This window comes from Henckelia pumila, chromosome 3 (assembly GCF_033568475.1).
Source record: "Henckelia pumila isolate YLH828 chromosome 3, ASM3356847v2, whole genome shotgun sequence".
NCBI lineage: Eukaryota > Viridiplantae > Streptophyta > Magnoliopsida > Lamiales > Gesneriaceae > Henckelia > Henckelia pumila.
The window spans coordinates 143,675,187-143,745,806 of record NC_133122.1 but is presented as its reverse complement, the minus strand read 5'-3'; the positions used below and the strand labels follow the sequence as shown (position 1 = coordinate 143,745,806).

The 70,620-nt window shown below is 32.2% G+C and overlaps 9 protein-coding genes across 15 annotated transcripts; 3 read left to right on the top strand and 6 right to left on the bottom strand.

The window, feature by feature from the left end:
* Nucleotides 1-6,768: 6,768 nt before the first annotated feature.
* LOC140893230 (growth-regulating factor 4) lies at nt 6,769-8,158 on the bottom strand. The gene is made up of 4 exons (XM_073302297.1): nt 7,827-8,158; nt 7,364-7,745; nt 7,019-7,258; nt 6,769-6,932 (listed from the first exon to the last, which is right to left on the bottom strand). Coding segments are annotated over exons 1-4 (825 nt in total). The 5' UTR covers nt 8,029-8,158; the 3' UTR covers nt 6,769-6,931.
* An 8,848-nt stretch (nt 8,159-17,006) lies between these two features.
* Nucleotides 17,007-19,091, top strand: LOC140887429 (MOB kinase activator-like 1A). The gene is made up of 7 exons (XM_073294673.1): nt 17,007-17,115; nt 17,563-17,611; nt 17,887-17,995; nt 18,157-18,250; nt 18,323-18,456; nt 18,567-18,730; nt 18,838-19,091. The coding sequence occupies exons 1-7, from the start codon at nt 17,090-17,092 to the stop codon at nt 18,907-18,909; spliced, it is 648 nt and encodes a 215-aa protein (XP_073150774.1). The 5' UTR covers nt 17,007-17,089; the 3' UTR covers nt 18,910-19,091.
* A 196-nt stretch (nt 19,092-19,287) lies between these two features.
* Nucleotides 19,288-22,111, bottom strand: LOC140887428 (GCN5-related N-acetyltransferase 6, chloroplastic). 2 transcript variants are annotated; one of them, XM_073294672.1, is made up of 9 exons: nt 21,925-22,111; nt 21,603-21,789; nt 21,436-21,488; nt 20,766-20,802; nt 20,612-20,677; nt 20,418-20,522; nt 20,180-20,333; nt 19,634-19,710; nt 19,288-19,493 (listed from the first exon to the last, which is right to left on the bottom strand). In XM_073294672.1, the coding sequence occupies exons 1-9, from the start codon at nt 22,017-22,019 to the stop codon at nt 19,419-19,421; spliced, it is 849 nt and encodes a 282-aa protein (XP_073150773.1). In that variant the 5' UTR covers nt 22,020-22,111; the 3' UTR covers nt 19,288-19,418. The 2 variants fall into 2 exon arrangements, 1 of the variants encoding a protein (XP_073150773.1); XR_012151847.1 differs by having other exon boundaries at nt 19,426-19,493; nt 19,634-19,893.
* Nucleotides 22,112-22,459: 348 nt separating this feature from the next.
* On the bottom strand, nt 22,460-23,209 carry LOC140893558 (uncharacterized). The gene has a single exon (XM_073302644.1). It carries the CDS (start codon nt 23,199-23,201, stop codon nt 22,572-22,574), a length of 630 nt encoding a protein of 209 aa, XP_073158745.1. The 5' UTR covers nt 23,202-23,209; the 3' UTR covers nt 22,460-22,571.
* Nucleotides 23,210-23,975: 766 nt separating this feature from the next.
* Nucleotides 23,976-27,432, bottom strand: LOC140892793 (uncharacterized). 2 transcript variants are annotated; one of them, XM_073301794.1, is made up of 6 exons: nt 27,343-27,432; nt 27,097-27,232; nt 25,537-25,689; nt 25,271-25,446; nt 24,988-25,098; nt 23,976-24,280 (listed from the first exon to the last, which is right to left on the bottom strand). In XM_073301794.1, the coding sequence occupies exons 2-5, from the start codon at nt 27,226-27,228 to the stop codon at nt 24,996-24,998; spliced, it is 564 nt and encodes a 187-aa protein (XP_073157895.1). In that variant the 5' UTR covers nt 27,229-27,232; nt 27,343-27,432; the 3' UTR covers nt 23,976-24,280; nt 24,988-24,995. The 2 variants fall into 2 exon arrangements, with proteins under 2 accessions (XP_073157895.1, XP_073157896.1); XM_073301795.1 differs by having other exon boundaries at nt 27,097-27,249; nt 27,343-27,414.
* A 1,639-nt stretch (nt 27,433-29,071) lies between these two features.
* Nucleotides 29,072-35,636, top strand: LOC140887238 (uncharacterized). Its single transcript, XM_073294356.1, has 15 exons — nt 29,072-29,400; nt 29,631-29,870; nt 30,185-30,309; nt 30,406-30,622; nt 30,763-30,888; nt 30,967-31,223; nt 32,512-32,619; nt 32,833-32,974; nt 33,073-33,238; nt 33,567-33,724; nt 33,844-34,167; nt 34,288-34,362; nt 34,518-34,587; nt 34,683-34,840; nt 35,255-35,636. The coding sequence occupies exons 1-15, from the start codon at nt 29,128-29,130 to the stop codon at nt 35,402-35,404; spliced, it is 2,589 nt and encodes an 862-aa protein (XP_073150457.1). The 5' UTR covers nt 29,072-29,127; the 3' UTR covers nt 35,405-35,636.
* Nucleotides 35,637-36,847: 1,211 nt separating this feature from the next.
* On the bottom strand, nt 36,848-46,979 carry LOC140887627 (protein FIP1). The gene is made up of 14 exons (XM_073295012.1): nt 46,794-46,979; nt 45,995-46,086; nt 45,806-45,910; nt 44,455-44,504; nt 42,596-42,662; nt 41,868-41,940; nt 40,733-40,788; nt 40,165-40,261; nt 39,170-39,254; nt 38,940-39,002; nt 38,205-38,264; nt 37,712-37,804; nt 37,342-37,404; nt 36,848-37,240 (listed from the first exon to the last, which is right to left on the bottom strand). The coding sequence occupies exons 1-14, from the start codon at nt 46,847-46,849 to the stop codon at nt 37,133-37,135; spliced, it is 1,068 nt and encodes a 355-aa protein (XP_073151113.1). The 5' UTR covers nt 46,850-46,979; the 3' UTR covers nt 36,848-37,132.
* Nucleotides 46,980-53,544: 6,565 nt separating this feature from the next.
* On the top strand, nt 53,545-56,985 carry LOC140893245 (serine/threonine-protein kinase RIPK). Its single transcript, XM_073302314.1, has 5 exons — nt 53,545-54,204; nt 54,576-54,711; nt 55,672-55,808; nt 55,910-56,033; nt 56,199-56,985. Exons 1-5 carry the CDS (start codon nt 53,818-53,820, stop codon nt 56,744-56,746), a joined length of 1,332 nt encoding a protein of 443 aa, XP_073158415.1. The 5' UTR covers nt 53,545-53,817; the 3' UTR covers nt 56,747-56,985.
* A 6,492-nt stretch (nt 56,986-63,477) lies between these two features.
* On the bottom strand, nt 63,478-66,875 carry LOC140891939 (uncharacterized). Of its 5 annotated transcripts, none has more exons than XM_073300643.1 (6): nt 66,737-66,875; nt 65,512-65,795; nt 64,467-64,519; nt 64,284-64,328; nt 64,137-64,184; nt 63,478-64,004 (listed from the first exon to the last, which is right to left on the bottom strand). In XM_073300643.1, the coding sequence occupies exons 2-6, from the start codon at nt 65,653-65,655 to the stop codon at nt 63,533-63,535; spliced, it is 762 nt and encodes a 253-aa protein (XP_073156744.1). In that variant the 5' UTR covers nt 65,656-65,795; nt 66,737-66,875; the 3' UTR covers nt 63,478-63,532. The 5 variants fall into 5 exon arrangements, with proteins under 5 accessions (XP_073156744.1, XP_073156745.1, XP_073156742.1 ...); XM_073300644.1 differs by lacking the exon at nt 66,737-66,875 and adding an exon at nt 66,556-66,670; XM_073300641.1 differs by lacking the exon at nt 66,737-66,875 and adding an exon at nt 66,189-66,543.
* Between the last annotated feature and the right edge of the window lie 3,745 nt (nt 66,876-70,620).

The window sequence follows — 70,620 nt, the reverse complement described above, 5'->3', positions numbered from 1 at the left end:
AAATTTGATCGGATGATAGTAATAATTCGTAATTTCTGCTAACTTTTTGCATCGATGTATATGTGTAAATTTTGATAAATACTATATATATGATATTTAAAATTTTAAATTTGATTGGATTTTATCGCTATATTTTTATTTTAGTTAAATTTTCGTGTGTGTATATGTAACGCCCCAGAATTATCTTAATTGAGTTTATTATTGATATTCGGAGATTTGAATATTCGAGGGCTATTTTAATATTTGATCATGGATTGAATTGCTATTTTTGAAAATTTCAAAGTCTAAAGTGCAAATTTAAACTTTATTATATATTTAAGCTGCTTTGACTTTTCTCCTTCAATTCATCCCTCTCCTTCACGCCTTTCCATCCATTGAAGCATTGGAACGTCATCTTCAAGATTTTCAGAATTTTGATTCCGCTCGATCCGTCCGGTAGAATTTAAATTCGAAGTTAGTTTTGCGATCCCGGCAATAAGAGCTTCGTTCTATCGTAAGTTTTTATCCGATCAGTTATATTTCATTTTTTGAATGTTATTAGAATCGAATGAGTTTCGGATATGATGTTCTTGACCTAGCTTTTATCGTTTCTTCTCAGTCGGATTTGAAAAGGAGGGTCGTTCGGAATTGTTATGATTTTTGTAGTGATTTTCGAGAAAATGGGTTTGAGATTTGTTGGTTTTGAGTGGATATTGTTGTTTTGGTATTGGTTTGAGTTAGTCCGATAATTATATTTGTAACGCCCAGAAATTCGTCACGTAAACCCGCATGCATAACTAGGGGATTTAATGGTTCTAAAATAATTTAAAAAGTGTTAAATGACTTTTATGTGTTATTATGTGAATTGTGTGATTTTTTTGCATCTTTAAATGTTATTACGACATTTAACCCGATATTATAGAATTTATGAATTTCTTTGATAAAGGTTGTTTTGCGATCGCGTAGACGGGACCGTTGACAAACGAGATAAAAGTTTTCATCGAAATTTATGTCTACTATTTTTAAGGGTCTTAAATAATTATTTTAAGACTTATTTTAAAGAAAATTTATAAGTTCTATACATATGAATATTTAAAAGCCCATTTTTCACCAAATTAGGTCATTTTATTGACTTTTAGTGCACTTTTAAAAATAGGGCCTTATTAATTACGAAAATTAAGATTTATTATGTTGAAAAAACTTATGTTTTAAATGATATAATTAGTAGGCTTTAATGTTTTAAAACTTGGTTTAATTATTTATTAAGTCTAGCCCATTATATACCCAAATATATAACAAGATTTCAGCCCATTATTTCCCCTTCATCACGTTAAACACCATCAGCCACCTCATCACTCTCAAACACACACACTACACGTTAACTTTGAAGAAAAAGCAAGGCTTTGTTGTCCCGTTCGTTCCGGAGAGCGTCATACGCATCGGTATCGTATTTTCAAGCGTTTTAAACGCAAAGGCACGTCTGAAATCCATTCTTGACCACCATTTAAGTCATATTACACTGATTTTAACATGATATGTCTGATTTTGCATGATGTGTGTGATTTGAATGAAGAACAACCAAGAATACATGAGCAGTCCACGTTTTATGCTATATTCATCACCTTTTCTCATGTTTTTCTACCATGGCTTGTTCTAGCATACTGCACCAAGTCTTGGGGTCTGAGTTAGGGTCCCTAGGGTTGAGAAAGGTCAGGGTTTGGTGCTGGAATGGGCTGGAACCGAAGCAATATCTTCTGGTTACACAACAGGTCGCAGTTTGAGTGGTCTGCGTAAAATGACTCGTTCTCGGTCCATAGGGCGAGTTTAGGCCTGGTTCTAGTTATTTTATAACCGCAAGACACAGAGGAAGGTGTTCCAGGTGGTGCTCCGGCCGTTGGTGGCCGGATATGGGCGATCAAACGGCCGAAAGTCAACGATCGCGTTCTGCGCACACAAAAGCAGAGGGGCTCTGTTGTTTTGGTTCGTTCTCCTTCTACAAAACTCGGTTTAAGGTCAAATTTATTAGGTTAGAACCGAATGGATTTTGGCTACGTATGGGCAGTGGTTTCGCGGGCAAATATGGCTTGAGCAGGCGACACAAACAGATTTTCAGAAACTGCTCAGGGTTGCCACGAGTTGGGCTCAGGGAGAGTAAGGCTAGGGTTGTGTCTTGTGTTTGAGTTGGTCGGGCTAGGGTTTTCGGGTCCGGGTCGGGTCTAAAATATTATGTGTCAAGTTATTTTGGTCCCGGTTTGGGTTATATTAGTTGGGCTCGGATATTTTATTTTAAATTAAATAATAGTTTAAGTTAATAATTAATGGGCTTGGTCTAATTAATTAATTAGACTAATTTAATTTTAAGTATGAGCTTAATTAATTAATGAAGAGAGCCCACTAATTTGTCATGGGCCGTGTGATCCATGAGAAATAATGGGCAAAGTCTTATTGGGCTATATGCTTATTGGGCAAGTCTATGAATGTATGAGTTAAGTCTTAAGGGTCAGCAGCTCGAACAAGTCATTGGAAAAATAAAGGTCCGTAAATATATATTTAATTCATGCATGCATTTTTATTAGATATATATGTATTATTTTTAAGAAAATAAATTAAATATATATTTACGGGTAAATTTTCATGAAATAAAGAAATAATGAGAATTTTTAAGTTCATGCATCATGTAAGAATTTTTATGTGAAGTTAAAAGGCATGTTAAGAAAAATAAATTTTTATGGAAGTTGAAGTGAAGGTGAAAAGTGATGTGGTTGGAGGCCGGGATACCTGGGCCCGGTGACCTTTCTGATAATGTATATGTTATAATGAGCTTATGGATCTGTGGGGACCTCGGGTGCTAATCTCATCTTAAGGGCAATTAATAACTATATCCAACATCGGGTGTTGGTGAAGAGGTCACATAGTTGCATGTTAATTGATTACTTGAATTTAGTTGAATGAGTTATGATTTGCACTACATTCATATTGAGTCAAATGATTCGTTTCATTTTGAATTAGATGTTTTGGGAATTATAATCGATTGACATTAGTAGACGAATTACTACAATGACCGATCAACTATCTATAGTTGCTTCAGATTCTAGAGGATTGAAACATATATTATCTACCTCGAGGGGAGAGTCGGTGTGATTGGTGTGATATTTCATCCTCGGGATCCCAACAGAAGAAGAGAATAACCGAATTACCTTTTGATTATCCGACTTGATAATCCCGGATTTAAAGACATGCATTTCATTTTAGATTCCTCTTTGAATTGCATTGTTGATAATTGTATATCATGAGTTGATATATTATTTGTTATAACATGTTGGTTGCTTATTCTAGGGATATTATTCTCACCGGATTATTCGGTTATTGTCTTGTTTTGTATGTGTGCTTGAAAACAGGTGGGGCAGGACCGAGTCAGAGATCACATGGATAGATGGGAGGAGATGATAGAAGTGAGGACTTGGTTTTAAGAAGTCGGAATTGTCTATTCGAACTTTCTTTGTATTTGGCTAAGTACTTGGAAGTGTTTAGACTCAAAACAATGCATGTACTACCTTTTGGAATATTTGAATAACTCTAGACTGGTTATGTTTTGAAACAGGTTTAGAACTTCTTTTATTGCCAGTTTTGATTATTGTATTGTATCAGCATTACTCCGGATTTTTTTAGCGAAAAGCGAGACCGTTTTTGAAGAGCTGGTGATGCAACTTCGCAGGCCGCGCAGTCTGGAGCGAAGGGCATGCGCGGGCGCGCCATTTTTTTGGCGCAGGCGCGCAGCCTGGTGCGAGGCCCTTGCGCGGGCATGCCGTTTGATGACGCGAGCGCGCGTCTTTAAAAAAAAAATTCCTTAATTTATGCCTTAACTTACTGTTGTTGCTTGAGCGATATATTCTTGTTTAGATGATTAGAACCAAGGCCTCACCGTATATATATATTTGTATTAAAAATTTCATAAATGCTATATATGATATTGCACCATTGTTCAAATTTGAAATTTGATAGGATATTATCAATACTTTTTAATTTTATTTAATTTTTTTGTTTTGTGTATATATGAAAATTTTCATAAATGTTATATTACAATGTACCAAATTTTTGCTTCAAACATTTGAAATTTGATAGAATGTTATCACTGCTTCTTAATTTCGGTTAAATTTTTGTGCTATACATATGTAAAAAATTTCATAAACTATATATGATAAAAAATCAATTTTGATCTGAAATTTGATAGGATATACTGTTTTTCAATTTCAGTTAATTTTTTTGTATCCATGATTATGTTAATATTTGCATAAATGCTATAAATGATACTTTAAGTTGTGCTTAACCTAACCAATAGAGTGGTTCGACCCACCTCAAAATATAGGCTGCATTTAAATATCTACACTGATGTATCATTTTATTTAATTTATGTTATGATTTTGAGTGTTGTGTTACTTTTATATATTTAGTTATCACTACTTTTTATCATATTAAATAACTATAAATGTTTTTTGTTTTTTTTATAATATTAACATTTAAAAGAGTATCGTTATGAATATTTGATATATTGAATATTTGTAATTCGATATTAAATGTATATTAATTATACACTTGATATAATTTTTTTTATCATATTCTAAAAAATAATTTAAAATTTTAATTTATTAAAATACTAATACTCTGTGCATTGCACGGGTGAAATATTAATAATAATAAAATGGGAGTTGGTTCACAATTAATTATAAGCAAATCCATTGCCATAAAAAAAATTATAATCAAATTCAAATATCGAACATTTGACCATTAACCACAATGGCAGTGGGTTCAAAAAATGAACCCAAAACATTTCCCTCCCAATGCCCATAGAAAGTGCCCTAATGGTAAATTTGGACTCTTGGTATATTAATTTTTAATTTTAGGTTATTTCAATATAATTAATTTCTTACATGGTGTAGGCAAGGTTCTAAAAAGCGTGAAGTGTGGAGGTCAAGCTTCAATATTTTCAAGTTTAAGCGAGCTTAGAACGAGCTTAAGTGTGAAAAGCGCAATTTTTACTATAATTTTAAGACAAACATTAAATAAAATCTTATATTAAGCGTATTAAAGTTTAAGCGAGATTAAGCGTATCAAGTTTAATCGAGTTTAAGCGTATTAAAGCTTAAGCGAGATTAAGCGTCACTTAAACGAGCTTTTTAGAATACTAAGCATAGGACATATCAGTATTTTTTTACGGCATTATATCTATGCTCCAGCAAAATAAAACTATAAGAAAAAACATCGAATTTACTTGTCCAAATAAATGTTCTTTTAGTCAGTGTGGATAAATTAAATACTTTTAAAATGTTCAGTTTTTTTTTAAAAAAAAGTATATGTTTGGACAATTTTTTGTAAAACGTTTATAAATGTTTTTTTTTATAACAAATGTTTTTCAAGTATAAATTTTTAAAAATAACCGAGATGCATTTTTTTTATATTTTTAAAATAAAAAAATCAGGTGAAGCCAGTATTAAATCGCAAACATGAAAAAAAAGAAGAGAAATTAGAATATTAGAATTAAAGAGTAATAGAATAGTTGTCCAAGCAACTTTTAATTATTTTTTATTATAAAAATATTTTTATGAAATAGTTGTTTAAATGCATATTTATTTTTAAAATAATTTTTAAAATCTTTATTAATTTTTTGTTTGTAAAAAATATTTTTATAAAATGGTTAATAATACATGTCTAAAAGGAGTCTTATGCCCCGTTTGATATCAAAAGCCAGATCAGAAAATATTTTTTTTAAAAAAACTGTGTTTTTTTGGTTAATAAGGTGTTTGGATGACCATTTAAGTGTTTAAAAAAATATTTTTTAAAGTCAAAATTAGAAATTTTTTAAAGAAAAAAATTGTAGTTTAAAAAAAACACTTTATTTAAAAAATATCTATGAAATCCAAACAGGCTCTACTCACCAAATTTTACATTCAAAAAATCCATCGAGATTTTTGTTTCCAAAGAATCTAATATATTTAATTTTCAAACCAAAATTGGTCAAGCCCCAGGTCCAAAACTATGCAATCACGAATTCACGATCACATGATGGGCACATGTAATACTTACTTTGTATAGCTAAAAATACCAATAGATAAATAATTCGTTTATATCCATCTTCGTTTACAGAAATTATTACTCCAGATGAAATATAGTTGGTGAAAAATCTTTTATATACCAAATCAAGCAATCAATTACTTTCAACCCATCTGTGACAATGGGTACTACAACCACAACTTTTCAGAACTCGACACTCTTGTGATACAACTAATCGATCCACCATCGCCAAGGAAAATGATTTTAGAAAAAGTTATATTTCTTACACTTTTCTTTACAAAATTTTCGAACGTCTTCAATCACTCAGGTTACATATCGACCAAATCAATCGAATCGAACATGAGATTGATCAGGCTACACATCAGATGCATCATCTCATCGACACAAATTAGTCGCACCAAACTGAATATTGAAAGTCTTGTCATAAAAACTGAATATTGCAAGACTTATCATAATAGTTTATTAACCATTTATCCATATTTAAAGAAAAACATATATATAATGGGGGATTGAAAGTACTAAAAGAGTGGACAGTGAAGGAAGTATCTAGTGTGTATCTTGTGATGCAAAAAAGTACAGCACATGTGGCAAAATTGGCAGATGCCTTTCAAACAAAATAAATACTAATACCAGTAATAGGAAACAAATACAATCTGAGAAAGCAAAATCCCCAAGGGGATTTCCCCAGTTCACCTTACAAAACATGATTCCCCCCTCCCCACTTCAAACACTGAAAAAACAACAGTTCCCAGGCCACACTACACATGTCTACTGATTGCTTAAACAGAAAATAAAGCACTGTCCCATCATCCATCCTCCAATTACTCTGCTGCCCTTTGAATTTTCTCCTGTTTTTCGTTTCAAAAGACTCCCCTTTTTTTTTTCTGCAAAAAAAATTGAAACAAAAATTTCAGTGCTCATGAAGGAATTTTGTTAGGTTCGTGCACTTAATTTACTCAAGTCCTCTCACCATTTGTGTGTCATGAAGAAGTCATGAAGAGAGTTTGGTGCCCTTTTCTCCACGGGATTATTATTCAACCAAGAATATTGATCCGTGGGATCTTCTTTGAGTGGATGTTCTTCAAGAAAATGATGCATCGTTTTCTTGGGCTGATCGATGTTGGAAGACACATCGCAAGAATATTCTCTGTGTTTCATTTGGGACACCGATGAACCCATTGTAAGGATTATTCCCTGTCCGTAACTGTTCCTGCACTTCAACTAATACACTCAATATATAACCTCAAAAACGGAGAAAGAAGTAATCAAGCAAAAGGCTTTCATTCAAACTCCAAATATAGTATAACAAATGAACCTGCAATCTAATTTGGGTGGTGGATTGGAGGAAGCGTTGGATTCCATGAAAAAGTTATTAGCTGTGTTGTCTTGAGATGATGGGAGGCGAGTCCCCGAAGGTCTAGTGGAGCCCAAGTGGGGATAAAGGAAGTGGGATTCAAGATCAGATGAAGCAGAAAAAGAGAGTGTGTTTTTGGAGATTGATGTTGCGACGTTTATTGGATTGATTTCCACAGGCTTTCTTGAACGGTTTCTGCCTCTGTGCATGTGTCTTTCGCAGTACTTGGAATCAGGATAAGCCTCCTTCGAGCACCTCCACTTCTTCCCATCCGTTCTTCTACACCTCCCTGGTTCTGGATCCATTTTTCTTCCGAATCCCATTTCGAAACCATTCCATCCAACTGCAAAAAAAAAAAAAAAAACCTATTTCAATCAGCAAATCTTGCAAGAAATCAATCAAGAAACATGTGTATAGTACGTACAATGTTGTGGCTGGTGGATGAGGAACTTTGAGGCATGAACAGAAGGATCCAAACTTCTTCTGATGGTGAAGAGGAGATCTGGTGGAATGGGCAAGCCTGAAACCATGTACTTGAAAACAAGAGCTTGGTGTTCCAGTTCTTGCCATTGAACTGCGGTAAAAGGCCATGTACTACTACTACCACTACTTCTTGCAATATTCATCCTCAAAACAACTTCTTCAAGTCAAAATAAGGAGTGAATTAGTTTTGAAGCTCAAAGAAAGTAAAAGAGATGCAAGAGAAGTGGTAATGCAAAGTGAAAAGGGTTTTGAATTGATTATAAAAATGTTGCTAGAGAGTTTGAGCCCGTGAAATAAATGTGTATCAGAGCATAGCATAGCATAGATATATTTATTTTTCAGGGACGGGCCATATTTCATTTCATTTGGGTTCAGAAATTTTTTCAGTGCACAGGTAAAAACTAATGGTTCTGATCACAATATTATACTGTCATATCTCTCTGACAATTTCTTTTAAAAAAAAAAACCTTTTTCTTTATTACATAATATTATTATTATAACACACACTTTTGAGTGGGCTCTGTGCAAATATCATGACTAGTGCTGCTGCTGCAGCAGATCTGTGGGCATCTGCTGCGCTGATGCAACTATGCTGCAGCTCCTGTCTCTGACACTAAATACGGAAATTCATAAAATAAATAAATAAGTAAATAAAAACAATACTTGTTTTTTCTTAATTTCTGCTATTTTTACATGTCAAAAAAATAACAAAGTTTTCTGCTATTTTTAATGTTTGATTGATATATCAGCGTCATAATTCTTGCCACCCAAAACACCCCCCATTATAATAGAGTGGATGGGGTCAGGGGGAGTTTGAATTCACAGTTGTTTGATGATGAGAAAAAATGTACGGTAATTTAAACTTTTTACTGACAAATGGCTCGCCCCTATGACTCCTCCCTCTTTTTTACTTTTACAGCATGACCTGCCACGACCCACTTATAGTTTCACCTTTTCTTAATTTCGGTGCTCAGTGCTTCACTATCAACGTGAAAAAACATACTTCCACCACCGACCCATATATACACAGTGGCTCTATAAATTTAAGACAATTTTATAGATTTTTATTTTTGAAATGTATTACTTGTAGAATGAAAATTAATATTTTGATACGAAAAAAAAAATATTTTTTCGTCATTGGATTGAGTAAGATTATAAAATTAATTCGTTAGACAACTTCAAACGAGTTTTTGAGATAAATTTATATGTAAAATATAAATGCATCTATCGGAATATGACAAAAAAAAAACGATTTAAATTGGATTTATATTCTAACGTAACTCATATTTTATTCGAAATATGCGTAATTTAACCTCTTTTTTTTTTAATTAGAGTTCGATTTCAAAACATGTTGGAATTTTTTCGTGAGATCATTTTTTGATTTTCGAATAGATTTGATTATAAATCCATGTGTTATCCAAATTACATTTTCATGAAAGAGTAGCTAAGGAGCGACATTTAAAAAAAAATCCGTGTATTTTATAATTAATAAATTTAAATGATAAACTATTATTTTGGGATTTCGGATCTAAAAACGATAACCAAGGTTTTTTTACTAATTAATTTGAAGTTTTAGGTTATAAGTTACAAGGGGATCGGAAAAAAATGCAGTGAATTTTTTTATTAGGATTTTATGTTTTGTAAATAAATATTTGAAAGTAGATAGCTAGCGTTTTGGAGAGTTGCAGGACGAATATAATCGACTAGATTACGAAATTTCTTGGTGATGTTGGATTCGCCTGTACACATCATTTTCTTAGATTTTATTTCTCATTTTTAAAAATCTAAAATAAATAAATTTATAGTACAATATCAACTAAAAGATGTGGTCTAAGCTGAACCACTCAAACGATCGTTGTCACGCCCCCTATAAATTTTTTAAGCAAATATTTCTAGATTCCTACTATTTAATGTATTTAAAAAATCCTTCTAATCAGGATTTTAATCAATAAAATTAATCTATAGGTTATCACAACATTTCATTCTACAGTTTTTAATATTAAAAATTATTCAGATTGGAAATTTTTGTTTCGCAAAGTGCCCGAAATTAATATAAATTTAATTCTTATAGATTGGTCTTAATAAAATAAATTCATTAAAAAAATTAAGTTTCTGAATAAATTATAATATTATTTTGTTCAAATACTAATATAATAATAATGATATTTAGTTCAAAGTTCATTAATGTATTTCAATACGATTATATAAAATTAATACAAGACATTTACTAATTTTTTGCTGTCACTCTCAAAATATTTTTTTTTTTGCTGTACACGTGTGTAATTATTGAAAAAAAAAAAATACAATTTAAGCAATAATCTTGCACTGAGATTTTTGTTCATCGAGATTTAGTTTGTTGAGGACAAAAGTAACGCACTTTAATATTATATGGAAAATAATGTTATTGATATATATCAACTGTTGTTTGTATCTGTATGTGGATGAATAAAGATGTTTTGGTCTGTCGAGGCAAAAGTATAATTCTCTTTTCGCAATATGAATGGCCTTATATTCAAGTGCTTTAACGTTATTGACAATCGTCTCTAAAATATAACTTGTATTAAGTAATAGTAGCACAATAAATTACTTGATATCTGCGAACTCTTATATGCACAACTTTTAAGTGAATAGAAGAGAAAATATGCAAAAATATTATTGCTCTTGTGTGTTGTATGTTTAATGCAGTCAAGGGAATGTGTATTTATATTGGTTAATGAGATCCTATTTTATGGGTATTACCCAAATTATGTATCCGATGGTCAATATTTTTACACATGAGCATAATTAATGGGATATTATTGATGTGACAAATAATAGGACATTGAATTTATAATTTGGGTAAAACTCTTAAGGTAAATTGAACTCTACCATATTTATACCATATTTATAGATGGTCACAGGTTTGTGTTCAAGAAACATGACATGTCATCGAAGGAAGCAACCTTCTGCACAAAACTGCTTCTATCGCATTTTTTTATGTGCCTTGGAATGAATATACATCATATAATAATTGTCATTCCATCAGAAAAGAAAAGGGCCTCGAACAGGTGCAAATATCCGGAGTCAAAACGCTGCCATATTTTTTAGTAGCATCGCTCGCGCTCCAACGCGCAAACCCGCGCGCTGGAGCGCAGCTAGGCACGCTTGAGCGCGCATATAGTTCTGTCCTGGCCCCTTCACTTGGGCCAGACGCGCTCAATTGTGCCAATTTTGCAAGCTCGAGCACGATTTTTTTTATTTTCACATTTTCCAACTCTATTTCAACCCTTTTGATTCAATATTTTTAACAAATAATATATGAGTTTCAGTGATAAATAAAATTTAGTTGTCATTTTTGGGATATAAACTTATTTTTGGTGTTTTTGGTAATCAAACTTTTTTATTATTTATTTTTTAACTACATATTATGATTGCCGATACATGTGTGAAGGATATTATGTCAACTCACTTTTTTCAATTTTCTTTCTTGCAAACAAATACTAATTCCTTCGTGCATAAATACACACACAGAGATATACAACATCCCGACCTATATGCTCACAAGTATAAAGAAATGATGTTGTGTCTTGGCTAATAGTTATAATTTTTGATCTAGTGTTAATCGTTTGATCCTATCATATATATATATATATATTAGTTTTCGAAAGCATGTGTTGTGTGCTTATGCAATTCGTTTTTTAAAAATAAAAACAAAAAAAATAAATTAAAAAACAATTTTGAAATTTGATTTTTTAAAAATAAATAAATTAATTTTTTATAAATGTGGTATCGTAAATAAGCAGTTATCAATAGAAAAAATAAAATTATATTTTGGTAATTAAATATATAGTAAATGGCAAAATAAGGGAGGGTTTAGCCATAAAAATGTACCAATTACCCTCAACTTTAATAAAATAACTAGCGTATTTGCACACTTGTTGTGTGTGACGAAAAAATTGATTTTTTATTAAAATTAATTTTGAAAAAATCTAATAAATTTATTGGAACAAAAAATAAATGTTTCTTGAGTTAAGTATTAGTAATAAGTCTATTAGGAAAGATCATGAATTAAATATGTATATTAGTTATTTCCTACCATTTTCCATCATTTTTTCAAATAATTTGAAATTCAAATTAAGACCATACCAAGAGACCAAGTTGGTTTTCCTAAGGCCCTCTCAAGTCTCACTTAATAAATAGGTATAGCTAATAAGATATAAAATAGAAAAAGATTAATAGATAGAATATATATAATATACAAAAACATATATATATATATATATATATATATATATGTGCGTGTGTGTGTCATACAAATGGTCTCTTGGTGCTCATAATTTAAAAATAAACCCACAAAACTATTATGTTGAAAAAAAATCACATTAAAATCAAATACTTTTAAAAATAAATATCGTATTATATGCACACAATTGTCTTTATATGATATAAATATTATATTTTTGTTTTTTTAATATTTAAAATTACAGTTTAGTCTCTAATATAATCATTAAATAATTATAAATATAATCAATTCAAATGATAATATGACCCTTTATTACTTTTTACGATAATACTAACCATTTTAATGAAAAAAAAAAAATGCTAGACGAACACGGAACACGTACGTGCGATGGTGCATGAATTTATATAAAAATTGTTCAAGGGTCTTATTTTTCGAAGATCGAAATGTAACAACCATTTTCTATTGGGCCCAAAACTTCAAGCCGAGGGTTTTATTGGTCTATGTTGAGAACCACTTTCAATACGTAAACAATTGATGTCACTAATGATCCTGCAACACAAATATACGTATACATTCCCTATATATATGCCTAGCATTTTTAGCCTATGGTGAAATTTTATAATACATATACATATACACACATGATATCACAATCACATATTTCGATACTTTTGAGTAAATATTCAAACTAACGTATTACCACTGAATATGATTTGACAACTCTATCAATTCGAATATCCCACTGAATGCTAATTTATACTGCAAATCTGATAAGTGGACATACCGTTTTTCGACATCGGGTAGGTTAGTGTTTCATCAACATTTCAATTGGCTTCTTTCTATGTATTTATAGTGTTATCTTAAAAAGCATGATATTAGTTCTTTTAATCGATTAAAAACCACTTCTACAACTCAATTAGATTTTAGGTGCGGTTTAAAGTACTATATTTCATAAAAGCGCTTCTCTTAGTGTTTCTCTCTTTTCCTCTTTGGCTTTTGTAACAAAATTTTTTGAAAGAAAAAAAAAAAAAAACTACCCAATTGTCTTACGAGTCCATTTTTTAAGATTATTAGATCATCTTCAATCCATTACGTTATATTGGTGTACAGTAACTTTAAGATAGTGTAAATCCTACACCAAAAACAAAACTCATTTCCAACTTATTAACTCTAAACTCTACACTAAAAAGAATATTCTCAAATATTTTCTATTATTTTATACACAACAACTAATTTATTCTCCAAAATATTTTTAGACCAAATAATTAAAATATAAATAATATCTAAAATAATTTGTATATAGATATTCATTACAAATATTAATGAATTAAAATGTTTAATTAAATATGTTTTAAAAATTATTTTAAAATATTAATTTTATTATTTTATCAATTGATAATATAATTAAAAACATAAATTTAATTATTTATTGAATAAATATCTTAAAATATATTATAATACATAATTAGAAAACAAAAAAAAGGGAAGGGGATAGCGTAGCTTTGCACCAACCCAACGCTGAAAATAGCGCTGGGTTGGAGCAAAGAATCCAACGCCATTTTGGTGTAATCCGACTCATTCAATGAAAAAATATTATTGTTTATGTAAAAAATATTATATTTTAATATATTTATGGACATGATTTGCTGATATGATATAGTCTATAATAATGGAGATTTTGTGATTTCTTAATCGAAAAACATTTTTAATAAAATAATAATAATAATAATAATAATAATAATAATAATAATAATAATAATAATAATTTATCCACACAACTAGAAGTCTAGAATACAACCCAATCCAATCCAAAGCTCTACAAAATAGAGGATGATGAGAAGTTGATGAATCTAGTTGCCTACCTGCCTGTGGCCCAAACTAATCTGCAAATTGCATAATTTTATGTGGCATCTGATTCTTTGGTCATGAATTGGCATGATTGGACAACTTTCCAACAACAGCTAATCCAAGGCCCCACCAAATATAGCATGAAAAATCTACTCTCATTTTCTTACATTAATCATCATCAATCTGTATGTAGACATTTCATCCGTTCAAAGAACCTCGAATTCATGCTTTCTATATCTAAAAATTCAAGGACTATGTTAGTCAAAGTGTCAATGTCTCAAGTTCAAGATTTAATTATGGTAAAATTCTTTTCTTATTAGAAAAATTTTATTAATTAAGATAGTGTTTGCAACCTTTAAAAATAAGTGATTATGAAGATTTTCTTAACAAAATAATTGATTATAGAGATTCTCTTAACAAATTTATTAAGAGAATCTCCATAATCACTTATTTTTAGAGGTTACAAACACTATTTAAGTGGTGACTTACTGATTGTATTTTGAGCATATGATTTAAGTTACAATAATATACGCACATATGCACACACATATGAATTTATTTTGGGTGACTATCAAATCTATTTTTTCTTTTTTTGTTAATTTAGTTTTGTAGATGTAAAAGTAATATTTGAAATAAATTTGAAATAAACTCAAGATGAATGTCATTTTATATATATGATAAATCTCATGTAAGACGGTCTCACATATTTATATCAGTACAGTAAAAAAATAATATTTTAAAATAAAAAATAAGAGTAAATTTCTTGTGAAATGGTCTTACGGATTTAAATCCGTGAGTTGAGTCGACTCATACCATATTAGAAATAAAATGTAATATTTTTTACATTAAAAATAATATTTTTCACGAGTTGGATCGGATAAGAGACATGTCTGATAAAATTGAACCGTGTGACAAACTCATACGAGTTTTTTTTTAAAATTATATTTTTTCATATGCTAGATTCATTACACGGTCACACGTAAGTTCTTGTGTTAATATATGCCTCAAATCACCCATCAAATTTAATCAAATCACTACAGCTCCGTCTCTTCATCCATACAAATGCAACAAATTTAATAATTTATCAATCAATTTACGTTTTGTAAATTAAAATATATTAAAAATCTATGGAACGACATATAATAGAAACAACAATAACAATGGTAAGCTCCTAAAGGGGTGTTCAAGTTGGTGGAGTATGTGAACTCTTGATCAAAAGTCAAAAGTTCGATTTCTTTTACCAACATTTGTTTGGACTAATCTGTCACACAGAACTTGCTCGAATAAGGATTACCACATCACAAAAAAAACAAAAAACAAAACAATAACAACGGTAACAATAATGATTCAAATCTTAGTTGTGTCACATGTCATGGGAAAAAAAAGGTTGTTCATTCACAGCATAGGCACACATGCTACAACAGTACTATAACAGTCCATTTATACCTCTAAAACCTACTAGAACACAGCTTTATACATGTTAGGAAACACATACGAGTAAATAACACGTGCTTCACACGCGGAGGAAATGATTTATTTACTAAATTTCTTTTTTAATATTTTTTTATATTTTTGAACAAAAATTTCTAATAATGATTTCAAAACATTAAAATAATATATTTATTTATATATTTGTTTTATAATTATGAGAAAATTTTATTATGATAGTAATAACAAATAATAAGAAAAATAAGTATACAAAGTATGGTAAAAAAATTAATATATTACTTTATTTATATATTTGGTTTATAATTATGAAATGTTATTTATTAAGATATTAATATTTATTGATTATTAATGTACGATTTTAATAACAAATATTAATAAGAAAAATAAGAACAAAAATTACGTTAAAAAATTGTCCAATTAAAGAATTTTATATTAAACATTCATTTCTTTTCAAATTTAACATAAAAGTCAAAATATCAAAAAAAACAAAATTGTTATTTATTTCAAAGGTAAATTAAATAATCACTTGAACAGTGTTATTAGTTGTTTTTGTCTATGCCAATTTGGATTATTCAACCTACAAACCGTCCATACACCAATTCAACGTGGGTCATGATGCACCCAGTGTTTGAATAAATGAGTACACCTAATTAACAGTTAACACAATTAATTCATCAATTACACTTAAATTCACTTATTAATCTTATTTCCCAAACACAAAATTCATGCGGTACTGATTGCGGTCTTAGGAGTCAATTTTGTGAAACAATTTTCTTATTTAAGTCACTCGTAAGTAAAAAAATATATATTAATTTTTATATCAAATATATTATTTTTTATTATAAATATGAGTATGGTTGACCCGTTTCACGAATAAATATCCGTGAAACTATCTCACAAAAGACTTATTCTAGTGCAGTACTGCAGTTAATCAGTATAACTACTTTTTTTTTTTCTTTTCTGTAGACACATTTTATTTTAGTTCCATTGTATATAGAAGCAACAAACTGAATTTTATTTCTTTCTTTATTCCTTTTATGCACGTGGCAAATATGTAATCTGTTTTTACACTTATGTTCTGACCATATATATATAAATAGTGTAGAATAAAGACCAAAATTATTAATTTATGATTGAAAAACTCATTTTATTTACACTAAATAATAGAAATATAAAATAGATATGGATGTATATATTGCTCCCAACCCAATGCCACCTGGTTCATGTTGTTCTCACGTCTGAATGAATGACAACTCAATCATACATCATTTCGAAAGATATTGAGCGAATGTTTTATCAATTATCATAAACGGGATGATTTTTATTAATAATTTTCTCGAACGAGCTTATCGCAAAGAGTTTATCAAATATAATTTACTTGATTAACATAAGTTTCAGCTTAATGTTTTCACTCGGAAATTTAGATAGCATACATCGAAAGATATCGACTATCGACGACTATCGATTACGACTTCTAATGTAATAGAAGATATGTGTGTGGAGATGGAGTGAAAAAGTAGACTTTGGCCACCTCTTTCATTGCCAGACTGTCAAAGCCCCACCCTCTCAATCTCTATATATACGCACACAAACATTCCAGATAAGCGAACATGCAAAAAACCCTTAATTCAACAACTGGAATTGGATTCCTCAATTATCACCGAATCGATTAGTTCTCCAGAATCATGAGTCTTTTTGGGATTGGAAGCAGGTAAACTTCTCCATTTCACTGTATAATACTATGTTCCCGCAAGCAATCCCCTCTTTATATTGATAGTATAATGGTTTTTTTTTTTACCTGATGTTTAATTTTTTTTCAGAATCCTGGTTCCGTGGCTGGGTTTCGTTGCTTTTTTGTCCACGATTATTTTGTTTTCCAATGCATGCATGTGTTTTTTTTTTTTTTTTGGGTTGAATTAATATTTTAGTTTTCTTTTGATCTTATGTGGGATTTAGTTTTTCGGGATTACTAGTTCTTGCATATTCATGATTTTTGGGTTTGAAAAACTTGCTCCCGCAGGAATTGGGTATATAATTCGTAATCTGCTGTTCGATGAACAGTCAATTGTCCCGATTTCATGTATTAATCATGACTTGGGTAAAGTAAATAGTTGCAAAGCTAATTTTGTGTGACAAATGATTGCATTAATGGTTGCAGAAATCAGAAAACTTTTCGTCCCAAGAAGAGTGCACCTTCTGGAAGTAAGGTCTGTACGCGCGACCAGTCATGTTTTATTTATGGTGGATTTAATATATTGGATTGCGATGTAATTTAATATCTTTCGGGTTAAAATGTTAACGTTTTTTTATTATTTAGAAAATTACACGTACATTTCGAATTTTTTTTTGTTCGATACGAAATTCCCCATTGATGCCCCTGGTTAAACGCTAATCATTGGCCTATTATTAATTTGTGGAAGGGAATTTAGTTGAGGGGTTTGATTATGTGTAAATCTTATAACCCAGTTTGGGATTGATTCAGGGCTTGCAACTTAAGAAGCACATTGATGCCACATTGGGTAGCGGCAATTTGAGGGAGGCTGTGAGACTTCCACTCGGCGAGGATCTTAACGAGTGGTTGGCAGTAAATAGTAAGATTTTGTTTGTTTTGATTTAGGTTCCATCGGAGTAGCATCGAATATTACCGATTTGCCAATGGCTTGTATATATATGGGTTACGAGTTTGATTGATCGATAGGGTACTTTAAGTTTTCGAAATTGATTTGATGAATGTCTTTGTTGTATTTTACAGCTGTGGACTTCTTTAATCAAGTAAATATCCTGTATGGCACTCTCACAGAGTTCTGCACATCATTAACTTGTCCAACAATGTCAGCGGGACAAAAGTATGTACAAGCACAACTTAGGCTTTAGGATTCCATTTGAAATTTTTGTTGAAATTTTATCTTTTGAACCAGATACGAGTACAGATGGGCCGATGGGATCACTGTGAAGAAACCTATGGAGGTTTCTGCTCCAAAATATGTCGAGTATTTAATGGATTGGATCGAAGTTCAGCTTGACGACGAGTCCATTTTCCCTCAGAAATTAGGTAAGTGGTAATGGACTAATGGTGGCATGGTCTACAGCTAACGTGCACTATATATCCTTGTCAATTCTTCCTCGGCGAAAAACTAAAATTTTCTTCTAATTTTACTGCAGGCACACCTTTTCCACACAACTTCATAGATGTCGTAAAAACTATACTAAAGAGGTTGTTCCGCGTGTATGCACACATCTATCACTCCCACTTCCAGACGATAGTGAATCTCAAAGAAGAAGCACATCTCAATACTTGCTTCAAGCACTTTGTTCTGTTTACGTGGGTAAGCATAGGGAATGATTCGGATCTCACTATATATTCTATTTCTCATTGTTTGTTTATGGTGAAAGTGGGATCGAAAATCAATCGTTTCTCTTGCATTTCATGCAGGAATTCAAACTAATCGACAGGGGAGAGCTCGCGCCACTGCAAGAGATTGTCGAGTCTATCTTGCAGTGTTAGGACGAGCATTCTTGATCTCTTAATCATTCATTCATTCAAATTGACAGCTCTTACCTTTTCCACCTCCATTGCTGAGGTCGTAGCAATAGAGCTATTGGATAATTAATCTACTGTTTATAACAGCTAAATGTACACATGTATGGATCTCTATATTCAAGCAGTACTAGGTAAATATTTATTGATCTTCCTAGTATTTTTAAAAATGTTCTTGTTTTGCTTTAGTGCCATATGATGAAATATTTTATAGATAATTTCAAATCTTATTTTGGTATTCTAGTGTGATTGTATGCCATACTGCTAGAATATCGATTGTATATGTTAATACGGTGTTCCAAGAATTTTATACTGCTATGGACATAAAAACAATATTTTAGCATTGATACATGGTCAAATAATTTACGTATGTTATACATACATGTCAGCAATTTTTAAAATTTCAAATACTAATAATTAAGGCCCCAGAATTCAATATTGATTAGACAATAGACATTACAATTGAATGTCATTAATTAGTAGTTCGAATTTTCAAAGCAAAGCAAGTAGGTTTGATGAGAAGAAAGCTGAAAGGTTGCTGCATCAACTACCTGATTACGACAAATGAAAAGGAAGAATCAGAAATTAACCCAAAATCTTAATAAGATTCAGGCACTTGATATTTTATTTATGTCAACTGTTATTGTTAAGCAACTAAAAGCTTGAACAGAGCGTTCCAAATCGAAAATACCTTAAATCCCATCTTTTGATAAAGAACCTGAGCTGGTTTATTATTTCCATGAACATGCACAAACAGCTGCTTTACACCTACAAGACAATATAAAAGTAGTCCGAAAGTAACAATATTCGTTCGTTACGCAAGAATCTGTGGGGTGGTAGCTAAACTTGACAGGATGCACAGTACTTAGCCTCTACTGTTTAGTTTATTTCATGATGTTGATGATGTTTTCTGGAGAAATGATGCGGCAAAAGAGGTGACACCGAAAAGGACTACTGTTGAGTTAGTGCCACTAATATGGCAAACATTTACATTGTAGTTAGATTACTTGTCAACGCATGAGTGTTTATATAGGGGCTGATGCAGCAGAATGGGTGGAATGAGAAGTGCCTTATATTTGATGAGTGTCAATAATTTGAAAAATGCTCAAGTTATAGGTTCAATTCTGAGCTTATGCATTGAATATAGTAAATGTGAAGAGCAACGCAGACTATCCCTCTTTTCATTTTTACTTCAAGTGATATTTTACCATAAGGCGATTTGGTTCCTTGTGCTTACCATGCTTTTTTGCGAGGGAAATGGCAAATTGCAGCATGTTTCTTGCAATACCCTTGCGACGTGCTGACTTAGCAACGCATAAGTTTGCAATGTAACCAAATTTACTAGATAGTTTTCTGTTGACAAAGCCAAAAAGGGGAGCTTTAATCCGTTCCTGTTCATAAAATGCGACCAATTTTCAGGGGACTAAAAGATTGACTGTTCATGATGTGCGATCAGTGTTTGAGTTCAGCGGTACCCCTGGAAAAGACTGCCCATGTGACAAATATCCATAGCTCAAATCCAAGGTTCCAACGACACTCTTCAGTACATTATGCTTCATGGTTCGGTCCTCCTCGTTCGCCTGACAAAGTGAGTAATTTAATCAAAATTCAAGTGGTGTGCCAATTGCAAACCCACAAACTATGAGGACAGGAGTAGATATGAGCAAACCATCACGATGCAATTGCATTTTTCTTCAAGTTGAGCTTTGCATCTGGTTTTCAACGAATTGAACTCCTGGACGATGCAGAAGGTAAGATTTTTTACAGCAAGAAGAGCCAACTTCAAGAATTGTAACACAGAAGCTGAGTGATTATTCTTCTACCTGTTCTGCAAATTTCCTTCTGTAACTTTCAGCATATCTGCATGGCAATTCCAAAGTTGACATTCAGCTGCAGTGATCCAGTTAGAATATTCCATCACATTGATTTGAAGGTATCAGGATTGAGGTAAATATTGGATATGATTTTATCATGATTTGGAATCAATGAACAAGGTTTGCGACTGTCTTAAAAACAACAGGAAACATAGATAATAAGAGTTTTCACATGTCGGGATCTTTGCAACTTATCTACGCCTAAATGAGAATTTAAGGAAAGAAGCATGAGTTTCAATGAGATGATTTATTACATAGCTCAACCACTAGAAACAATGACTTCCCACCATTGATATAATCTCTTGTATCAGTTACATATGTGGTGTGTGTCGACACTAGGGGTTGCAAGTGATTAACTTGAAGATTGTTTCCGACAATAATCAGCTAAGCTCGAGCTCAATCGATGCTCGAGAGAATCGAGATGGTCGAGCTCGAGCTTCAGTTACTCAAAATTACTCTGAGTTGAGCTCATACTTGAAAATATCTGCTTGATCAAGCTCGAGCTACTTGAATCCCAGCTCACATTTAGAAATCTCTACTCGGTCAAGTTCGAGTTCAAGTGCATTCCTAGTCTAAATTAAGTTACAAAAGGAGGTTGAATTAAAATTTTAGTGCTAACCGGTCATTTTCTTGGTCCTCCCAATGAGCTTCAGCCCTTAACCATGCTGCTGCCTAAAAAAAAAAATATTTCACAGCAGGCATTGCAACATTAGTCTAGTCAACAGCCGGGAAAAAAAAACATACTAGACCACCATATTTAGCTTATGTATATAAAGTAATATTTACCCAATATTCTTCATCAATTTGAGCTTCGCGTGCCACAAACCGCCCATACTCGAATCCGTCTCCTCCTCGATTAGCCGCTTGATCTGATCGCTGCAATCTGTCGAATTTGATGCTTAAAGGATTGCATTTACGAAGGTCTTCTGATATTTCTTTTTCCTTGGTTGCCGGGGTCGACTTAGAACTCACCCTGCATGTTTAAACAAATCTGCTTACTCATTCAACAAGAATTTCGATCTATTGCTCGAAAGACGAAATTTCATTGAATCTTCAGATAAAGCAGCTTGTGAGAGAACTAACACGCAAATGGATCGAACAAACTCACATTGTCCAAGATGATGAAATTGTTTGATGAACTCGTCTCCCATGGCTCGATTTTCTTGAGAAATCTGGGCTTTGCAGAGCAATGGCTGCAGACATGCTGGATTCAAATCCAGATTATATAGCCTTTTTACTTGCTCAAATTCTTATTATTCATATAGCTCGGGTTCATACCATATCTTTTTAGAAATGTTGGAGTAATTGGTATTTACACCAGCTGTCAAATTTTGTGGCCTTGATCTCATAGCTCTCAATTCCATTTACAGTTGGACTAGGCCAAAGCCACAGAAACTAAATGGTGTGGTCCTCTCAAAAAGATATTTTCTTTTACCAAGTAAAAGATATTTTCTTTTACCAAGTACGAGCTCTTTGTGAATCGTGGGTTATACTATACTTACTCACACCCACTTCCGATTCACCAGAAAATTCGTTGATCGCTCTAAGGTGCATTATTAGCATCCAATGATCCCCGATTCACAACGAGTAAAACACAAGGATTCGCTTCATTTATTTACATAAAATATCCCGAATCACAACAATAGAGCCACCTCTAGAGTGACCATAACAAACATATGATATTTATAAGACAATGATATAAAAAAAATAGTAATTGAAACAACTCCGGCACACTTGACAAGCCAAAGTGAATCTTTAGTTCCCTTCAAGATCAGTTTTCATCTGTTGTCCATACTTGTTCTTCACCTTCTCATCCATCTCCTTACCTTTCAACTCAGCAATTCTTGCTGCTTCTGCCATGGATTCTTCTTGAACTCTAGCAATTCTCTGTCTCCGCTTCGTCTCCATGGCGTCTCTCTCGGCCTCTAAACCTTCATACTCCCTAACCCAACATCTATTCATTACACAGGTTAGTATCATGACTCCAAATTGCATCACAAACATAACCATCAGAACCCCACATTCCAGCCTCACCAAAAGCTTAGCCTCTCGTGGATCTCTTGGAGATTTAAACATGTCAAGGCTCGATTTTTCCTTGGTGTACAGGGCCAAGATCCCAAGTATTTGGCCTAGGGACGAGGCGAGGAGGAGAGAAACATGGGTTACGTAGCAAAAATGAGTGAGTTGCGAGAAGAAACCGATGAAGGCCGATAAAAGCGAGATGCAAGAAACGAAGATAAACGCGCAGCCAAGTGAAGTTGGTGGCAACTTGAGCGAGATTATTGGGGCTAAAGAAGCTGCAGAGAGAATGAAAAGAATGAAATTGAAGAAAGAGAGGAGAAGATTTAGGAAAGAGCACGAGTTTCTCAATTTTGATGAAGCCATTTCTTTGATAAATTTGATTAATTCTGTGGATGATGTTGGAAGGAGAGGAGTTCTTGAATTTATATAGCCAAGAAATTTTGGCCGTTCGAAGTAACGGCTATATTCATGAACCAGCGGCAGCGAGCTTTGCTTTTGGGACACTTGGGATTTAAATGGCTACAGTCGGGAGCTACGTAATCGATTATCAAAAAATTCAAACCATCGGATGAATCCAGATTCCAGGATCTCTCTCTTTTTATGTTTTTGGAAAATTATACTTTTGGTCTCACATAAATTGTGATCTTATTCATTCCAATTTTAATTATTTTGATCGAAAGTAACTTGACAGCATAAAATGATAATATAACACTGAAAATGACTTATGTAATTTCAAGCATTGTTTTTGTTGTCGCTATTTTTCAATGACGACTGAGGGTAACCTTGATGATAGATGGAAACTCCTAGTCATTTAAAACAAAATTACCTTTTTCACCGATTTCAGATACTTTTTGACGGAATATTTCATGCTATCTACAAGGACACTACCAAATGATAAATTTAAGGGTGATCATTGCGGGATCCACTAAAATTAGTTTAAATACTTGTAAGTTAATTAATTTCATAGCAAAAAAATTCAATTGGCTCTTTTACTTTTAGAAAAAGTTTACATACTTATAAGTAGTTTAGTTCATAGAACATGTGTGCAGTACAATTTTTTTTTAAAAAGATAACAATTTGAAAAGCTGGTGTCTACGTTTTTAAACCAAATAGACGTACCAAAAGTTGGGAAAATAATTCACAAAAACTCGAGAGTGTTTTAAAAAATGCAAATGATGACACGCTGAAGTTTATTGCTCGTGTTGATTGAATTCAAGACGCGAGCAATAATAAATATGCAATATCGTTACATTTAAGCCTCCTCAGCTGAAATTACACAAATGCCTGCCGATTCTATATCAGTTTCGCGGATGATGTTGATCCAATGGAAGCCGTCCATCCGACCTCATCTGCTTTCGTTCTCTGCTTGAGCTTGTACTTTCTGCATACTTCACCGTTGGTCCCATACTCCCATTACAGAAACGGAACCGAACAGTTGTAACCTGAAGAAAGAAGATAAGACTCGTCCTCATTTGGCTCATGCAAGAGCATACATGCATATACCAAGGAATTAGAAGATTGAGAGAGAATCGTGGTCGTGGTGCTATGCTGTCCATATGAGTATTAACTCAGGAAAACTGGTTTCCAACATTGTACTTGATTAAACTAGAAGGTAATAAGTTCAAAAGTCCATATAAAAGTGGTTCTACCAATGTACATGCGGATTGACAAGACTTCACATATGGCTATCAAGTGAAGCAGGTTGGAATATGGAACATAATGCATTTGGACTTTTTTAAGTAATATTAGAAAGAGGTCGATGATTGATATAAATTTTTATGCATACAAACCAAGGTGCTCAGGATACAAGAGTCCTGTCATCTTTCTTGTATAAAATTGTACATATTCAAATCCCTGGTATACTTGTTCAAGTAATTGCCTCAGTGCGACACGATTCCAAAAAAGTCACTGGCCAAGCAATACTGGATCAGATAGCCATATCTAAACAAGCAGCTCTACAACCTCACGTGGCCCATGCTAAACAAATTCCGACCTTACAACATACAAGACACTTCCCGCGGTGATTCACTTTTTCTTTCTTCAAACAAAATATTAAACGAGAGATGACTAGTTCATGGTTGCCTAAAAGTTGCTTAGAGTTTCTTTGTTGTCTTCAAACATTTTTGACAAAAAGTAGGTGGAAACATACCAAGTCTGTCATGTTTCCCCACCATGAGTAAAGATGGCCTCAATTCTGTCAAGAGATGCTTCTAAGCGACCAGAGTTCATGTTGAACAACGGTTCATCAGTCCCCACACCCCTGTAAATGACAAAGTTCAGTACAGAGATATTCCAGGCATGACATGTAAAAAAAAAAACTTCATCAGATAATACAATATAATGAAGCTTGCATTTATAGAACAACATTTAACATTATTTCCAGCCAGCAAAGGCCCTCTTAATTGTATCCAAATTAGAATGAGCCAACTTACCCAGTAAATTCAGGGAGAACATAGTCGGCCCTCCAACCAAAACGTAAATCCACTCCTGGACACAAACCAAGGGAAGTTTTATTTCTAATCCTTGATATACCATCTCCCCCAAAGCTCGTAGAGAGTTTCCATTTCCAGCCAATTGCATGATGCAAAAAACTATGGCCTACACCTACCTGCACAAGTTCAAAACGTTATCCAGTCATATTTGTGCATAATAATAAAGGAAAGGTACAGGAAAATGGAAAAATACCAGATCATCAAACCTGGAGATTCAAATATTTTGTTACAGGAATCTTCTTAGAAACAAGCTGCACATCCTGTTGCAAAGGTTCCAATATTACCTTCCACATCCGTTCAGGGGCCACCGGTTTCAAAACCAGCTTTGCATGGTAGTCATTCAGAGGAGCATTACACAACTACAACAACCAAAGAACCAAGCACTTCCGTTCAACGCATCAGACTAATACAAACCCATAAACAGAGAGAGTACACATTTTGATCCCTCAAGCGAGACATAAGATTACGAGGAGAAAAAACAAAAATAGGACAGCAGTAAAGTTCACTATGCAGTCCAGTTGAAAAGAACAAAACACCCAACAACATGTTCTCTGTACTGTAGACCTGATAGTCTACTAAATTTGACAAAATAAAATTATGCTGCACAAATTTTCCTAGAAAATTATCAATGGACATCATAAGATTTAAAAGTTGTTTCTATAATCGAGCTTCAGTTCACATTGTCAATGAGCTCACTGAGATGCATGTGCCTGATGCACTGACAAATGTGGAATGAGAAACAAGAGTCGTATTCCTAAGGAATCAGAACAAAAATTGAATAAAAAATAGATGATAAGAGCTGTTGGATTTTTTCGTTCGACTTGCAGAGAATTAACAAGGTACGGAGCAAGAGATAGTGTTTAAATGATATCACAATCCATTTTCAGCATGCAACATATTCTTTAAAATGTAATCTTATCATTACTTACGAATTAAAAAAAAATGGTACCACCTTCCCGAAAACCTACAAATAAAGGGGCAATCTAGTATTCTATAGTCACAATTTTACCCTGCAAACAATAAATAAAATGCCATCATAACAGAGAACTGCTCCCTGAGAATAATTGGTGGCAAAGCCCTAGGTTCATTTCATGTACCAACTACAGGTGTTAGCTTGTTTCAACGTGGCCTTATAAAAGAGAGAGTCCAACTATACAAATGGCAGAATGCCTGTGCTAGTATCATGAGTTTCTTTTCCGCTTTCTCCTTTTCTCTCACGTATTCAAGCATCCTCAAATTGCTCGAAAGTCCTTGCAATCATCACATGATTACACTCCGCAGACTCCCTTGTTCTCTGACATACACATTCAACTTAACTGATTCAAAAAATTAAAAGTACAAACATTTCCAGAATGCAACTGCCCTTTTTTCATTAATCAAAATTTCCAATCAGGGACCAAGAATTCGGACGAGGAGGTCATGGGATGGGCAACGACTGAATATATTTTTTTGCAGCTTGAGTTACATTTTCTGAAAATTACATTAATAATTTTTTCCAATTGAGGAAAGAAATCACCACCTCACAGAATCAGATGCACCTCTGTTCCCAACATCGCAAAACACTAGCAGGATAAACTCTTCCATCTAATAATCCACTTGTATATACTATATTCATAAAAGGATATCAACCACCCAACAGATAAATCCACACATATTCAATATCTCACAATCATATATATCAGCCAGCTCTATCCATAATAACAGCAAACGAAGAACTAAACAAATTTACATCGCCACAATAATATGAAGAACTCCAAGAAAAATACCTCCAAGTTAACTCCAACACGAATTCCCTGCATTTCTCTTCGGAACTTCAAGAAAATCTCCGATGGCAACAAATTTATGTTGTATAGGTCTTCCCATGATTTGGGTTCTTCTCCGTTGGTACTCCCCTCCATTTACCTACGCATAAAAATTATCTACATGATAAAATCGATAGCAAGCCCATTAAAAATCGAAACTCAAAGAAGAAATCAACACGACCAGTTAGATTTGTCAAGTGGATTGAATACCTTGTTGTACTTGTACGATAAAATTTGTTGCTGTTTTTGGGTTCGTGTAAGAGTGGGGATTGGGAAGATACTTCTTCGGCTTTGCTCTTTGGATTCCAACAAACAAATAAAAAAGAAAAACATACTGATTCGTTTGAATAATAATAATTACTTTAAAAATAGTTTTCCTTCGAAATTCGTTTTACAATTTTTTGTTTAAAAAATGCTCTTCAATTATAAGCTTTATAAAAAATATAATGAAATATATATTAAGATATGTTTTTTTTTATATTTTCATAATTAAAAACAATAATAAAAATTAAATATATTATGTTTTTAACCAAACATACGTTTATTCTTAAAACAAATTTTAAAATATTTTATAAGTATTTGTTAAAACATAACGGTTTTTTATAGTTTTAAAAATATTTTTTAAGTATTTGCTAAAACGTAACGGTTTGTTAACATTCTAATGCCAGAATGTAAAATTGTTTCTGAATTATCAATTATATATTTTTCATTCTTCTTTTTTAGTTCTACAATTGTTCTAAGGTTTGCATATCTATTTACTATTAATTTTAGCTACTAGCTATCTTGACACGCATTTCATATACAAAACTGTTATATTTTTTTTTTAGCCAAAATGCTAAACGCGAATTGAACATAAATCAAGGGCGGACTCAAGTGTATTGCTACCGGGGTTTTAGTCAGGGTGGTCCGGAAAAATTTTAAAATTTTATATATATTAATTTTGAAAAATTTTGAATTAATTTGATAATATCCTAGGTGGTTCGATTCAAAATATTAAACAATTATAGAGTTTAAAATTTTAGCCCGGATAGTTTAAACATTTTGGGTCCGCCATTGACCGAAACAATATAATAAGAACAAGTAATGATTGTAGTACAATACAATAGTATAACAAGTGCTTAGATACTGAACAATAACAAACAACTGATTAAGTAGCAAGGAAACAGTAAAATAAATGATAAATAATAAGAAAACTGTAAAGCAAACCGAGACCTATAACTAAGTACAGTTTCCTTAAAACAGATTCGTCGCCTCCACAAAGTGCTTGAGGATCAACACGTACAGACGTTTGTTTTCCAAGATACAACGAAAAAACCAGTAGCAAATTAAGCACAAATTCACTACTCCAGCGAACTTGAATCGTACATTCACTTTATCATCAAAACTTAACGGAGGCCAAATGAAAAACTAACAATATGAAATGCAAGAGAATTTTTGAGTGAGATCTTGAATATTGTGTGTGGATTTAGGAAATGAGCACACTATTTATAAGTTTCAAAAGACACACCAAGAGTCATAAGATTAATTAACTCAATTAATATTGTGATTAACTCAATTTCCAACATTTTTAATGATTAAAAAATAGCATTATATTATATTTTTAAAATATATGCTAAATCGAAAATAATAATTAATGAATTTTTTTTAAAAAAATAAAATCACTTGATGATATGATTAAGTTAAAATGCATATATTAAACGACCCATTTCTGGAAAATGGTGTATAAAGTAACCGAATTCAATTGAATAGGAGAAAAAAATTAAAAAATATAATCGATCTCAAGAACAATTAAAGTTTGAAAATGTTAAAGTATTAGCTCAAATTCGATTTGATTCTTCTCGAAATATTCAACTATTAATCGAAAATGGAATTTGAAAATTTTGAAATATAATAATAATTTTAATATATGATAAAACTCGTGAACCGGGTTCTTGTGGAGACCTTGTGAAACCCATTGACAGTCACAGGCTCCCTCCCAAAACCCTGAGCTGCAAAATGTCCTCCGCCGGAATTGCAACTTACGAGGACTTCGTTGAGGTTCACGGCGTCCTTCTGGCGGCATCAGGTCTCCCACTGCCACTTCACAGGAAGCTCTTCCAGAAGCTGACGGCTGAGGCTTTCGATGGCGGTTGTTATTTCCAGGTGGAGCCGGTGGAGGACGGAAGGCAAAGGAGGCTTTTACTTACGGCGGAATCCTTGGGCGAAGAATCGGATGTCTTTCTAGTCGACCATGCTTGGACTTTTCGTCTTTCTGATGCTTACAAGCAGGTTTGAAGTTGCACTGTGAATGCTTCTTTTGTGTGTCTTTTTTCCTTTTTGCAATATTGGGGAAACGGAAAGTGTACATCGTATGATCTTTTCTACTGCTGATTGAATCAGATTTTTGTATAATTCGGTCGGGAAATTAAAGAAATGTACAGTCTTTACCATCAAACTTGAAAGATTTGTTGATCTTCTAGTACGCATCAATGTGCTGATATTTTTCACTGGTATTGCAGTTGCAGGAGATTCCGGGCTTGGCAAAGAGGATGGCTGCTCTAATGTGTGTGGATACTGATTTAAACTCGGAGGAAGCATCTGATACAAATGATGTTAAGCTAAGTGCCACGGAAATTGTCGAGAGAGAATTTTGCAAGGTTAAGGAAGAAGGGATTCATTCTGTGATGTGGTTGGAGCTCGAGGATCTCGAAATGGACGATTCCACGCTAATTTCCCTCGATTTACCCAGTAAATTTCCTGTAAGTCATTACTTTGTACGTATAGTAGCTGTGTTGGTGAATGTGATATTTATGCAAATCATTTTCTTGAAGTGTAATAACCTAGTTTGCAGCCTGAGCGTCCATTGTAACTTGCCATTAAAACTTGAGAATGTGTAATTCTCTCCATTATCTGATTTTGGTTGCTTCAGTTAATTTACATGTGTGATGGTACAACTAGTGGGGTAACCTATTTTGACTTGTATTTACACCATTCTCGCAGTGCCAGCAACATGCTGCATTGTTTATTTTTATGCTTTTGATTTTCATGTTTCCCTGAATGTTCATTACGCCAGCATTTGATTGCATTAAGCCTCTGTAACAACGAGCTGAAGGACTTGGAAATTTCAGTAAAGGTGATCTCTCAATTTAAACATCTTAGAGCTCTATGGCTGAACCATAATCCAATTCTGAAAATTAGGTGAGTTTTAAGTTCATGAAAAGTTGACACCTAGACAGCTCGAAGACTAGGAAGTGTTAGATTTTACCCGTGATTAACAGTATCTTTCTTTTCCAGTGATAATTATTTGGAAGCCACTATTCTACAAAGCTGTCCTGGACTGGAAATCTACAATTCCCATTTCACCCTTAACTATGGTGAGTGGGCCTTAGGATTCTGTGGAGGATCATATGATAAAGACAATCCTGGATTTTCTTGTCAGAGTGATCGTGTATTGCAGAATGTCACATATCTTGACCTTTCAAATAGGTGTATTCACCATCTAAACACTAAGGTCAGCTACAATTTTAGTTATCTCTAGCATAATCCATGACCTTTTCCAACTGCATATTTATCTACGAATTTGATTGATTTACTATATCCTCATCCAGTTCCTTAGTCATTTGCTGCTGCTGCTGCCTTTTTTCTCTTCAGGCCTTTTCCCCTGTTGAAATGCCTAATCTTTCGCATTTGAACCTTCGTGGAAATCCGTTTGGCGGAAGTTCGATTCATGAACTGTTAGAATATCTCAAAGGATTCATCAACTTAACTTCACTCGAGGTTACTTTGCCGATCTGAAAACTACATATAGTTTCACTCTTACGAAATGCAATTTTGTTGACACGTGCAATTTAACAGGTGGATATTCCTGGACCTCTTGGAGATAACGCTGTTGATATCATTGAAGCTCTTTCTAATCTTTCGTTACTTAATGGGCTTAGTGTTCCCAAAATCTTGGAATCAAAAAAGTACATTGTGGATTCAATGTTAGAAACCCATCTTCCACAGTGGGGTGCTGGAGAATCTCTCACTGACCGCATTATTAATGCAATGTGGTTCTACGTAATGACATATAGGCTTGCCGATGAAGAAAAGATAGACGAAACTTCTGTGTGGTATAATGATTTTGCTTGACTTTAGTATGAGTGTGTTCCGAGCGCGAATTTTCACATTAAATAAACTATTTTCGCAATAAATCCACTTAAACAGAGAACCAAAAGAAATCCCTCTGAGCACTTATATTACTTGAAATATAAAGCAAGACGAAGGCAATAACACTATCTTCAACAGTGAGGATTATGAACCCAAAGGAGAATCCTTTACGAGAGAGTATGATTTCCAGTGGCCCTACGTAAGCAAGAACTCTCCAACAAAATAATTTGCTGAATGATAACCGCGCGAAGAACTCCACCCCCTCCCCCACAACCCAACTCATGTGACCTCACCCACTCCCGTAACGTAGGCTCTCTTTTATTTTTGCTACGAATGGGGCTAAAATAAACTATATCAATTAGTTTGAGTCCGTAATGGAGTGAGCCATGAATATTCCATCATGGATTAGGTATCCATTTAATGGCTGTGTTGATAAGAAATGTCAATTGGATGAGAAAGTTAGGCCAAAAACTATGAAAGAAGCATAGTTTAATATCTCTAGCCATGAGAACCAGAATTCAATTAACTTATCTGGTGCTGGAAACTTCCTGGTCATTCCAACTTTTGGAGTTTTGACCATAATATAGTCCAAAGTGTTAACATAATATAATACATACAAGTTCAACCCGAGGAAAGACAATTATCTTTTCTTTTCTATTTTTTCCTGTTTGTTATTTATAGGTATAGCAAAATCAATGTGATAAATACAGGATATGCAAATATCTCTTATAGAATATGGGCAAGAGAAATATTGATCAACTCATAATTAAATACTTATTGAAGCTGGATTTTTGTGGAAAATGTAAAGTTATGTGAGTATTCTTCTTATAGTATAAAAATAATGTTTTTTAGATGCCCAATAGTCATTCCACAGAATTTTCTCTTAAATGATGCTTTTATTTGCACAAAAGGCCTTGTTATGCGAAATACATATTAAATTGATGTGTTCATCTGCTGAACATTCTGGTAGTTGATCTTCTACATTTTGATGTGAAAGTGTTTTTTTCTAAGAGAGCCACTAGGAAGGACTGGAGGTCTTTTATGTTGGATGTATTCAAAAATTCTGAAGGCAATAACATTATAGAGCGGTGTTGGAAGACCTAAATAGTGCTAAGTAAAAAATATGTTTTCTTTCCCTTTTTTTTTTTTTTTTGGCTTTTTGCATTAAATAAATGATTTCAGTGATAACCATATGATTTGCTAATCTTGATTACCTGTCTTATTGGGACTCTTGTTTGGCATTGTTCACAGGTACGTGATGGATGAACTAGGTTCAGCTCTGCGACACAATGATGAACCCAATTTTAGAGTTTCTCCTTTCCTATACATGCCGGATGGTAGACTGGAGTCAGCTGTTAGGTTCCTTCCTTTGACCATCCAAATTGCCCCCATCTTTTGTTGAAAGTGTCTTCAAAATTAATTTTTAGAGTTTGCACATTTCAGGTTTTTTCTTTATTATCATTTGAAATGGATGTAGTAACGAAGAAAAACATTTTATGCTGAAGACCTTACGGTTATTAGCCTCATTTAACTGTATTTAGAAAAGATGATATACTTGAGTAATATTTTCAGTTACTCCATCCTCTGGCCTACCAAAAACATTGAAGAAGGAGATGAATGCACTCGGGATTTTCTATTTGGGATTGGGGAGGAGAAACAACGTTCGTCCAGACTTACTGCGTGGTTCCATACCCCTCAAAATTATTTTATCAGAGTATATCTCGATTCCACCACTTCTTTTTCCTCCCCTGTTCTAGCCATTCCGTGACTTAATACTTGACCTCATTCAATATTTTCTTGTTGGTTCTTTAGGAGTATGAAAAATACAGCAAGAAATTGCAATCCACAAATTTCATGCCGCTGCCACTAGAGGCATCTGCAACCAATATTCTGCGTCACAGTGATGGAAGTGCTTTGCATGTTTACACTGATATACCTCAAGTGGAGGAACTTTTGACCCGTCCTGAATTTGTTATCAGTAAGTTATGTGATGATACCCACAGCTATCAGAAGTTTATCACGTTCTATTAGTTCTGTATTATGCCTCCTTGCCGTATAGTTTTAAAAGCTACATAGTCTGTGAAAGTTTTACTAAAATGGCTTTGGAACCTCCCTGCCCATACCAAGAAGTTGAGGGTTTCTTGAATTTCGTACTCTTTGTAACATTTCACTCATTAACTGTGTTACGGTAGGTTCAGTTTAATCACTTGACACATCCTGCCTGATAGGCTGTAAAGAAGGCTTGGAAAATCGTTAGCTCTCTTATTTTTCATGACATATTCAGTTCCTATCTGCTCCTTATGCAGCGACTGAACCAAAGAAAGCTGATATAATATGGACAAGTGTGCAAGTAGATGAAGACATGAAGGCGGCAGTTGGTCTGAATGATCAGCAATTCATAAATCAATTTCCATTTGAGGCCTGCATTGTTATGAAACATCACTTGGCAGAAACAATTCAGAAGGTCCTTTAGTTTCTGACTAATGATTTATTCAATGTTTAAGATTTCAAATGCAAAACATTTTTTTTTATCATCAATGCCTTGTGTAGTTGTGTTTCTGATTCATTGCCCTCGTGCTACAGGCTCACGGTGCTCCCCAGTGGCTCCAGCCTACTTATAATCTTGAAACTCATCTTATTCATCTTATAGGAGATTATTACAGACGACAAAAGGATGGCATGGACAATTTGTGGATATTAAAACCTTGGAACATGGCAAGAACTATTGATACAACGGTTACACAAAACTTATCGGCCATCATTCGTCTAATGGAAACTGGTCCAAAGATATGTCAAAAGTATATCGAACACCCAGCCCTGTTTAAAGGGAAGAAGTTTGATATTCGCTACATCGTTTTGGTACGCAGCATTAACCCATTGGAGATATTCCTCGCTGATGTTTTTTGGGTAAGAACAATTTTCTCTTTTATGTGAGGTGGCTGCGAACCCTGCTGCAAATTACTCTTACAAGTTGTTTTGTTGTTTATAAATCCTCTGTTGAAGTAATATCTTTGTCATTCTCTGCAGGTTAGATTGGCGAACAACACTTACTCTTTGGACAAGCACAGTTTCTTTGAATATGAGACACATTTCACAGTTATGGTGAGTACCATTGACCGATAATAACCTTTTAGTTTTCGCAATAGTACCTTTGACACCTGATCGCTGTGGTGGATTATGATGTGACTCTTAATCATAGAAGCACCAGGTTTTTGTGAAGCATATGAGTCATGATTATGAGATTATTTCTTGTTTAGAATTATAGGGGAAGATTGAATCACATGCATACACCAGAATTTGTCAAGGAATTTGAACAAGAACATCAAGGTACTGGCTCTTCCTATTTCCACCTATTTTGTTTGCCTGGAAACTCTCGAAGTTGACACTGGCACGGTTGCTCCATCGATTCTTAATTGTTGCAGTTCTATGGATGGATATCCATCAGAGAGTCAAATCAATGATCAGATCAGTATTTGAGTCTGCTGCCCTTGTGCATCCGGAAATGCATAGTCCAACATCTAGGGCCATGTATGGTGTTGATGTCATGCTCGATTGCCATTATCAACCAAAACTATTAGAGGTTTGAGGAACTTTTACCGCTACTTCTTTCAGCAAGATTGCATCATATACATCGTGCAAAATGTTTTTTTTTTAAAAAAGTAGGTAGGAAGAATGTAGATTATGGACCTGTTTATCATACCCGACTTTGTGTATCTCATCTGAAAGTGAATAAATGTTGGAGTGTAGGCGTCTGCGATTTACATTTTAGACAGAAGTATGGTGCTATTGGCAGTACTCTCGACCTTTAAAACCAAGTGCACTAGCAATATGTCGAATTCCTTTTCCTTTTATTCCTGTCTCGTGCCAGTTTTTGAGTCATATGGTTTTGGAAATTTAGATTTCAACTGTATTTGAAAATTATGTGCGGCGTTTAACAAATAGATGCTGCTTCACATGCTTTATGCTTTATATTCGTATATTTTCGTTTTTGCAGGTAACTTATTGTCCTGATTGTACGCGTGCGTGCAAGTACGATACTGAATCCATTTTTGGGGAAAAAAGAGTCATTAAAGCAAGTGAGTTTTACAATTTTGTGTTTGGCTGTCTCTTCTTAAACGAGACGACTCATGTATCCCCCTTGTAACTTGTGAAGATTGCAGTTTGGTAGGTTTTGTTTGCCTGCATGTTGCTTTGGTTTCTTTCTCTAATTTTTTATGCATCATCATCTGGGACATTAGTAAAACCCTTTGTTTGTGTACCAATTGCCCAACCCTACTTGATCTGTACGTCTATCTATTAGTGAATTTTGATTACTTCAGGAAATTTTGAATTCTTGTTACCGATGTATGCTCGACATCATTGTGATTTTTGTGACAAATGCTATCTTGATAGATTTAATATATTCCGTAATACAGTCCTGAATAAAACACAAATTTACCTTTATAAATCCTAGAAAAATAATAATATACTTTCAGCTATTTTTCTTTGGATTTTATATCCTATATCTAGAGGGTTTATTAATACTAAAATGTACTTCGAGAGAACACTTATGCCTTATTAACTCAATTATACTAGAAATAAATATATTTAAGGTTCTCAAGTCATATAAATAAATAAATAAATTGACAATTTTTATGGTCACAAGAAGCAGATTTAAATACATTACTGATTTTAATGCTTTGCCTTGGATTTATGTTAAATTTTCATATGATTTTGTTAAAAAAAGGTTTATGTTTCATATCACCAGTGCAAATGGAGTTCGTAAGACGCCCAGAATGCAATTACTAACCAGCCAACTACGAATAGAATTATCAGGCCGTATTTTAGAAGTAACAACCTTTTTTTTCCCCCTTTGTCCGGTTGTCGGATTTCATTTTATTTTTATGCTGAATTATTATTATTTTTAAAAAAAAACACTTAGAAAATCGAACTGCATTTAATAGCTAGCCAAATTGTTAGCCCCGTTTATTCGATAATGCAATCATCTATGCTCTTGAATAAGTACCATAATTCGTCATTTCGAAAAAGAACATGTGAAATTCGTTGGTAATTTTGTTGGTGACCATGTAACCACACAACCAACATACAACTTAAACCTTGTAATGGCCACAAACTCGAGAACTTGAAAACTAGGAAAGCCTGCCCGAAAGTTAGTTCTCGATCAAGTTACATCTTAAATTTTTTCGGTCCAACCTCAGTTGGGATGCCACTCGAGTTTTGACTCGATTGGACTTCACCGGTCTTCCATGCACGTAGTTTTAATGAAAGCAAATGTTCGGTTAAGGATACATGTCAAATATATACATCAAGCAGAAAACAAGAACCAACTTTTCGGAAGATTTAAATTAGAGCGAACACCTTACAAGTAATTCAATTAGCTTCCTTGTTCGCATGGGCTTTTTCAGTTCAGGTACGCTGTTGATTTGGATAACTCAAGAAACTGATTTAAATATATTTATTATCGTTTTATAATTATAACAATATCTTTATTATATCTTTTAAGATTTTAGTTGTTATCTCCAACTAGTAGAATATTTTTCCTAAAACTTTAGTTTTATTAAGACTCTATATTAATTATGTTAATTACATAATAAAAATATATTCTTTGGCTTTCTCAAATATATACCACACGTTACTTTTCTTTTCTTCTTCAAAATATCCAACATACGCCAACTTCTAGACACCACATTACCAGCAGAATCAAACTCATCTATAACCTTTTTAATATGAAGACGATGATTCATGACAGTTTCCACAGGTCTAAAACATTGGACCAGACGAACAAGATTTTTCTCACAAAAATAATCAATCGAATCAAGCTCAGCACCAAAGAAAAGACGAACTCGTCAACGAAAATGAACTACTGCTCCATCTATGATGTCGGTTCCACTTTCTCTTGTCTTGCTCCAGACTTTAATGTTGTAATTTTCTTCTGCAGTTCCAAATTTGACTTGCGTTCCACCTCCAGTGCACGCTCAAGCTTTATTGTTCCAGCAACCAAAACAGTAAGTGAATACATACAGAAGATGAGTCGGAATTTGGTTTAAAAAACTGAAGCAAGAAATGTATAACGACTAATACCTTAGCTGCTCTAGTACTCCACTCTCCCAGTATAGCTCTAATTCTTTCGTTCTCCTCAACATACTGTGTAACAGTGGTAATGGTGAGTCGAAGATTGTGAATGGTGAGAATGCAATGACAATTTAAATTTCCGGACGTTCAGCTTTACTGTTATTGGCAAAAGAAATATTGGCTCCACGTGTTTGGGCAAGGCAAATTTTTAGAAAAACAGATGGAAACATGATTGACACATGTTCAGTATGTTGCATCTGTTCAAGTAATAGCTATAAGCATCAATATTCTTAATTCTTAGGTTCTCCATCAAACCTTTCGCTTCGTTATGCTACAACACAGAAAAAAAGTGAGAAAGAAATGTACAAGCAGATGCTACCTGGTTGTTTGTAGTACGAAAACGTTGGATTTCCACGTCCCTCTCAGCAATCAGAGAACGAGCAAGCCTCAATTCAGACTGCAAATGATTCATCTGCAAAAGTAAGCTTGTCAGCATCCATCATTTAATTATAAAGATGAGCTTCGCACTATAATGGAGGTATTAAAAAACAAATCAGGAACTTGAAACTTCACAATACATCAATACACAGAAAGGTTCTCAAATTAATCTCACAGAAAGGTGAACTAATCTGAAAAACTAAAGCAACATGTGCAAAATATATCGAAATTGACTCCAGTAGTAGTTATTGAATCATTCGAGAACCAATAATTAGGCGTCGTGAATGCTATAAAATAAAGAACAGTTTCCCAAAAGAATAATCCATGTATGAATAGAGATCTCAGAACATGCATCAGTAGACAGAAAACCGATGTTATTTAGATCTACAAGTCAATGAACATTAACAGCTATAAAACATAAGACCAGGTATTACCTCAGCTGAAAGTGTACGCAATTCTTGATCACGTGCCGCTAATAAATGAGCAAGATCAACCTGAAAGCTCCATTAAAATAGATAATCATATTATATATCAATATAGCACCAAAACCCACAAAATAAAATGGTTCAATACAACATACATTTGTTATATCAAGACTTAAGCATAAATTTCATTACTGAAACTACAATCTTGAAACAGCTCATGTTGCAAGAACTTAGCAGGTCTGATCGGATCTTGATGATTCATCATACTGTCACAAACAAAAATTTGCACTGTATGGAACTCACAGAGCATCAAAAGTCAAAAGTCAAAAGTCAAAAGTCAAAACCCCAAATTCTGTGTCAAACCTAAAAGGATAATAGAAGACAAAAGAATCATGAAAACCTACTCTACAGCCATTTTTCAGAGGTCACCGGGTTCACTTAAATTCTTCAAAAACTATCATGTGGTATTTCAATGTACTACTAAAATTTTTCCATTTTGTTCCATTATATACATACAGCTCAAAGACAATGTACTAACTCAACATAGCATCAGAATCCTCAAATATTGTTTCCTAGGAAATATGGTTGTAAACCAAACTAAGTTGTCAGCATAAGCAAGGTGACTCAACACCGATACCTATGTATTGGAAAAACACTAAATCAGTTACTCTACCACTTTTGCCCGAAAAAACAGATGCTAATTTTTTACCGTGCATAAAAAAACTTGCTGAGAGTGATCATTACCTGAGGTGTACTCCCATCATCAGATCTCTCATATTTGCTTAAGCATTCCTGCAACCGAAGAATCTACATGGAATGCATAATGGTTAGATATCTGATTTAAAAAAATCAAACTGAAAAGAGTAAAATACACCCATGTCAATCACCCAACCAAGTTAAATAAGGATGATGCACTTGGCCGATATGGCAAACAGAAAATGACCATCCAATGAACCACAAGTATTAACATTTACCTCCTCACTCAGAAAGTGAAGGTTTTCTCTTTGATACTGCAACAAAGCCATCTGCTGATCAGATAACCGTCCACCATCATGGTACCTTTCACAAAACAAAATCCATTACTCATGTTATAAAAGCATGTCAAAATGTAGGACAATCCCTATTTTCAAAGAAACTTCTGTACCATATGGGACTTAACTTTCAGGTACTACAATTATTATCAAGGGTAATCAGTAGCTTAGCTTGAGCATAGTAAGTTTTTGCCTCCAAATAATAGTAGCTTGGTGAAATATTTACTGCATGTAAATAAACCATCATCCCAGAGGCGGACTCCAACATGCATAAAAATACAATCAAAATACACGCAAAAGGGTCTAGAACTCTAGCTTTCCCTGAGAAAGGAAATTGTTCTAACTTTAAGCAAGACACCTGATGCCAAAAAAAAAAGAAAGAGAGAAAGGAAAAGAAAACAACGAAGGTTCTTTTGGAACTGAAACATGACAGAGAATCAATAGGCCACAAAAACGTGCTTCTTTTGAAAGTGGAGGCAAGCTAAATAAGTACTTGTAGCAAACAATTAATCTTCCTTTGGCTGAATTCACAAACTAAAACATACGCGCAAAATCTAGTGAAGGAAATCAGGAAGAGTTAACAATGAGTGATTCACCATGACAAACACCATGGGAAATAATGTAGGACTTTCCGGTTTTCCAAGTTCTCAAAGAATCAAGACACAACTGTCTATTTCAAGGTGATTCCAAACAGTTCTATTTTGTTGCATGCCTGACAGGGGAAGGGGCAAAAATTTTTGGAGATTTGATGAACACAGGTCCATTTCAAACATCCCAAAAGAGCAAATGGAATCAACAACAGGGATCTGTGAGTGACTCTAAAAAATATCACGAAAACTATTTGCATTTTGTTCACAAAGGAGAACATGGTAGACATCCAGTTTGATTTTAGTTTGCTATAACAATCTCTCAAGGGGAACTGTCACATAAAGAATTACCTTAATCCTTCTAAAGAACTTGACTGTTGCAGAGGAGAATACAGTGAGTTCAAAACATCAGGCTCGGAATCCAACGAATTGTACTGATGCACATAACCTGCCGCCACCAAAATATGGTAAGAACATGAACTTTGCTGAGCTTCGTACTTCAGTCTCTAAAATAACATGCTTCAGAATTTGATTCTTGGAGAGTAGATTTAAAAGCTCAGTTTGTAAACAGAAAGTATCACTAGCTAAAGTAATCTACAGTTTCTCAAGAAATGAGATCTCTTTATCTTGAAACAGGAGGCTGCCATTTTTGTTCAACTTAATCTGCACACTAAAACGCAAATGCTAGACTGATAAGATTACCAATAGTTGATATCATGAAATCCAATAGCACTGATATGATCGGCGCAACAATACACTAACTTCAGTTAAAAGACGTAAAATGAATAAAAATAGAAAGGAAACAAAAGGACAAGGATAATAAGTTAATTTAACCAATCAAAAGTACTACTATTTCTGAACCACTGTCTAAGATAATGCAATATTCAATTCCATATCTCAGTCCGAATAACAAACATACCTATGTAGGCGCTAATGAAAAAGCCAGCACATATTGCTTCTACAAGCATAATAATTCTGCAATTTGACAGACAAACCATGAATCATCAGTAGAACATTAGCCATGTAAACGCATACCTCATGAAATGGTGAAAGAGTATTTTTTAACATCAGAGAGACTGGAAGTCAGAAAATATCAAAATATTAAATAAACAAAATCTGAAGGGATTAAAGTGAAATAATTAATGCTTCAGCATTTGTTTGCTTGATCAGAATTCATATAACTACTGTTTTTTAATGAATGAACACAAAACAAAGGTGATTATGTTTCTCGAGAAATTTCACACAACAATATAAAGCCCGAGCAGTTTTCAAATACAATATGGGGAACACTTTGCTATGTTCTACCGCAGGTGCCAAAGCTTGACAAATGACAACCTATGGCATGCAGACAAATGAAGCGTGCATAAAATTTCTAGCAATTTCGTGCAATCATGTATAAGAATGTATTGACAATCTTTCAATCATGTGAAAATAGAACAATCACAAAAAGTCATGTCAAAAACCCACCTAGAACAGAGGAAAGTCAATCATAGTCCTTTCAAAATAGACGGGTCAAACATGTTACACAATCAATTTCCCTGAAAGTTCACACATAGGTTGATCTAGAAAATTACTAACATTGTATTGTATCAAATACGGGTTCAATAACTTATGCAGATACGCAGACACCAAAGAATGATAATGCGCCAAAAACCAAGAAGGCATACAAAACTCTCAGGAAATATATCAAGTATTAGATCCTCGGAAGACGGAATAAAATATTATCGTGTATCTGACAGTTGCTGCCCAGTACTCAATGACCTTTTCAACATAAGAATTTAATTATTAAGGTAAAGCAGAAGAAAACAATAAATATGTTGTGCCAAAATGAAAAACACGAGGCACTAATCAGGATACATCAGATATTCAGGGACCTAAGATAGTGTAGCATAACTAGAATGAATCTTTCTTTTTTCCTACTAAAGGCAACCCAAAAATTTTAAAAAGAAACGTATGTCAAGAAGCAGATCAGCAGAACAGAGTCCTTCCAAGATACAAGATTTTCAGTTGTTACACGATGTGTACAGTCAAGAATATAATCATAGTGTGTTGACCTGAGTAACAAAGAGATTGGAAGAATAGTGATCTGGGGTTTCCAGGCCATGATAAGCAACATTGCAGCAGTTCCTGCATTAAAGTATTATGAGATACGTGCTAATTCAATAATGCTCTTGAGCTTCAATTTTTACTGCTGAAAGTATAATAAGAATGGAAAACCACCGATAAAATATCAAGAAGTAACACTAACTAAATAGCTACAGGTTTAATATGATACTGGGCAAAATGGCATTACACTGGTTGATTATACTTTTATTATTTTATACTCCAAAAACACATTCATCAAAGTACCCTGATCTTAGTGGATTAGAGCTAAAATCATAACATTAGAGCTGTTGTTATATGCCTAAAGTTTTATTTAACACCTTTATGTTAGTTCAATTCCATTGTTAAAGCTCTAGTGGTGTAAAAAACATTTTTTTTTTTAATAAGAAACACAATTATTATTAAAACATTATAGGAGTTACAATTAAAGGTGGACCAGTGGTCCACAAAATCTCTAGAGTAGCTCAAATATTATGCTAACTCAAAATCAAACTCCAATCCCTATACAAATCTAAGATTGAAAACGATTGGAATCCTGTTAAAATGTGTAACCAAGCTGCTACTCTCAACTTTATCTTGAAGCTTATTAGAAACCAGAGATTTTACACTATCAACAACAAGAGAGTTGTCTGCAGATAAATAATTACACTTTCAAGTGCATGAAGCATGAAAAACATACCATATGAGATAGAAGCAAATGGTAGGCGAATTAGATGCTTCAACTTTTGGCTGAACCCATAGTAACCCTATAACGTAAAAGTATCTCACGTTTTCAATAGCATAATTGTCAGCACTGATAAAGACAGAAACAACAGGGGCATGAGAACCATAGTTACTAGTTCTCACTAATACACAGCAGTAATTGTTCAGCTCAAACTGAAGATTTAGCAAGCCCATGTCAACATTAACAACAAGCTTTAATCATAACTACAGTTTTCAAGCCTTACTTTCATTAGTGGTTTCATGTCAGGGCATCAGCATTATTTAGAAATGGGGAATCTGTCTGGAGAACAGAAAATGTCACCCTTCCAACATCATTGATATTTTAATCTAAAACCATACAATGATTCCCTGATGTTGATTTTCATATCTTACCAATTTTCTTTTCAGTTTGTCATCTTAAAGTACTTCCATGCTTTTGAAGTAGCAATTGTTTGTATACAATCTCAACTGTGTTGTCCTCTCATGCCCCGACTATTTATCTCATGAAACTTCAAACTTCAATCTAATAACAAGAAGTGTGGCAGTGTACGGTCATTTGCATATGCAATATTTATTCTCTTTATCTTTTGCAGGTCTTGGAAAAAAATTAAGCATCATAACAGTAAAATCCTGGCTTTATGACTTATAAAACCTAATAATCATAGATTGCTATATCCTCTCCTTAATTGAAGCCTAAACGATATTTGCAACATCATACTTATCAAAAGCCCACGAGTTAAAGAATAATAATTGTTCATTTTCACTAATAAATTGATAAGACTCTATACTATGAACATTTAATTGTTTATAAAACTCAATCTCCATTATATTGATGAACTGTTTCAAATATTTAGATTTTAGGATGTTATTCTTGACAACACTTCACTTCATTAACAGGATCTCTTAGGCTTTCTGACTCCCTTGCCTTGTGCTTCTAATAACTATGGGTGACAAGTTAGATAATTTTCTTCTTTTGCATTTCTCTCCCTAAATTAAAGCAAGGAGGTTGCCGATAAATCATTGCACAGTTTTCACTCTTGAGGCTGTAGCCCATACAAGATCACTTTACCGTCTCCCAATTTTATTTTTCAAAGGTGCTAAAAAGAGAAAGAGTAATATAACAAGTTCTTATGAAATAGATGTATTTTCAACTCTAGATATTGCAGGCTTTTTATAGCTTCCGAATCTTACTACTGTCAAGTGTCAACTATGGCAATGTTTGATTTTCTTTTCCCAAAACAATTTCATACACAAACATGGAAAATGAATCAGACGATTTTCAGTTTCTTCACTATAAATACATTTTTTGCAGACTAAATTTTCACATGCCCTATAGGATGATTATTTGCACTTCAGTTTTCACCACTTCAACAAACAATACACCAACTCAATATATTACACCGACAAATCTAGAAACACTCAAACCAATTAAAAACTAAATACGCAAGACGAGTTATCATTAACTCAACAGAGTTCTCACAAGATATAACATTTCAATAACCAAACAAGCATCGAATTTGATAATTCCACTTCAGAAACTATATTTCCAGGAAAAACTTTATGGAAAAATGAAAATAAAACCACTAAACATATACTTAATAAAAACAAAATAAAAGAGGTCAGTTTTGAAGCAATTTCTAATGGAGGTAAGTTGGTACTAAACAAGGTCTGGCACCAAATGAACAAAAAATCACACTAGGATACGTTGTGCATGAAGATATTATTAGGTGAATGCAACATTCTAGGAAACAGAAAGAACTCAAAATCACATAATGATAAAGTATACTAAAGATGATAATGAGATAATTCACAATGAAAAGATAATAACCAAACTACCTGCAGGCGTATTTGTTGAACTTGGTAAACAAGATACTGCTGGAATATGCCTTCAATGTTCAGAGAATATCTTTAGTGCAATGCATATTAAATCAACTTGCAATCAAAACTATAACAGATCACTTAAAAATCAGTATGGTCCCCTATGTATCATATAAGTCAAAACATGTATGAATGCGATGAAGAATGTTGCATCTTTTTGTACAGTGTTTACAAGTGGTGGGTCAGCATTCAGCTTTTCTGGACCTGTGTTGGTGACACATCTTAGCACTTGTTCAAAAGAATGAACTATGCATGTTTCCTCGTATCCAGATGCAGATAAAATATGATTCCAGAAATAGTTTTTACGTGATTTCAATAACATCATTACTTCTCATTGAAATTTGTTGTGTTACGAAGTATCAAATGGTTCCTATGCTTTCTGTATGTGTTTTGACTTATCCAAGAAGCTGGCAAAATATCTTGTATTATACAGACTATAGGCCATATTCATGATTTCATCTACCATAACTGCTTAGAGAAAATTGTTCCATTCTACTATTATAAGTTTTAGATGCTTGGGATGCCTATGCTTTCTTTCTGCTGTCTGCTTCAACATATCCAAGAAGCTGGCAAAATATATCGCATCAAATGGAATATAGGTCGGAACATTCCAAGTCCTAGAAACTAAGGCAATGCTTCGGAGCATTGATAATCTCATATTCTCGTTCTTCCAAAAAAAAAAAAACAAACTTATTTTACATTCTCCAAGATAATCTACCAAAACTTTAGCTTTTCAATTTTATGTCTTTCAACACAATCATCGCTTTTAATTCAGCTATTCACGAATCTCCAAAAATACTCTAATATTATATCATGTTTAACTAACTTACACTATATATTAAAATTTAAAATATCTCGTGTATCATAAAATAACTAAATATTAGTTGATTAGACCTCACTAGTCACTAGCCCAACAAATTCTTATACAACATATACCTGCGTAAACAATGTGTTTTTTTCAGAAAAATACAACCAAAAATGTAAACATATTCTCCAATACAACTCCCCAAACTACACTTTCTCAAATCATTTCCCAGAGGCACTCAAAACACTACCAAACGTTACTTATTGTTACAAGATTCTCTGTGTCGATTCTCTATTGGCTCAAATGTTCATGAATTTTGAAGAAAAGAACGCATACGAGTGAGTAACTGTGATATGAGAAGCGAATCGACCCATACAAAGAAAGATTTACAAGCAACATAATCTTGATATATTAGTATGATTCAAATAGACAGTGAATTTGAGTATATTTGAATCTAAAAGAAGGGAATACTAGCCAAAAATAGAGGAAAACATGACAAAGGACCTGTGACAACCAAAAGAATGACATCACAGCTACAAAGTATCAGAGGAATCAATTCTTGTAGAGAATCAAGTATCCATATAGCGCCCACAGCTACAATCGCATAACCTGCCTAGAACCAAAAAAATTCAGAAAATAACACAATTTTGAATATCATGCACAAAAGATGCACAACTTTGAAAGAGTTAAAACTTGCCAATAGGAGACAATAAAAAATGCTTCCAAATATCCTTGTAGGCTTCCGGTGACTAAACAAAGGAGCCTCTTGCTGTATGTCGAGGAACCTACGCAGCAGGTAGCAAAATCATCATAAGAAACCAAGACCAAACGCTAACTCATGCTGTCATCTTATAAGTACTCTGACACCACAGCCCTATGAAAGATACCTTTTTAGATTCTAGACGTATACAAGGCAATACATAATGTTGATTGAGTTATCCAATGAACATAGTGAGAATGCATTGCTGGTGCCATCTAAACGAAAGAAGGGGAAGTAAAATGAATACTTTTAGCTTTCTCAAATGGACATTTTCGGCCGGAACATGTTTGGCGCAAAAGAGAAGAAGAATTATGAACAAATTAGAAAGGTTGGTGTTTGGTATAAACACATCTTTGTAGTATTCATGTAAAGTGTCGACAGACTTTCTATCCATAATTTAAGAATTACGAACAAATTAGATGAGACAAAGACAACCACCCACAGAGCAAATTCAAGTAGTTACAACAATCATCCATTTTCAGGTAAAAGAACTAAATGGCGCCGATTGCATTAAAGAATCAACAAGTTCAAAACCAAATTTTCAGTCGAGCGAATTCATACAATACCAAGTCCAATAAGGGGTCCTGAAACACAATAATCAAAAATAGAAACTTTGCAGAATTCAGCATATCAACGAATACATTCGATCCAAGAAACAACAAAAAATTATCCAATAATTCACCAAGTAACACTAAATGATCGCGCGTAAAAGTTCAAGTGGCGGAATCTTACAGGCTGTTTTCATCAGGAGATGCATACAGCGAGGCAGAACTCCTGTCTGCGGACATTTTTTGGAAATTCCCCTTTCAATCCTCTAGCGAGCTCATAGTTCCTCACAATGGCGCTTCGGAAATTAAAGATTACGAAGCAAATACTTCCTGGTAATATACACACAGTTCTAGAAAAATGTGATATGAAAATTACCAAGTTCTATCGAAAACCATCCAAATTCGGAATGTTTTTTTTTTATAATGTTTCCAAATTTAATACTTTAGGTATAAAAATAATAATTTTTTGGGAGTGCTATTGAAACTTCAAAAAATATTAATAACACTCAATTTCATAAAAATTAATCAATTGCTAGATAATTTTACACTTTTAAATAAAATATATACATGTTTGAAGCAATTTTTTTTTTTAAAAAAAGACTAAACAACTTTTTAGAATTTATTATTTATTGCCGTAAATTTTTTATTATTTCAAAAAATATAATTCCAACAATCAAAATTTTAAAAAGTTGTTTCGTTTTTTTAAAAAGAATTTATAATTTATTGATGTCAATTTTTTTAATTATTTATTGCAAAAAAATATAATTCCAACAATCAAAATAAGAAAATTAAATATTTAAAATAATCAAAACATACATATTTATTTTAAAATATTATATATTCAACATATTTCAATTTTATTTTAAAATAAGATCAAAATAAAAAAATATGTAATTTAGTATAACTAAGTGATCTATATCAAATCAAACTGAAACAAACAATATACAAATTTAAATTTGTTAAAAAAATAAATTAAAATTTATGTGTCATACCAAAATTTATCGTATATTTTAAATTATAATAATTAATTAATGAGGTTATTATTATATAAGATAAAAGAAATACAATTAAATGTTATAATATAGTTATTATAGTATGTAAAAAAAGAATTGATGGTAAGTTTTGAAAATTAACTCAAATTAAGGAAGGGTAATGTAGACAAATAACTAGATAAAATAGTAAGTTGAAGTGTGATTAATAAATTATGGAGTGCAAATTAAATAACACTCTTCTAATTTTTTATTGATAATCCAAATAGGATATATGTCTCACAAAATTGGCATGTAGACCGTCTCACGTGAGTTTGGAATACGGTCCATTAAAAACGGAGATTTGTTCAAAATTTGTTCAGTTATAATTGAAAAAAACCTTACATTTGATTCATTTTATATATTATTATCGTTCATGCAAGTTGTAATGGTAGAGTCTCTTATAATTAAATTAAACCCCGTGAAGATTAATTATTTTGCACTGTTGATACATTTGATTACATCGAAATTAACTTTCTTGTAATTGAAAGAAAAATGTTATCTTGGATGAAACAAAATTATATTTCTTTACTTGCTCAATTTTGACATATTTCAGTGCAAACACATACTTTTTTTTACACAAAAGTTCAAACACATACTTGAAACTTCTAATATGCTACAAAATCAAATTTGTAATTAAAGATCGTAATTATTTTTCATGTATACAAATACCATTTTCGAATATGTGCTACCAAATCAACTTCATCATTGGAGTGTTTTAAATATATAGATATATATATATACATATATATATTATCTGTGTGTTGTGTTTGTGAATGAGATATGTGGGGTTTAGTATTAATATCTTGTGAACTAGTTGATTCGGGCATGCCCCATCCCAGCTATGCTAACAAATTCGCAAGTGAAATCATTTATTGTCAACCACAAGTCAAGCCCACATTTTTTACTATTCAACTTCAACTGTATTCAAATTTTCATACTAATCAATCATATATATATATATATATATATATATATATATATATATTAAGTTTATAATATAAAATGAAATCATTAAAATATATAATTATTATAAGTTTATAATATAAAATGAAATCATTAAAACATATATATATATATATATGAAAAAAATATTATTTAATGGATAACTTTTCTTTTTTATGCGACTGTTGAATTTACAGTCTAACATGTTATTGACATTTGTTGGTTGTTTCATTATGATGCTGCCCAGTGGAGGTCATTTCTCTTTTATTATATTCAATGTTCTGCTATATATGGACGATATCATCTACTATATTTTGTGTTATATTCTATGATATATATACAGATATATAAAAAGGATAATAATTTGATCTGTTGGGAAAATTAAGATTTTGGTAGTAAGTTGATTTGCTTTTAATTTTAACTATATATATAACTTGTCAATTTTTTTTTGTTTTTATCTAGTATCTTGTATTTTTAGTCATTTTTTTGCCCGAAAATCATTAATCCAACAAATATTTCATATTTGAAATTAATGTTCTCCTACGTGGCCACATGTGAATAAAACCTAGATCACATAAATTAAAACCTACCTAAAAAATGAAAAGTTCTTTTTATTTCAGTTTTAAAATATTGAGTGTCGTTCTGATTTATTTTTTATTTAATTTATTTTTTGTTAGAAGGATTTATATGTGTATAACATGGGATTTATTAATTACATCATATGAGCCATGCATGTAAGAAAAAATCAGTGTCAAATAAGTTCAATGTGTGTCTATATATATATATTTATTAATAATTTATTTACCATAGTGGAGGATTAAAAACTTGTATATTTTGAATAATCTTATGATTGTGATGTGTTTCGGTTTAAATTTGATCTATGTTCCTCATTAATTCATAAGAAAATATTTTTAGAAAATAGGAATTGTCAATTAGGGGTTTGGTAAAACTCCACTAGCAAGGTAAAAGTAGTCCAAGTTTGATTAATTGGTTCATCCTAGCTAATTTTTTGAAAATTTTGACACTAATCCATAAAATTCAACATAATTAGTTATTGACACGTATGAATAATGTGACAACATCGTATGATATCCATGTCAACAAGTTTCTACACGAGATTAATTTTCTCAAATTCAATTTCAATTAACTATAGGGTGCCAATGAAGTAAATCGAGTCAAATAATATATAGTTTTTTCCGATAATCAAGCTCGATATAAAAATTTTTAAGCTGATTCTAAACTCGAAAATGAACTATATCAAACTCGAATTCGTCTCAGCTTAAAGTTGTGATTTGAGTCGAATCGATTTGCAGTTTCGAATTATAGTTTGAGTTCGTGAGTTCATATAGACTTTGGTGTATATATTCATAAAATACTAATTAAGATATCGATACTCTCCAGCAAATCATTAGCCTTTCAATCAAAATAATTAAGTACGAATTCATCTTTAAAAACAATTAAAGTATATGTGTACTGAATCAGCCTACATTGGATAATTCGGAATTCGATCAAAAAATAAAAGGTCTGTTGGAGGTGCAATAATTCTCCTTGTTGATAGAGCGATCGAACCGTGGTGCTTGAGTTGCTGTACGATTTAAAATATTTGAGTTGCACCATTATCATCAGCTATAGCTTTTGGTAAAGCGGTAAGCACTCGATCGTGCAATTGGTATCAGAGCCAAGATCATGCGTTCGATTCTCCTTAATTGCAAGAAGTGTAATTATTGAGAGGAAGATTGTTGGGGTGCATCGATCGAACCATGACGTTTGGGCTGCTGTGCGGTTTAAAAGATTTGAGTTTCACAATTACCACCGGCTATATTAACTTTTGGTAAAGTGACAAGTACTCGATCCTACAATTGATATCAAAGTCAAGATCATGAGTTCGATTCTCATTAATTGCAAGGATTGCAATTATTGAGAGGAAGTCATGTAGTTTAAAATATTTGAGTTGTTCCTTACCACCAGTTATAGCTTTTGGTAAAACGGCAATACTCGGTCCTACAAAATCGCTAGAAAAATATTGATTTATTAATATCATTTTGCATTATGATTTTTTTCTTGGTTGAAAAAGACGTACGGATAAGGGTGCATGTTCAAAATTCGAAATATGAAGACGTGTGTATTAAAAAATTTGGAAACATAGACAACTAATTGATCATTTTTGTATAACAAAGATATTTATAACGATTTCGAAATGTCATGGAGATTTCGAAATCATGGAGATAGCATATACAATTAATCTACATAATTTAACTCTGACTTGGAGTTGGATTGGATTTAATTTGTTGTTGCGGAGTCTAAACTCTAAACATCAAGAAACTATATAAAATTAATTATTTTTAAAGAAAAATATTATTATTTTTAAAAAAAATTGCAACTCTTTAATGTGCGATACCATTGGCCGTACACATGGTTAGTCTAGCTAGTGTTTCCAATTTTACGTGTAGCTAGAAGAACAACTTAAAAAATTTTATTCCACGTATATATAAATCCAAATTAATGAAATTCAGAAGAAAAAATAAATTATGCCCGAATACCGAAGATTTTAATGTGTATAACTGTATATATTTATGATGTTATAATTATAATTATAATAATATTTATCAGGCTTCTAGAACACATTATATTATATATACAGCTAGCTACATATATATAGTTTGGCAAGAGAACCTAACACCTTCTTACGAAGTCCTCAGAACCTTAGTTCATCATTTTGACCTTGCTAACCCTCTGACCAAATCATTAACGTGTTAATGGATTATATTTCCTATTATTTACAATCATACATACATTATATTATTAAAATCGAAAAATATCATAATTTTTACATTATCCTAACATTTCAATTTATCATCTGATCTTCTTTCACAAGCCAAACGGTTGTTTTAGTTTTCTATATGGAATACACAATAAATAAATAAATATATATATATATATATTGTATTAACGAGAGAAAATTGTCGAGAGATTTGTGTAAATAGGTATAATAGATGGTATAACAAAAACTATCAAAATAAAAGAGGTGACAATAATAATAACTGTAGTTATACGAAAGAATCCTTTTTTTTCTAATTTTTATGATACAACTGGAGCATATCGAAAAAAACGAATCAATTTAGAGAGTTCATTGTAGTTCTCGTTGCAACTAGATCAACGCGTTATTTTCTAAAAGGAAAATTATATATATCATGTATGGAATAATATATATTGTAGCATTGTAGAGCAATATTAACTAAGATTTTTCGTATTTAACACATGAAAACAGGGCTTTTAAAAAAATGGTCACTTTTGTCAGACATACACACACGACTTGATGTGTAAATTTGTGAAGCTTCACGTGTCTGTTGGAGGCAATTTTTCTACTTCTTATGTAAGCTGTCTAATTGTGTAGAATAATCAAAGCTATTCCCGCGTAAGAGAACACGTAGCTTGGAAGTATATTTTTGGAAGTGAGTATGATTCTTTTTTAGTTTAATCGGTATCAAATTCTATATTTTCTTCCAAGATTTCTGATTTTGATTTCTAATCGGGACCGATACTAAAATTTCATGGTTCAAATTCATGAGTTTTTGGAGATAAAAGAAATCAGAATCGAAATTCAAACCATAATGGAACCTTTATTCATCAAACTTATATACTTCAAATATGCATAATTTAAATTACTTGTTTGTTTTTGTGAGTGAGCTGTAATATATATGAAAAGGAATATTAATTATAGAGAAACTTTCATGAACACACTTGCATTTTTGTGCATGCATGTTCGCTTCTTTCTGCTTTTGATCCTCCATGTTAGTAAATTTCAGTTTTAATATTGTATTTTTTTATTTTTGTTTTTACAATTTTAAACTTTTTATTCATCGAGAGTGCTGCATACCACTACACACGTCAGTTGTATGTCACATCAACAACATATTAGAAAAAAGAGTAAAATTGTCAAAAACAAAAAACAAAAAATATATCATCAAGAGTTCAAGACTGAGAATTTACAATATAAATGATCGAGACTATATTATAAAAAGACAAACATAGAAGATAAAAATAGAAATTTCTCCATTATTATATTGAAAAACTGTGATTTTGTTCATGTATGTTTTTCACTCTATGATTTCGATTTTCTATGTTTTCGTATTTCAGTTTTAGTCTTGCGTATTATTATTTTTGGTGCCACATCAGCGCCACATTAGAAAGAGGACTAAAATTGTCAAAAAAAAATATTGCGAACTAAAACTGAAATATGAAAATATAGAGGACCAAAATCGTAAAATGACAAATATATCAAACCAAAAAAACAATTTTTCCTATTATATAAATAATATATTGTATTAAAATAAAGACAAAAATTTCTATAAGACGGTCTCAAGGTTCATTTTTTTGAGACGTGTATCTTATATGAGTTATCAATTAAAAAATATTACATTTTATGTCATACTTATTATTATAAATATGGATAAAATTGACACATCTCACAGATGAAACCGTCTCACAAAAATATTATTCTAAAATAAAAGAATATAGTTTGTAAAACCCCTTATACAAGGTTTGGGGAAAAACCTACCAAAATTTTAAAAAAACCAAAAACCTGGCCCCACACATCCTAGAAAGTCAAGAGGGGAGGAGGAGGAAGCCAAGGAATTTTCTAATCGACCAAATTTGCAAGACTTACGAATTGTTCCCATCATTTGTTTTTCTTTCTCTATTTTACTTTCCATACCTATAATCTCAATATAAAATTTACTCGAATATAATAATATATGTGCTAGGTGGACAGGCATATACACACACACAAATAGTAGTTTATAACTTATGTTACATGGCGTGTTGAATGGACAAATTCAGCATACAATTAGATTTAACAAATCACGACTTGTGATATTAATATCATAATTTTGTTTTTTTGAAAACTTACACAACATATATATATATATATATATATCAAATAAATTCTAGAATATTTTTCGTGTTATGTATCAAGTATTATAAGAAGGAGACACAAATATCTAAGCCTAACTCATAAGGAGAGAGAGAGAGATATTAATGTAATGTGATATATTTATATGATATCACTTCTTGCTTTCTCTCCATGTCGATCAATTTTCCAAAGACAATACACATTCTCATCAAGAAATAACCAACCCATATCATTGTATTATATTCTCTCAAGATCGATATATATATATATATATTCCTTTCTCAATATAATCTCACAAGAAGCTAGCTAGTGTGTGTTAATTAATGGCGGTGAAGAAGAAGGTGGTGAGATGGCAAGACTATTTCCCCAACTGTTTCAAGCCCGAGGGCCCGAAGCCGGGTCCGAAGAAGTCTGCATTGAAACAGCAGCCGTCGTTCCAAAGGATATCGCTGTCGGATTTGAGCAGCTCCACGGTGCTGTCGGAGGATCTGTCGGCCTCGTTGGTGGGATCCAATCTCCATGTGTTCACTCTCCAGGAGCTGAAGGTGATCACTCAGAACTTCTCGTCCAGTAACTTTCTCGGCGAGGGCGGGTTCGGGCCCGTGCACAAGGGCTTCATTGATGATAAGTTGAGGCCCGGTTTGAAGGCTCAGCCCGTTGCCGTCAAGCTTCTTGATTTGGATGGCTCTCAAGGTCACAGAGAATGGCTGGTATGCAAGTTATTGCATGAAACATATACTCATTCTAATTTTTTTTTTGACAAACCCTATGTGACATACTAGTCCAAGAAAGTGTTGACAGAGAGAATCGAACTCCTGACCTATGGCCAAAAGTTCAACTACTCCACCAACTTAGACACCCCATTAGAAACTTCTAAATATTATTTTTAATCTAATAAGTAGTTTGCTTTTCTTTTGTTTTTTTTTTTCTAGGCATTTTCAAACACTAGCTAGTTATGTACGTGTTTGAGATGTTGACGATTGTTGGTCATAAATATTGAGATAGTTCGGGTTTGAAATTATATATTTTTTTAGAATCGTCGTTTTATTCGATTTTTTGGGTTTTTGAATTTCATGAACAGACTGAAGTGCTATACTTGGGGCAATTGAGACATCACAATTTGGTGAAGTTGATAGGATATTGTTGCGAAGAAGAACACAGGCTTCTTGTATACGAATACATGGCACGAGGGAGCCTAGAAAATCAGTTGTTCAGAAGTAAGTTTACCTCTTTTACCAAATTATAATAATATTTAATTTACAGTTGGATAATTTTTTTAATTTTATATAATCTCATGCTGCACACTAATTATTTTTTATTATTTGTTTTGTGATTTTAACGTACACACACAAAATGGGTACACAGCTGTAATTCGCAGGCCGTTTTATGTCAACGGCGATTTGTATTTAGAAAAGGTCAATGGTGATGCGTTGGAAGTTGACATTTTATCTGCACACTAATTAAATTGTCAATAATTTACCCCAAATAAATTCACACAACTTTTAGTTGCGCTTTTTTCAAAAAAATAATAATAAATTAATTGACAGTTCAAAATCCATTATTTTATCTATCACTTTGAATAAATAAAGCTTGATTTCTTAACTATGCCCACTTTAAATTAATGCAACGAGCCATACATTTTCTTTTTTGGGGTCAAACAACATAATTTAGATTTAAAATCTCAACACCCATTGTTTATCTTGCATTCTATATAATGTTGGCATAACTAATTGACCTTTTTCTATTTTATTTTAAAATTTTTTGGATAATCCAGGTCGCAGCTTAGTAGACATAGAAAATTTTTAAATTGATTTAAGTTAAAATATGTTTTTTTTAACTTACTAGAAAATTTTATTTAATTGTTTACCTGAATCCGAAGTCTCGTGATTTATGCTCGGGTGATATAAGATATTTTTCTAGAGATCATTAATTTTTTAGAATTTTGAAAAATGTTTTTTGGATTTAAATTCTTTCAATAGCTAGATGTTATTGGTCTGTTTGTGTTTAGTGATAGTAACAACTAATTGGTTTTAAATGAACACATAATTCTTTGATGTGATGTATATAATTTATGGATTAATTCTAAAGAACTTTATATATATTTCTGTGGTTGCGTTCTAACTATAGCTAGCAACGACTGAAAATTTACAATTATTTTTTATATAAATTGAACACAGGATTTTCAGTTTCACTTCCATGGCCAACAAGAATGAAAATTGCCATTGGTGCTGCTAGAGGACTTGCCTTTCTCCATGAAGCCGAAAAACCCGTCATATTCCGCGATTTCAAGGCTTCAAACATCCTCTTAGACTCCGTAAGTTCATATTCATGTATATATCATATGATATATACCAATGTATATATACAAAAATATGTTATATATATCTTACAAAATCTTTTAATCCTTTTCCTCAGGATTTTACCGCGAAACTCTCGGATTTCGGACTCGCCAAAGACGGACCGGAAGGTGATGATACGCATGTTTCAACCCGAGTAATGGGCACTCAAGGTTATGCTGCTCCAGAATACATCATGACAGGTAATAACAAATTGACGAGGGTTTCGTCCCACCAAAGTGAACGATACATATATATCATTGTGGAGATATGCGAGTTCCATTGCACGAGAAAGAGTACGCAAAAAAGTAGCTAGCTAGAGTAGAGTTTATTTGAATCTAATCAAGTAAAGTTTTGCATGCATGCAGGTCATTTGACAGCAGCAAGTGATGTATACAGTTTCGGGGTACTTCTCTTGGAGCTTCTAACTGGTCGGAAATCTTTAGACAAAACCCGTCCTCCAAGAGAACAAAACCTCGCAGAATGGGCAAGGCCGATGCTAAAATCTCCCCGAAAATTCGGCCGCGTAATCGATCCAAGACTCGAGGGGCAGTACTCGGAACTAGGGGTTCAAAAGGCAGCAGAATTAGCTTATCATTGCTTAAGCCATCGCCCAAAACTCAGGCCCATTATAAGCGAAGTGATCAAAGTTCTTGAGCCGTTGAAAGATCTCGAGGACTTGCAAATCGGTACTTTTGTGTTCGCAGTTTCAACTGATAGCGATCATTCGCCGAAAGAGATTAATGATAAGAAGAAGGAGAATTCTCAGTTGAATCATCACAGGAATAGGCCTTATAATGAAGGGTCTAGAAACGGGGCAAAATCTCCGGTTTCGTTCGCTGAAAATGCACGACAACATGATCGGAGAAAAGGGTCGAATTCGCCTGCTGCCAATTATGTTTTGAAGAGATCGTGATTTGTGGTTCTGTGGATCAAGAAAGTGTATATATAAAGATAAATATTGATGATCAAGAATGTTCTTGGTTTTAGTTTATTAGGGCAAGTGCATGTTAAGCATGTTGTGAGCATTTTTATACTTTTTTTTTCCCTTTTCTTTTTCGTCAAATGTAATTGGAATTACACACATTTCTTGGTTTATACATTCATACACACTGCTTTGTTCTTCTGTTTGATAATCTAATAAAATATTATTATTTCTCGCATATCCAATGTGGTTTTACTTTAAAATTTTTCTAATTAAAATCACTTATTTTATTGTATTTTGAATAATAAAACTTATGTATGAAATACAAATAATCTATGCAAAATAATTTTCTTTTCTTTTTCTAAAAGATGAGAACAGCGCGATTATTACTAGATGATCAAGAATTCAAGATAACCTTTTTTTGTTCCAAATTATTTATAGAAAATTAATATTTTTTAAAAATATTTTTCCCTCAATTCTTAATTCTAGTTTGAATTAAAAGTGAAATATTAAAGTACATACAAGAATTGACATTCCAGAGCAATAAAATGCAGAATATTAGAATCCCATCAAGGTAATATCTTTATATATTATGCTACCTGGATTTTGAATAAATTAATTATTTCGAACTGGAACCGTTGATTTTTTATAATATTGAATTAAAATCCCTCGTATTTTGATGATTGTTTGACTTGGCTGGGTCACAATCAGCTTACCAACCCCGAAAGAATTAATATCTCATATAATATTATATTATTAAACAAATGCATGTTGAGTTTGAAGTGAGGTTAGTAAATATTTGGTGAACAAGAAATTATAACTTGAGAAACAAGCAACAATCATCTCATTATCACCCTTATTTTATATATATCCTAACTTTTTAATTTATTCGAAGTCGATTTTCAATTAAAATGTAAATTTTTTTTTTTCTAATTTATGCCAAATTTGATTTCGAGATCTAACTTTAGAAGGGAAATGGAACACACAATATATTTATAAACAAATAAAACACGTCAAACAAACAAAAAAATCTCGTTTTTTACTTTTTTATGATGTGAAAATCCACGTTATTATATTTTGGTGCATCAGACTGAATATACCTCAAACTAATATGATAGTCTGCAAATCACCTAATCAAATAAACCGAATGAGCAAATTTTATACGATTGATTTATTCAAAAGAGTGATTTCAAGAGAAATCGAACTACCATCAAGAACTTCTATATTTCACCAACTGATGGTACACTCCTCTCGCGACCGCTTTTAATTTGATCATAGAAAAAGTTGGTAAGCATAGGAAAGAAACTTACCATTTCTCTTCTTTTTAGTATAATTAATGCTAAATGTTCAATAAGTTTGGTCGAGTGTAATGATTATGAAGCCCACATTCAACAATTTTACGTACGTAAGATTGTAAAATATAATATCATGACGTGACATTGCAGAATCTAACATTATTTTAGTATATATATATATATATTTTTTCAAACAAAAAAAAAGTTATTTTTGAATAACCGTTACATTGATGTTTGATGTTGACAATAACGTTGTTAACGTTATGTCAAAAAATTACCAAAATTTAAAAAATAAGAAAAACAACGATTTTTTTTTTTCGAATATAAGAACGAACTATTGAAACTTAATTAGAACATTGATAATTAATTAAAATGGTACAGAGTCGTTGTAATATTTATTTTACAATATTCCTTCCTTCTGTTTTGGTTAATAATAACACTACTCTCCACTGCACTAAAAGAACGGTTGGCTCAGACAAAGGCTTGGAGCGACCAGACTTTAATGAACCTATATGGTCACAAACATTTCATCAATACTAGCAACCGATATAGGTTTTGCATGTATATAAATAATTTAATATATAACTAAAATTATAATAAATATAAAATTTTAATAATTTCTAGATAATAGAGCTTTAATTTTAGCATGATATAGATAGTAGGTGATTTTTTTATAATGGAATAAGAAATATAATTGTGTTTTCTATTATTTTTACTCAATAATCAATATGAAGTATAACGTATGTTTCAAGATTATAATTGTAAATTTACATTATTGTAATCAAATAGAACAAAAAAAATTTTCTAAATAGGTCTCAGTATTTATATAATAGTATATATATTTATGTCTAAATTTAATTTATCTTTAATTCACATATGTAATAAAATTGCGAGTAGATCTCTGTGAGACAGTCTTATGAATATAGATCAATGAACGGTCGATCCTACCAAATATCTATAATGAAAAGCAATACTTTTGGTATAAAAAAATATTTTTCGTGAGACTGTCTCACGGAAAACAACTTATCAAATAAGATATTTGTCTTATAAAATTAATTTGTGAGGTCATCTCCACGTTTAAGTACATTGTGAGTTACTTATTCGTACCAATGAAACACAAAAAAAACCAGGATTAGTGATGTAAACAATTAATTTATATTTCGTATATTTCAATCAATTACACATTAAATTCAGAATTTTTTTAATTTAAGTACGACTTCCAATCTTATTAACTAATTATTATCGTTCCACAAGTCATAAAACGTTTTTGAATTAAATTAAAACAAAAAAAAAGGACGCCGAAATTTATGAAATTCGAAGTTGTAAGTCAATTTGCCGTATGATCCACGCTTCCAAGTTCCAACTACCCTTTCCAATTATCCGAAAGATATTTTTAAAAACCCGTTTCCAAGAAAAAAAAAACTTTAAATTAATAAAAAACCCGAAAAAATAAAATACACAAAAATTGTCACGGATTAATTTTTTAAGATGCATCTCCTATTCAACCAAATTATTAATTAAAAAATAATAATGTTTCTGCCAAAAATATTATTTATCATTCCATATATAGATCATATTAATCCGTTGAAAAAAATACATATCCACGAGATCCTTAAAAAAATAAAAATAAAACTACCAAATAAATAAGGAATCCCGAATGTTACATGCATTTTCGAATTAATTATATATTATTGACGTGGTAAATTCTGAGACATTAGATTTATCATTGGGGTTTTACCCATATACTAGATTGAAATCTATCATTTTGGAACCCTATTAATAATTAAGCTGTAATAAAAGTCTTTCTCGTGCAGAGGAGCTAGGTCCATTTGCTGATTCATATATTTTCCAATCCTTTGAAAAATTGGCGCATGGTTCCAAATGACGGAGTCAATTGACAAGACACATCAGTTTTAGTAGATTTTTAGGACCAACACAAATATTTATAATATATATTATCTTCAAAATTTTGATTAACATATAATAAAATTAATTAACCGAATAATCTTTTAAATTTATTACATATTTTTTAGAGAAAAATTTGATGCATATGTACTATATTGAAAAGGCTCTTAGAAATTTATATTCTTTTTATTTTTATAAAAAATAAACACGAGATATTCAAATTTTCATATAAGACATCGATTTTTAACAAGTTGGTGTTGCGATCTAAATTAATTAATTGTTGTTCATCGATCTTTACATTCATCACCATTTACTTTAGATTACCGAATATTTTTTCGATATATTATAACACATTTGATACTATCACTCAAACTATAGGATGAATGAGGTCAATTATTGGTCGTTCAACACATAACGGTGAAACCCGAACTCTGATATCATGTTAGAAATTTACTTGGACCTAACTCCCCTCAAAAGTTAACTCAAGAGGAGAGGTTTGCTCTTGTTTATATAAAGAGTTCTCATGTTATTTAACCAACCGATGTAGAACATAAATTAAGACACCAACAATATCGTTTCACGACACAAAATTAAAATAATTCAAGTGGCATTAATCCTATTTTTATCGAAGTTTCAAATAGGCTAATGGCCATTTCTATCGTTAGGCCGGGGTGAAACTAATAAATCAAACTTATAGACTAATCCAAAATTATTATAATTGAAATGGGAAAATACTGAACCACAGAAAAATATTCAGTTTTTAAATTCACGAGTCAAGACACTAAAAAATGAATATTAGTTATTCACAAACATTTTTTTTTCTTTTTTTTCCTTTATTTTTGAAATATTTTCTACTTCAATTTTTTTTAAAGATAATCGCAGAATTATTTTCGAATCATGTGCATTGGAAGTATAACAGATTTTATGTAATAAAATATAAATTTTATAGTACAATTCAAAATTTGTATAAAATTAAAATCACATTAAATTGCTGCAGCCACATGGTATGCCAGCATAATTATAAGCATATCGATAATAATTGATAATAATGGTACCAATAATATATGTAATTAATGTTATGTTTATAATAATTTGAAACGAAATCGCCAAAATGAAAAATAAATTAAGATTCGTTGGCAACTGCGCGTGTATCGAAATCCTTTGTGGCCATTAATACACATGCAACATTAGATTTGAAATCATTTGGATATGAAATAACTTGGCGATATAGTCAAAACGGCTACGTAGGTTTATCATTTTGTGTTTTGGTCCTATAAGTATTTAATTTTAGATTTTAGTAGGGCTGATATACTGAGCCAAAATATCGACTTTTCGGGATACCGTTCCAAAATTTTTTCGATATATATATATTTTTTTGGTATATCGAATTTTTTTCAGTATCTATACGGTATCAGCATGGATTTTTTCCATACCAAAATTTCAGAATTTCGATATCGATGCCAGCATGAACTTTTTTTATACCAATATTTTTGATACGATATACCGAAAACTCACCCCTAGGTTTTAGTCATTTCTTCATAAAGTTTTAACGTGGCATCAAAAAATGATGACGTGACAGCTAAAAATGCTCACGTGGCATTAAAAAATGATGATATGTCTGTTGTGACATCAACACTTAAATGCCATGTTTTCAAAATTGGACTGTACCGATCGGTTCCACCATTTCGACCCGAAACCGGTCATTGGTCTGATTTGAAACACTCCCAAAAATGATTTTATCGGTAGAACCGGTCAAGAACCGAAAAACTGGTTTTTCAATTTTTTTAAAAAAATTAATTTTTTATTTTAAAAACTTAATTTAATATTTTATTATATATATACATGATTATTTTGAATTTTTTATTCATTAAAAATATTATTTATTAATAGTAGAGTTTTTTAATTAATTCAATTATTTTGTAAAAAAATATATAACTATAACTAATATATTGAATATATTTATATAGTTATTTAGTTTTCAAAAATTACGATAAATATATATATTTTCTATTTATATAACATTTTTAGGTTTTTTAATTTTAAATATATTATTAATTATATTATATTATATAAACGATTTTTCAATCCGATCATTCAGTTAAAATGGTCCAATCAGTTGAACCGTTTTTTTAAGTTAGATTGGTTTAATCACCGGTGCGGTTATAAAAACATTTCTTAAATGAAAATAAACTAAAAACCAAAACATAACTAAATTTACAGGACCAAAACCCAAAATTGAATACTTGCAGGACCAAATCACAAAACAAACAAACTTACAGAACTATTTTGACTAATATCCCAAATAACTTCGTCTAATTTCAAACTCAGCAATTCAAATATTTCATCCGCCCCACTCACTTAGCTAGGTTTGTGTGTGTTTTCATACAAATTAAGAAAAATTTGAAAAAATAAATTTGTAAAGCAATCTCTCATTTTTCTCTTATTTAATGAAAATTTTAATGTAATAAAATAATTACATAAGTAATTAAGGATATTTATTTAATATAGATAAATTGGTAACGTGTAGAAAAGATAACATTAAATATGACAACTAAAATATATAATCGGATCGCATGAATAAAAAATATAACTTAAATGAATGAGTTAAAAGAGGTACGAGATAAGACTTTTGATTGATGAACTCGATTTTGAAAGAAGAAGAATATCACGTCTCATATATCATGATTTGTACGTTCCTTATTTCAAATTCATCAATCTAAATACAACTTAAAATATTTTCTTTGTCAAATATAAAATAAAAATATAATTTTCTTATAGGCAACCATGATAGTCCGCTCCACAAGTCCCGAAAATAGTTAGTTTGGTTTGAGTGATAGAATATATAATATATAAATTAGTAATGTAATATAAATAAAAATAAATAAGAAATAATAGTTAATTTAGCATTTGATTTGATTTATAGATTATAATTTATTTGATTTGATTGATTAAATTTTATATAAAAATGATAAATTACAATTTTGTTTTTTAATAATAAATAAAATATGAATAATATTATTTATAAAGGATAATATTGTAATTTCAATTTAATAATTTGATTGATGTAAAATAAATAATTAAAAATTTAATTGATGTAAAATAAATAATTAATGGATAGATAAATAATACGTCAAAAAGAACGCAAGATTAAATAAGATAATTTATACCGAAATTAATAATAATCGTACCAAACAAAGCATTGGATAGAAAGATTTGTTATTGAGCTGAAAGAAATATTTAAGCCTCTTTCTAACTCTCCAAAAAATTTACTCTTTTTCCCGTTACTTTTTGTTAATTCGTTTGTTTTCCTTTTATTTTTAGTTGCGTGAGATTTTTTTTAAATAATGTGAGAAGTCGCAGCCGTTGCCTTTTAATGCGCACTAACTAAACCCCGAACTAACGCAATAATCTGCAAACTACGCTAACCAAGTAAAAAGTAAGCAAGTTTGTGCAACAGGTTAGTCCAAAAAAATGTTGGTTGAGAATGCAGAGATAAAAAAGTGGAGATCCATGAAATTTAAAGAATCAAATTTATAACAAACCAAACATTTAAACATGTCGACATTATTATATAATTCTAATAACAGAAGTAGCAAGGGTAGCAGCAGTTTTTGTCACAATATGAACATACATTTACCTTAAGACATTTAGGATATTTTTTTACCTTAAGACATTTAGGATATCTACACTTGATACTCGGACAAGAGCACGGGATAGAGCAAGGGTTCACACAAGAACAAGAGCACGTCAAGCATGAAGGCCAAGACAAACACGAGAAACACGAAGGCCAAGACCAACACGAGAAACACGAAGGCCAACTTAAGCACGAGGTAAACTCAGGAATGCAGCAGCGAGGCAATCTACATGTACAGTCGTCAAAGCATCGGCTGTTCCAGCACGAAAAACATTTGCATTTTGGCATTCGGCAGCTCAAACATCTGTTTCTGCAACGACATGTATTGCATTCGGGGCAGTGTGGCAACTCGAGATCACACGTGCAGTGGTGACAGCAACAGAAAATCCAGGATATACTGAAGCATGATAATCCACTGCAAAAAAATGGGATTTATACTTAGATTATGAATGATAAAATTAAAGCGGGGAAAGCAGGAACAATTTCAAAGAAGGTTTTAGAGTTTGTGCATTTTTTAACTTTTCGATGACAGTTCAGGAGCTCATACCTGCAGAGCCATTTCCAGCAGCGGCGTGATCTGCTAATCTTCTTGGTTCTGCTTTCAAAAATCACCAAGACAAAAGATAAAAGATTAGAAAAAAAAACTAGAATTACGCAATGGAAAAGATAACCAATGTATGTTCTCGGTTCTCACGTAGGTATTAGAGGATCTGCATTTGCTGCTACGAAATCTGCAACCCTGTCAATGAAATCCAGTATCAAGATAGGTAACACGGTATGTATCATTTGAGGAAAGACGAAACCACATTCAAAATATTGGCCATGTTCATATTCGTGCTTGAAATAAAAAGCTGATGCATTCCAGAAACTAACATACTCTTTACAAGATCTTGAAGCCGGTGGAAGGCCTTCGACAGCTTTCAATTCTTCCTGATTAAACAAAATGCAGCTTCACTATACATGGAGGCATATATTCTTTAAGAGCAAAAACAAATTTTACTCCACTTCCAAGGCAAACCTCAAGCTTTCAGGATTATTAGGATTCTACATTCCAAAAGTATAATAAGGCCTGGCATGTGTGTGGCATCATACATTTCTCCGATAAGTTTAGGTCCGATGACATGGTATCATTGAAGAGACGAGGCCGTGTGATATACGAGTGATAAAAGAAAATTGAACGACATAGGTAATTCACATGGTGTGATTAATTTTGTTAGACGAAGTGCGATCAGGGCATTCAAATATCATCCCCACCAAATGGTGTATCGTGACATATTAGATGGCCTTTTTGATTGAGAACTTTTTGAGTCCATGATGAATCATTTAATCTTCCAAAAAACAGGTAAATTGAAGTGGTCCATACATTTCCAAAATAAGCATTCAAATTAAAGTTTTACCAAAGAAATAATTCACTTTTGGGCTCCTTGTGCAATGTGATGACACACACCACAAACTATGAGGGCCCTTTGTATTTCCCCACACAATTAACAGTCATTGTCATCACCATACTACCTTGCTAAAGTCTCATTCAAATCTCTACCCCACCTACCTACTCATAAAAATGAAATTAAAAAATGAAAAAGAAAGCACACAAGATCCTCAGAGTAAGAGTAAAAAAATTACCATCACTAATTAATCATAAAAAGTACACTAAAAAAAGGAGTAAAGAACACATAAGTAATCATTAAAAGTACACTTAAAAAATTAGCACAAAGTTGAGTTTTAAGATGTATTCACAGATGGCACCAACAAAAGACCACCAAATCAAATTAAAGTTCTTGGGAGTTTGTCCAAAACTAACCGGACTTTTCCCATTTGCCCAAACGAAGTGAATTCTAGAAGAATTCAAGCATGAAAAATGAAGTCAAATCGGCCAAGAAAGTAACAACAACAACAAAAACAGAGCAAAAAATTGCACGTACCTCAAGAAAACCAATCTCCCTCTCCAGAATCTGAATCTTGGCCAACTCCCGCCGCTTCCCGTACAAATCAGGGTACTTGGGCGGCGATTTGGGCCGCGGCGGCGGCAGCGTTGACACAGAGCCATTCCCTCTTAAACCAGACATTTTTCGCCCAAGAAAATATCCAAAACGCTCGTCAATTTTCAGGCCCGAAATCACCCATTAAAAACAAAGTTCCCAAAGAATGAAACTTTGCAATGCAGTGAGATAGTGAAAAGATCCCAAGAAACAGGCGCACACAGTGCCTGCAGAAGGAGAGAAGGAGAGAAGGGAGAAAATAAGGTTAACGTTTGGGAATGGAAGGGGAAAAAAGACAGGAAATAATTACTAAATTCTGACTGGGAGGTATAATTACAGGGGCCCGAAAAGCTCTGCCACACAACAACTATGGGCAGAACCAATTGCAGAACAAAGCTATACACTATATATACACGCAGAAATACTATACTATATAGTACAGAAATAAATGAATGCCATTTACTTCACTCAGACCTCTTGTCTGCAGTTGCTTGGGTTATATAAATAATAAATAAATGAATAAAACAAGTGTAAATTAACAAAAAAAAACCCATTATTTTTTGTTACTGTTGGAGGTGATAGAAATTCAAAAAGTTGAGTGATAATGGATGGTATAGTACCTGCTGAAAAAGACTGTTTTATTTCTTTCTCCTTCAAACAATAATGGACATATATTAGAGAAAAGACGGTGAAAAAAGCTGCAGGATATATACTTGTGAATGCGGAGAGATTGAGATAGGAAATAATTTCTTTTTAAAAAAATAAAAAGAAAAAGTTCTGTAATTTTGTGCTAATAACAATAATCAGACGTAATCAAGATTCTTCATCAATTTTCTTGAAAACCCATTTTTCAACTCATTCTGAAAAATGGAAAAGAGGCAAATTAAAAAGAAAGAAAGAAAGAAAAATCTGAACTAAAGAAAAAGCAGTCACTTTCTGGCACACAGTGAGTGTGTGTAATATGGGGTTGGAGTATCAGAGTTGTACAGGGGAAGAGAGGACAGAAAGCACACGTGACAGGCTTCTGGGTGAGTGAGATTGATTCTGAAACTGTGGAATTCATCCTCGTTTTTACAGTATCGGGTAAAACGGATACAGAAAAAATGGGGGGAGGGGGGGAAATATGTAAATATCTTTGGTGAAAAATATTGGCAAAGGCATGCTGCACCTCCAGCTGTGTGTTTTTTTGGGAGACTGAGGAATCTCTGGTGGCGCTGTTAAGATTTGAGGATGTATATTTTAAGATTTGTTGATAGGCTGTTTGCATGGCATTTCTGAGCTGGTTCTGTGAAGCTGGTCGGCTCATTGTATCCCATTCTGGTACTAGGTCTGTGTGCTATTGTCAATGTTCATATCATCTCTTTATTCTTAATTCTATTTTATGATTTTATCTCTCTTTTTTTGCAAATTTTTTTTTTAACCAAACAAATTCTTAAATAAGATCTAGTAAAAGTTATAAACGAGACGGATCAACTCGTCGTAAGGAACTAATTACGTAAAACCATATCGCAAAAGGTCTACTCATTTTTAAATTACGCTCCTTTTATAGTCAAAAACTAATCATAGCAGTTTTATCTTAAACATTTATAAAAGATTAATGTTTCGGAGTATCTCCTCTCGTACATAAATATATCCACAAATGTGCTGATGAAACACAACACATATATTCTTATTTTGAGAGTAACTTGTATGGTCTTCGCAGATATTACTTACCAGTATCTCGCGATTATGCGCTACGACTTGATATAATTTTATCTCTCTTTTTTTCCAATTTTTTTTTAACCAAACAAATTCTTAAATTAGATCTAGTGAAAGGTATCAACGAGACGGATCAACTCATCGTAAGGAACTAATTCCGTAAAACCATATCGCAAGAGGTCTACTCAGTTTTAAACTTCACTCCCTCTATAGTCAAAAACTAATCATAGCAGTTTTATCTTGAATATTTATAAAAGATTAATGTTCAGGAGTGTCTCATCTCGTACCTAGATATATCCACGAATGTGCTGATGAAACACAACACATATATTCTTATTTTGAGAGTAACTTGTATGTTTCTTCGCATATATTACTTACCAGTATCTCGCAATTTATGATACATTAATTATATATAAGATGAAGTATATTCCCATAAACTGCACTATGACTTGATATACAAATAGAACTAGCTGAAAACATACATATCATTAATTAGTAGAAAATCACCAACCCAAATCGTTTATTTTAGATGGATTGCGGGCCAACCCGACATACTTACCGTAATTCGATGAAAATGCCACTTACATAGAGTCTTGTGCTTGACTTTTGAACTGATTTTTGTTTTGACAGTTAGCATATGATGAATAAAATATGCTTAGCCAAATTGGTAAACATGGCGAGTATGGTTATATGTGCCATGCTCAGCTAATCGAACTAGTGGTTAACTATATCAAGCATGGGATGAGCTAAGTTGGCTATATATACTATCCATAAATCGGGGTATATATGGCGAGTTGAGTTGGACATAACGAGCGTTATCTATAGTAAATTGTAGAATATAACATAATATTCAATACGGAATGAGCTGATTTTTTTGTAATAAATAATAAAATGTGATAGTTATATTCTGAAAACTTTGGTTGTAATTCAGAAATAAACGAGTCAAATCAAGTAGAATATCAAATAAAAATGTAGGTTCGATTTCACTTTCAAACTATAATATTTAAATTTTTTTTAGTTTAAATTTTGTTTGGATTAGAGTTCGAGATCAAGTTCAGTTTAGATATTTAAATATAATATAACACACAGTTATATATATTATTTGAATAAAATATTAAAATTCACAAATATCCTCCTAAAATATCGAATAAAATAGTATAATGTTTGAATTTGAATAGTTTGAATCGAATACTTTTTAATCATCCATTTGTAACAAGTAATTAAAAATGCACAGTATGGGCCAAGTTGAAGTGATTCGTAATAACAATTTAGTGTATTGGTGTAAGCGTCGCTGCTTGTACACTAATTTTTTTTTTACGATTGATGAGATTTATATTCAATTAAAAAGTAATATCTTAATAGTAAATATTAGTCTTACTACAGTTTGAGAACTTGAATAAAAAAATTAAAAAAAAAAAAAAGAGGAAAAAGGCAAAACGTAACCAAGACGTCAAACTTGTCTTTATTATCAACATTCCTAGTAACAGTAATGGAATATATTACATTACTCTAAAAACGGTGGGAGCTGTGGCATTTAATGGAACAAGTTAACGTCCAAATCGAACAGCTAATGCCTATTTTAGGTTCGGGCCAGTGAGGCCTGCTCTGATTTGTGTCAATTCAAGCCCAAAGTTAGACTATAAAAGGTTTTTTTTGGAAGAACAAATCATGAACTTCACTATTTTTGTTTTTGTGTTTTTTTTCGGGTTTAGATTATATGATTTTATTTTTTAGATTATTAGACGATGCTTTAGATTATATATGCGTATTTGCACTAGACATTATATGTTACTCAAAATATATTTGATATTCAACGAGTAAACCAATTCGCAATAGTGAATGAAATAAACATAAGTAATTTAGAAATTGGTTTGTGATCTCTTTGTATATATGAACCAAGTGAGCAGACAAGGTGGTAAGACCGATCCTGCCAATGAAGCAAGCGGAAAAAGAATCCGAGGCCAGTATTAAAATGGAGCGTCTTTAAAACAAATTATATCTTCTCCTATTGTGCTTGGAGTGGCTATAAATGTTTATTTCCGAAGATACAATAGGAGAACCTGCAGCAACTTAGCACGAAGTCTTCAAACAAGTGAACGGAATAGGCTATCCGAACTTTGTCTCACGATAGAAGTTTTCCGATCGAGATACTAATCCGTTTTACACCGTCAATTGATATAATTATGTATAACTAACCTACTTTGCATTTTCCTTCGAATGTGGGGACAAATCCCACTCTACGTTGACAAAAACACCTATGAGACTATCTCAAGGGTCATTTTTTAGAGACGAGTCTCTTATATGAGTTATCCATTAAAAAGTATTACATTTTATGTCAAAAATATTATTTTTTATTATAAATATAAGTAGAATTGACCCGTCTCACGGATGAAATCATCTCACAGGAATGTTACTCCTCTACATTATTTAAAAATAAATAAAAATCCCACTCTACATTCACACATCTCATTCAAGAATATTGCATGGTCAAAAGCCCATATCATTTGTGCCATTCAATTTTCATTACTTAGCCCAATTGGCTACAGTGTACTGTGTATATAGTATCCCCGCTTATTGCATTGTGATAAAAAAGAAAAAAAAAATTATATTTAGAATGAGGTAAAACATAAGTCAATAGATAACTGTTAAAGTAACACCGTTAAGACTTAAGATAATTTGAACTCATCAATCGATAATAGATTGATAATACACGACGTTATGGTAAAATGCCCCGAACAATTTTCCTAATCTATCGCATTAATTGGTCTTTGAAAGTTGAACTAAAAGAAACATTTAATTTTGACGAGTTTAATTAAATGAGAGATATGCCACAAAATCATTATCCGTTTAAACTCTTTGGAATGCAATGCTTGATTGGGAGTGGCTGGCGTTACGTTACCTGATATCGGATGGTCGTGAAGCCAAGCATCTCTTTCCAAACTAAAACTTTTTAGATCTTTAATTAATTATTGATTATATATATTGTTATTTAAAGAAGTCTAGATTCCCTCAAACCCCAACCACTTTTTTCCCCTCTATTTTCCGAGATATTACTAAAAGAAATCAATTGTCAACTTTTGTACACAAGTGACTTGTAGCTTATCTAAAATCAAGATTTAAAGTTTGTGATGTGATATCAAATTTGAGATTTAATTGTAATAAAATTATCTTTCATCTTCATAAAACAAAAAATAAAACAAACCTGAAAAATTATAATTTCCTATTCGAGTGAAAAATGATCGTTGAAATTATTATTACACCAAAATGATAAAATATTAATATAGTTTCAATAACTTTAAATCATGCCTACCTAAAAAAAAATCATGCAGGAAATTATTTATATTTTAATATATT

Coding starts and splice junctions, on each gene's coding strand:
- LOC140893230 (XM_073302297.1), bottom strand. CDS start 8,028: ATGAATATTGCAAGAAGTAGTGGTAGTAGTAGTACATGGCCTTTTACC. Junction 7,746..7,826: donor CATCCACCAGCCACAACATT/GTACGTACTATA, acceptor TTTTTTTTGCAG/TTGGATGGAATGGTTTCGAA. Junction 7,259..7,363: donor CCACCCAAATTAGATTGCAG/GTTCATTTGTTA, acceptor GTTGAAGTGCAG/GAACAGTTACGGACAGGGAA.
- LOC140887429 (XM_073294673.1), top strand. CDS start 17,090: ATGAGTCTTTTTGGGATTGGAAGCAG. Junction 17,116..17,562: donor CTTTTTGGGATTGGAAGCAG/GTAAACTTCTCC, acceptor TAATGGTTGCAG/AAATCAGAAAACTTTTCGTC. Junction 17,996..18,156: donor CGAGTGGTTGGCAGTAAATA/GTAAGATTTTGT, acceptor TGTATTTTACAG/CTGTGGACTTCTTTAATCAA.
- LOC140887428 (XM_073294672.1), bottom strand. CDS start 22,019: ATGTCTGCAGCCATTGCTCTGCAAAGCCCAGATTTCTCAAGAAAATCG. Junction 21,489..21,602: donor AAATTGATGAAGAATATTGG/GTAAATATTACT, acceptor TTTTTTTTTTAG/GCAGCAGCATGGTTAAGGGC. Junction 20,523..20,611: donor AATGCAATTGCATCGTGATG/GTTTGCTCATAT, acceptor TCACTTTGTCAG/GCGAACGAGGAGGACCGAAC.
- LOC140893558 (XM_073302644.1), bottom strand. CDS start 23,201: ATGGCTTCATCAAAATTGAGAAACTCGTGCTCTTTCCTAAATCTTCTC.
- LOC140892793 (XM_073301794.1), bottom strand. CDS start 27,228: ATGGAGGGGAGTACCAACGGAGAAGAACCCAAATCATGGGAAGACCTA. Junction 25,690..27,096: donor GTGTTGGAGTTAACTTGGAG/GTATTTTTCTTG, acceptor TGGTTGTTGTAG/TTGTGTAATGCTCCTCTGAA. Junction 25,099..25,270: donor GTTCTCCCTGAATTTACTGG/GTAAGTTGGCTC, acceptor TGTCATTTACAG/GGGTGTGGGGACTGATGAAC.
- LOC140887238 (XM_073294356.1), top strand. CDS start 29,128: ATGTCCTCCGCCGGAATTGCAACTTACGAGGACTTCGTTGAGGTTCAC. Junction 29,401..29,630: donor TTTCTGATGCTTACAAGCAG/GTTTGAAGTTGC, acceptor CTGGTATTGCAG/TTGCAGGAGATTCCGGGCTT. Junction 32,975..33,072: donor CTCAAAATTATTTTATCAGA/GTATATCTCGAT, acceptor TTGGTTCTTTAG/GAGTATGAAAAATACAGCAA.
- LOC140887627 (XM_073295012.1), bottom strand. CDS start 46,849: ATGTCCGCAGACAGGAGTTCTGCCTCGCTGTATGCATCTCCTGATGAA. Junction 39,003..39,169: donor TTCACTTTCTGAGTGAGGAG/GTAAATGTTAAT, acceptor CATTCCATGTAG/ATTCTTCGGTTGCAGGAATG. Junction 37,805..38,204: donor TGCGTACACTTTCAGCTGAG/GTAATACCTGGT, acceptor TTACTTTTGCAG/ATGAATCATTTGCAGTCTGA.
- LOC140893245 (XM_073302314.1), top strand. CDS start 53,818: ATGGCGGTGAAGAAGAAGGTGGTGAGATGGCAAGACTATTTCCCCAAC. Junction 54,712..55,671: donor AGAAAATCAGTTGTTCAGAA/GTAAGTTTACCT, acceptor AATTGAACACAG/GATTTTCAGTTTCACTTCCA. Junction 56,034..56,198: donor TCCAGAATACATCATGACAG/GTAATAACAAAT, acceptor GCATGCATGCAG/GTCATTTGACAGCAGCAAGT.
- LOC140891939 (XM_073300643.1), bottom strand. CDS start 65,655: ATGTCTGGTTTAAGAGGGAATGGCTCTGTGTCAACGCTGCCGCCGCCG. Junction 64,329..64,466: donor GCTTCAAGATCTTGTAAAGA/GTATGTTAGTTT, acceptor TTTCATTGACAG/GGTTGCAGATTTCGTAGCAG. Junction 64,005..64,136: donor TGCTGGAAATGGCTCTGCAG/GTATGAGCTCCT, acceptor ATTTTTTTGCAG/TGGATTATCATGCTTCAGTA.